The sequence below is a fragment of the Rhinoderma darwinii genome, chromosome 7 (genome assembly GCF_050947455.1).
Source record: "Rhinoderma darwinii isolate aRhiDar2 chromosome 7, aRhiDar2.hap1, whole genome shotgun sequence".
In the NCBI taxonomy this organism is placed as follows: Eukaryota; Metazoa; Chordata; class Amphibia; order Anura; family Rhinodermatidae; genus Rhinoderma; species Rhinoderma darwinii.
In genome coordinates this window covers 1014223-1086311 of record NC_134693.1, presented here as the reverse complement: position 1 = coordinate 1086311, position 72089 = coordinate 1014223, and the positions used below count along the sequence as shown (strand labels likewise).

The window sequence follows — 72089 nt, the reverse complement described above, 5'->3', positions numbered from 1 at the left end:
AACAAATTTTATAGTACATAGATGTTATCACCAGATTAGTATTTATTTTAACAATTGACAAGGGTTGGGGGTCCCCAGCAAGTGCCAGTAAACATGAACGAAAAGATTTTTAATACGATGAACTCCATTACTGAGGTGCGGCAGGCGCAGCCGGAGCCAGTACAGCGCGTTTGTCATGAACTGACGGCAGTGTCACAATTCCAAGCAGCCGCCCAGACAAGTAACTTACCAGAGGAAGAAGACAGCTGAGCGGAGGGTTTGTGGCAGTCATAATAACACTCCACTAATCCGCCTACGTGGGATTTCACCCCAGGCTCACAGCATGAGGTGTTGTGTACACCCCGGTGACGTAAACTAAAAGAGACGGGGTCTGAAAGATGAGAAGGACCAAACCAAGTCCTGATGACATCAGCAAAGTTCAAAGTAAGGACCAAAGACCTGAGTGAATCCATCAGCAGCATCCAAGCGTTTTAATCAGAAGACAGGAGAAGAAGAGGACGATGATGTACAGGACTTGTCAATACACTGGTGGGACCCCATACCCTAACCGGACATTGGTGATGGCATCATATTAGTTGTGGCCATATTGAGATATTGCTTGAGTTTCATAATCATAATATATAATTTCTGTAATTTAATATGAGAAAAAGGGGGGTTTGTGAAGGATGATTTATTTGCTTATATTCTCTGTATGAAATTACATTGTGAATTATCAAGCAGGAGGCCGAATTACTAAGATATGTATTATGTGAAAGTGATGATAATGTTTAAATGATTTAGTTTCGTGCAGCAGCGTCTTGTCTGGAGTTCCCATCTTGTCTGGAGTTCCCATCTTGTCTGGAGTTCCCATCTTGTCTGGAGTTCCCATCTTGTCTGGAGTTCCCATCTTGGTTTTATTGTAGTGAATAGGAAAGTCATTGTTCCTTTAATACAAGTAATGTTGATTTCGTATGTTTTATCTTTAACCTTGGTTCCCATGCGAAGTTGGACAGGGAGGGAGATGGGAGGGTGGCAAGTATGCGTGAAGGAAAGTCTCTCCCCCATCTCCACGAGAACATTGTGTCCAAAAGAGATAAGACACCTGCAAAACCTGATGTGTGAAGAATTATAATGATGTATCTGGGATGTATTTTATTGTATGCTTTTTACTGAATAACAAATATTGTTACATTGTCTCTGATTGGTTAACCTCAAGCCGACACCCCTTCTGAATTTCAGTTTAACAGTGAGTTTGGTAATAAATCCTTCAGAGGAGTATTTTTGAACATTTCAGCAGCGTCTGTGTTTTCTTCTCCTCTCTCGATATATATCGGTGAAATATCCTAATTAGGATACTGACTAATGGAGTCTGGCCTGAGAGTCTGTTGGGACTCGTATAAATTTCAGTCTAATATATTTTGAGCGATGGATTTCCACGACAATACACTGCACAGTACCACTTCTCCTGTCTCTGTGTATATATACTCTGCACAGTACCACTTCTCCTGTCTCTGTATATATATACTCTGCACAGTACCACTTCTCCTGTCTCTGTATATATATACTCTGCACAGTACCACTTCTCCTGTCTCTGTATATATATACTCTGCACAGTACCACTTCTCCTGTCTCTGTGTATATATATATATACACTGCACAGTACCACTTCTCCTATCTCTGTATATATATACACTGCACAGTACCACTTCTCCTGTCTCTGTATATATATATATACACTGCACAGTACCACTTCTCCTGTCTCTGTATATATATACTCTGCACAGTACCACTTCTCCTGTCTCTGTATATATATACTCTGCACAGTACCACTTCTCCTGTCTCTGTATATATATATATATATACTCTGCACAGTACCACTTCTCCTGTCTCTGTATATATATACTCTGCACAGTACCACTTCTCCTGTCTCTGTATATATATACTCTGCACAGTACCACTTCTCCTGTCTCTGTATATATATACTCTGCACAGTACCACTTCTCCTGTCTCTGTATATATATATATACACTGCACAGTACCACTTCTCCTATCTCTGTATATATATACACTGCACAGTACCACTTCTCCTGTCTCTGTATATATATATATACACTGCACAGTACCACTTCTCCTGTCTCTGTATATATATACTCTGCACAGTACCACTTCTCCTGTCTCTGTATATATATACTCTGCACAGTACCACTTCTCCTGTCTCTGTATATATATATATATATACTCTGCACAGTACCACTTCTCCTGTCTCTGTATATATATACTCTGCACAGTACCACTTCTCCTGTCTCTGTATATATATACTCTGCACAGTACCACTTCTCCTGTCTCTGTATATATATACTCTGCACAGTACCACTTCTCCTGTCTCTGTATATATATATATACACTGCACAGTACCACTTCTCCTATCTCTGTATATATATACACTGCACAGTACCACTTCTCCTGTCTCTGTATATATATATATACACTGCACAGTACCACTTCTCCTGTCTCTGTATATATATACTCTGCACAGTACCACTTCTCCTGTCTCTGTATATATATACTCTGCACAGTACCACTTCTCTTGTCTCTGTATATATATACTCTGCACAGTACCACTTCTCCTGTCTCTGTATATATATATATATACTCTGCACAGTACCACTTCTCCTGTCTCTGTATATATATATATATACACTGCACAGTACCACTTTTCCTATCTCTGTATATATATATATATATATATACACTGCACAGTACCACTTCTCATCTTTTTAATAAATGTTAACAAACATACACATGCCATAAATCCGCACATACAATACACGGGTCATAAACCAACACAAAATGAACAAGTTATAAACACATTATCAATCTCGGCCGCCTCCTCTCTGGTCCAGATCACATTCCTACCAGCACTCAGTCTTCTGTAGAATTATAACTCACATCATCCACACATCACTCTCATCATCCACACATCACTCACATCAGTATAAATACAAATACACAAAACTCATAGTCACAACATCAATCCAGACGCCTCAAAAGGAACAAAATCAGTAACAGTCTAAAAAATAAATAAAATTGTTAAACCACAATAAAACCAAAAACTGACCCTAACCGGTCCACGTGCCCATCAAATTATATTAACCAAAGAAAATGAGAAATTCCTACATGAGAAAACACAACATGTGCCTAATTGGCAAATAACCCCCCCTTTTTTTTTTTTTTTTTAATTTTTAATTTTTTTTTACATTTTTACATTTTTTTTTTTTTTTATTTATTTTTTTTTTTTTTCCCCCCACCCTTTTTCTTAACCACAAATCCGCAATATGAATACCAATTAGTAACCAATATATACAATATATACAAAGCAATACTGAACATATATATATATATATAATATATACATTATACCCAATTCAAGACCAATGTCCAGTCCAAAGTCCGTACCTTTAAGCTCCGACCGACACCATCGTCCATCCTTCAATGTCTCTTTGATCTGGCCCGGCTTTTTCTTATTATTTGTACCCCCCCCCTCCCCCCCTTTCCCCCCTCCCCACCTAACACCTAACCCCCTCACATCCATACAAAAATACTACACTCTACAAGATATAGTAAGTAAAGACTCAGCCTGTACAATGGCATACATTACCTGACATAACACATAACACATCCTTAACAAATCCTACCCACAAGGCCCTGGTTCGGTACCTGCAAGCCCTATATCCATCATCAACTATAAAGAAAACAAAAAGCTACAGTGACAGCATTAGCCCCCCACCAGGAATAGAGACGACTAGACTAGGGCACGCTGAAGGAAAAACCCCTCCAAAGCATGGAGGCCCTACTCGTGCCCAGTCTCTCGAACTCCAAAGAACGAACCTTCCCCAGGTCACCGAGAATGTTCCTCACCACCTCTTCCTCCGGGAGGGTTTTTTGTCTGGTTGATACAAAACACCGTGCGTTCCACGTGCCGTACCTGACCGCTAAGCTGACTAAGAATAAAGTGCCCCGATCCCGACCACCCAGGTGTCTGAATGTTCCATAGGCCCATTCCGCATAGGAGAGACCGGTCAGACCAGGCCAACCAATGGAGGCACCCACCCTGCTGTAGACCCCTGTATTGAGGGGACAATGAAGCAGGAAGTGCTCCATGCTTTCCAGCACGCCGCCACACTCCTCCCGGGGACAACCCCTTTCCTCAGGGTTCCTGTGTTTCAAGTTGTCCCTCACATACAGTTTCCCATGGAAGCAACGCCAAGCCAAGTCCCAAAACTTTAAAGGGATCCTACTAGAATTTAAAACCCTCAAACCAACCTCCAGATCCCGACTTGGGCAGTCCCTGAGCGCCAGGGGCTTCTGGAAATGGGTCAACAGAACCCTGTTGTCAAGGAGCCTCCTTGACAGAGTCCTGATCTCCCACATCCCCAGACCCCACCGGCGAATTGTTTTCAGAACCACGGTAGCGTAAGCCGGAAGATGCCCATGCGGCGTGCGAAGGTCCTTCACTTGCCCTCCTGTCTCCCATTCCTGGAAGAAAGGCCGAAACCACCCCCTGCAGGAGACTACCCACGGAGGAGCCCTCTCTTGCCAGAGGTTTGACATGTTGATCTTTACAAAGGTATTAACCAGGAATACCACCGGGTTGACCATACACAACCCCCCTAGTCTCCTCGTACGGTATGTCACCTCCCTCTTGACTAGGTTCAGCTTATTCCCCCATAACATCTGGAAGAACAAGCTGTAGACCCGAGTCCAGAGAGGCTCTGGCAAGATGCAGACACTGCCCAAATAGATTAACAAAGGGAGCAGGTAAGTTTTGATCAAGTTGACCCTTTCTCTGAGGGTCAAAGACCAACCCTTCCACTGGTCGACCTTCTGAGCGGCGATCTTTAGCCTGCTGTCCCAATTTTGTTTGGGGTAATCCCCCTGGCCAAATTCGATGCCGAGAATTTTTACAAACTCCTGAGGCCCTGGAAGAGTGTCCGAGAGATCAAAGGTAGGATCTCCCCCTCCCAGCCAGAGACTCTTACACTTATCCTGGTTGATCATGGACCCGGATGCCTCCGAGTAGCGGTCAACTTCAGACATCACCCACTCTGCCTCCCCTCTCGAGGACACAAAGATGGTGACGTCATCCGCATACGCCACCACTCTCAGAGTGGCTTCCGAGGCTGCCAAGTCCATGCTGACTCCCACCAACGGTCCACGATCTACCCTCCTAAGGAAGGGGTCAATCGCGAACACGTATAAAAGCGGGCTCAGCGGGCAACCCTGGCGAACCCCAGACCCAACCTCAAAAGAGCGGCCAATCCAACCGTTCACAAGCGGAAAACTCTCTGCCCCTGCATACAAGATCTTAAGCCAATCAACAAACCCCCCCGGCAGACCATAACTCAGAAGGACCGACCAGAGATACTCGTGATCAACCCGATCAAACGCTTTTGCCTGATCCAAGGACAGCAAGTACCCCTTCCAACGGCCCGCCCTACTCTGCTCCACTGCCTCTCGGATACCGAGTACAGCGCTAAACGTGCTGCGGCCTGGAACAGAGCAATGCTGAGCCCCCGAAAGGAGCCGGGGTGCAAATTTCACCAGCCGATTAAACAGCACCTTTGCCAGAACCTTTCTGTCCACATTGAGTAGCGCTATGGGACGCCAATTCTCAATGTGCGATGGGTCTTTACCCTTTGACAGGATGATCAGGGCCGACCTCCTCATTGACTTCGGCAAAGTGCCCGAGGAAAGACACTCATTCAACACCTCAGTCAACAGGGGAACTAAAATGTCCTTAAAGGTCTTGTAAAATTCAGACGTTAAGCCATCTGGACCCGGCGACTTCTTGAGGGCAAGCCCTTCAATCGCCAGTCTCACTTCCTCTTCCCTGATCGCCTCTGCCAAGACACCAAGAGAGGGGTCTACTCCTGGTTCGGGGACAGTTTCAGCCAGGAAAGCCGACATCGCATCCCGATCAAGATCCATCTTTCCCAAGAGGTGCGAGTAAAAGGATCTGACGACCTCCAAGATCCCTGATCTGGACCTTTTCAGGGATCCTGTACTGTCCATCAGTCCTGAAACCACTTTACTATTTACTGACATCTTGCAGTTCTTGTAGGGGTCGGGCGAGCGGTACTTCCCAAAATCCCTCTCAAAAACTAAAGATGCGTGTCTATCATACTGGCAACTCTTAAGCAAAGATTTCACTCTGGAGATGTCCTCGCGGTCACCTCCAGTCGAGACAAGATGCTCGAGTTTCCTCCTCAGGCCCTGATACAGGCGGTACCTGTCCAGGCTCCTGAGGCTCGAGAGCTGGCGGAAGAAACTCGCCACCCTTTTTTTGAACATCTCCCACCACTCCGACTTACTGCTACAAAGATCCAGTAATGGTACCTGGCTCTGAAAGAAATCCTCAAAGGACCGTCTTATCTCCGCTTCTTCCAAGAGAGACGAATTGAGCCTCCAAAAGCCTCTTCCCATCCGGGGGGTCTCTGCAACATTCAGAGAAAATAAAATTAAACAGTGGTCGGAGAACTCCACCTCAACGACGGACACTGCCGAAGAGATGGCATCCTCCTTTAAATAAAACCTATCTATTCTAGACCTACAACTACCTCGATAAAAGGTGAATCCCGCGTGGCCTGGGGTGTGCCGGATGTGGACATCCACCAGGCGAGCCTCACTAGCTATCCTATTTAGGGCCACACAGTCATAAGTCAGCCTGTCTCTGGAACCTCCCCTATCTTGGGACCTCGTGGCAGCATTGAAGTCCCCTCCAAAGACCACCTGCCGACTCGTAAAAAGATAGGGCTTGATCCTCATAAAGAGACTTTTCCGGTCCCAGCTGGTTTGGGGACCATAGATGTTAATGAGCCTGAGCTCCTGTCCCTTCATGAGGACATCCAAGATCAGGCACCTCCCCATTTCTAATTCAATAACCCGTCTGCATTCTACCGATGCGGTGAAAAGAACCGCCACCCCGCTACCCGGCTCGGCCGCAAGAGACCAATAAGATGGTCCACGCCTCCACTCCTTTTTCGCTTTATGTATGGCTGCCAAGTCTGTCAGCCTGGTCTCTTGCAAAAATAAAATGTCGGCCTCAATTCGGCCGAGAAAATCAAAGGCCGCAAATCTAGCCTTGTCAGATTTAATGCTGGCGACATTAATAGATGCCAGCGTCAACGGGGTGGGTGCCGCCATCCTGGGTGATTGAATTAGATGACCTTTTTCCCCTTCCCCTTGCCCTTCCCCTGGTTTTTATCACTGTCTGATGAAGAGCCGAGGGCCCTTTTGAGGGATGCTGATGTGTCCATATCCCTCCCTTCCTCCACCTCCTCACCAGCACCACTATCAACCTCACCTCCAGGCTCCGGGACAGCGCTTCTCCCTGAGGGTTCCGCATGCCCTGAGGCAAGAAGCTGGACGCCCCCCACAGACCCCCTCGTCACTTTCCCCACATCCTCACCCCCACCCTCCTCATCTGAAGAGGAGATGTCCCTGAGGGTTTGAAAGCGGTTTGAGAGAACAACAAGAGGTGAGTCGGTTGGGCTTTCCTTAGGCACCTGGACCAGGGGAGGAGAAGATTTCTTATCTCCCTTTTTTTTCTTTTTAGCACCCTGCTTGCGCTTTTCATCTAGCCACCGTCTACTGTCCTCATCCATACTTTCATATAGCGAGGAACATGAAGAAGCGGCTTCCTCCTCCCTCTCCAACCTCCTGACCTCTTCATTCAAGTCCTGTTCCCGCAGGGCCTCAGTAGCAATGACACTCGCCCCCGGAGCAGGGCCAAGGGTTACCCCAGTTGCCTGGGGCTCCCCGAGCTCCCTACTCCTTCGACGGTTCTCCAATCGCCTTAACTTGGAGGGTGACTTGCCTTTCTTCCCTGGCCCCTCAGCCCCTTCACCTCCACCAGTGCCAACCACGGCAGGAGCAACCTCTCGGCTTTCTCCCGCTGGTCCCGCCATGGCGTTGGCAAAGGAACGAGGGCAGCGACTGAATGGGTGACCTAGATCCCCACACAGATGACACCGAATATCCCCACAGGATGCGGCAAGATGACCTATCCCCCCGCACAACGCACACTTCTGCACTCTGCAGTGGGCACTGAAGTGCGTGGGGTCACCACACCTGTGGCAGAGCTTCGGCTGCCCCTGGTAAAAGGCCAGGATTCGGTCCCTTCCTAAAAAGGCTGAGGAAGGGATGTGGGTGACAGTACTTCCTGAACGCTTTAATTTAACCATAAAGGTCCAGGCCCCTGACCAGATGCCAAATTCATCCCTGTTTTTTTTGGGGACCTCCGTTACCTCCCCGTACCTGCTGAGCCAGGTCATAATGTCCATACAAGAAAGACACTCATTGCAAGTTAGGACGGTCACCTTCTTGATTTCGCTCTGACGAGACAACGCTTGTACAGCGAAGTCTCGCCAGCCGGGTTCATTCTTCACCAGCTCATAATTTGACCAAAAGAGCTCCAGGCCCTCCGGCCGAACAAAGCTGATGTCAAATACTGGGGTGCCATAGGGATGTATCAGGGCAAAGATGTCGATCGCCCTGAAATTCATCTTCAAGAGAAGCTCAACTATTTTTGCCCTAGGTGGGCACGTATCATTGCCTCTCCAGCGAAGACGAACAACATTCCTACGAGCCCCCCCAGGCCCGGCTGTCGGAAGGGTCCACACAGTTTCCCCTTCCCTTTCTTCTCGGAAAGCAGTCAGGCCATGCCTGTCTATCCAGAAGGACAGATCAACCGCTCGGCCCTCTACCATTATTGTTCTCTCACCCTTTTTAAGGGCCTCCAGGAGGCGCCGCTGTAAAATACCGTCCCCAGAGCCTGAAGATGAGGAGGAGGCCCCAGCAGTGACACTGGCATAACTGCGAGTAGTCACCCCTGGGGGGGCAGATGGACCGGCCTCACTAGACCTCATACCCCTGGCAGTAACATTCCCACCACTCACCCCGGCCCCAGACACAGGAGAGGGACCATTATCAATATCACTCGTACCTGCACCATTCATACCCTCACCATTATTAACAGCACTTGTACCGGCACCATTCATACCCTCACCCTCTGGACCAGCAGTAAAAAGCGTTTCTGGGCCGGATGTTATCGCCTCGGTGTCATCAGGTTTCCCCTCCACCTCATTGGCGTGACATTTCTTTACTTGAGATAATCCTTCCTTCTTAGAGCCAACAATGCCCAGACTCGTTCTCACCCCTGGCAAAGCTGGCTCCCGGGCTGGGGATTCATGTGACGCAGCCACCATAGGAGTACTAGTGACTGCGCAACCGGACCCAATGACCGCAAGCTTGGGGGGACATTCAACCGTGCCGTCAGTCCCATCAGCCCCTTCATGCTGCCGCCGCTCAGTAGCACCAACGGGTTCCAGGGACACTGGAATATTCGCTACCAGCTCTGGTGTCGAGCCGTCCCCCATTACTGAAGAGGAAACCCGAGCACCAGAACTTTGTTCTGCACCCAATGCTGGGCCACCAATATTATCTGGCGCTATTGACGCCTTAAAAATGCCACCAAAAACGCCACCGCTACTACGACAAGCAGGGACATCAGCCTCCATTATCACGCCATCATTAATCTCCCCGCCTTCCTGCACCGGACCCACTTCAGGGCCCGGGCTAGGCTGGATCACGGGGCTTGTGCAGCCAGCTTGGGTAGCACTGGGTGGGGAACAAACTTAAAACTGACCTGTTCCTCCACGATTTTTCCAGCCTTTCTGGATTTTAGTCGCCGCCGGGCTTTGCGCTTTGCTGCGCGCTTGGCATTAACCTTTTCCTCTGGACCCAAGTCCACGCCAAAAGAAAAATGCTGCAGGCTCACCGGAGACTGGAGGTGCCGTATTTCCGCCATCAGCCTCCCACCTGAATTGCTGCTGCTGATGTCCTGGTCACAGGTGTCCCCCTCACCGGCTGAGCTGGAGTCCGGGGGTAAAGCCACTTGCTCTGCAGGCAGCTCGCTGCATGTACTCCGCTGACCAGACGCACCCGGACACATTTCCTCCTCCTCACCCTCATCATCTGTCTGCTTTCCAGGGTCACAGACACCCTTCATTGCCCGGAACCGATCATCATTGAGGAGTTTCTCCTTGAAAGGTCCACTATTCTCCAAAATAAATCTCAGTTTTTCTTTCAGGGCATCCACCTCAGATTTGAGATCCCTGATAGTCGCCATTACTACCAACCTCTTTGCTCCAGAAGTGACGTGCGACCGAACCCGGGCTGCTTTCAGCTCTTCCTGGAGCTTCCGAATGGCCTTCCCGGCGTCCTCATACCCACGGAGGCACTCCGCAACACGGGAGCTAAAGGTGGTTGTTGACTCCGTGGCACGTAGTTCACCCCAATCTGCCTCCACACCATCATGGGTGCTCTGCTGCACATCTCCAGGAGCGATCCTGCTGGCTGCAACACCAGGAACCTTGCGGCTTTCCTGGCTTTCTGTCCTGGTTTCAGGCGGGGGCAGGATCGGGGCCACATCGCTGTGACCCCGACTAGATCTTCTCACCCCCACAACTTCGGCCAGTTGCTGAACGCTCCCACTACCCGCCCGTCTAGACCGGGTAACAGGAGGCTGAGAAGCACTTGGCTGTGAAGAACTTCCTCTCATCCCAAGCAGCAAACTCTCTCCCTGGAGAGGAAAGAGCCGACACCCGGAAAGAGCTTCCTCCAGCACACAGACAGCACACACCCGCTCCTCCTGTCCTGTATACTGGGTGTAATTCTCAGTATCTGTATTATTCTGTATATATGGACACTGCGCAGTACCACTTCTCCTGTCTCTGTATATATATGTATATATACTCTGCACAGTACCACTTCTCCTGTCTCTGTGTATATATATATACTCTGCACAGTACCACTTCTCCTGTCTCTGTATATATATACTGTGAAGGATGATTTATTTGCTTATATTCTCAGTATGAAATTACATTGTGAATTATCAAGCAGGATGCCGAATTACTAAGATATGTAATATGTGAAAGTGATGATAATGTTTAAATGATTTAGTTTCGTGCAGCAGCAATCTTGTCTGGAGTTCCCATCTTGGTTTTATTGTAGCGAATAGGAAAGTCATTGTTCCTTTAATACAAGTAATGTTGATTTCGTATGTTTTATCTTTGACCTTAGTTCCCATGTGAAGTTGGACAGGGAGGGAGATGGGAGGGTGGCAAGTATGCGTGAAGGAAAGTCTCTCCCCCATCTCCACGAGAACATTGTGTCCAAAAGAGATTAGACACCTGCAAAACCTGATGTGTGAAGAATTATAATGATGTATCTGGGATGTATTTTATTGTATGCTTTTTACTGAATAACAAATATTGTTACATTGTCTCTGATTGGTTTACCTCAAGCCGACACCCCTTCTGAATTTCAGTTTAACAGTTTGAGTCTGATAATAAATCCTTCAAAGGAGCATTTTGAACATATCAGCGTGTCTGTGTGTTTTCTTCTCCTCTCTCGATATATATCGGTGAAATATCCTAATTAGGATATTGACTAATGGGGTCTGGCCTTGAGAGTCTGTTTGGACTCGTATAAATTTCAGTCTAATATATTTTGAGCGATGGATTTCCACGACAGTAATGGTGCCGATAAAACCCAGGAAGATTGCACGTCTGATAAGCTGTCACAGGAGAGGTCTGGCTTTGCATCTGTGAATTACAAAAAACCGCGGTAGGTAAGGAGCTTATTCTTACACCATTCACACATGTATTGCGTAAGCCTTGGAATCCAGCTGTCAGACGTCACTTCTTTTTGGACGAGGCTCCTTAGTCAGTGGGTTGAAAGATGGATCCAAAAAGGTATGTTGAAGCTTTTTGTGTGATGAGGGATTGCAGGTGTGTACGTGATCTTAAACTGTTGACATGAAAGACATGAGAGAATTTGTGCCAGCAATTACATTGTTAACAATTGTGAAAAGTGTTTGGAATGCAGTGACGTAGCGCATGGCAGAGAGAAGTCGTAACTCACATGTGAAGTATTTGAAATGAAAAGATTGTAGTCTGGACTGTGAGGAAAAAACAAAACGTCTGCTTGCTGCTTTATTGTAGCGTCATCTGTTATTCAGTTGTGTAAAATCGTTGAGGATTAATAGTTGATCTGTTACCCGTTTGTCTGGGATTATAGTTGGGAGGTACTGACTGTTTGTAGGTGAGAGGACAGTTGGATAGTTGTGAGATATATCATGTAGTACCACAGGGGCTTCAATGGTTAAGTCCTGATAATGTAGAATCCAGTGCAAGGAGAAGCAATTGTGTCTATATTGAATTTGCACTCAATACCATTACCCAGTGCAACAGGGAAAACTTTGAATACTGTATTAGAAATCATTTATATTTTCCTAACTCATTGCCAGACAGTGATATTGTTTGTTAAGGGTCCATAAACCAGTTGTATGCATTGCCAGACTGGCATAAGGTGAGAATCAGTACAGACTGATTTCTAGCACATGTGATAATCCGGCATATACACTTTGATGTAAAATAACATCCAAGTAATTAAGTCTGTAGTAGTATAACATCAGACCGCTGGATTGAATACCGTTGTAATATAACATCCTGTATTCAATGAATGACCCTGACACTTACCCCAGGTGCCACCTGTGTCATAGTAGTAATTACAGTGAAGGACATTGGTATTGGATCAGACCCAGAGCCCGTAAAGAAATTATCACCAACATACATAACAGCCCCCTAAACTACAACCTACAAAGTGAACGACTGAGCGGGGAGGATAATATATATATGTTACCAAATATAATTTGCTTGTGAAACCATTGCAAAGTGCTAGAGGAAAGAGTTTGGGATATATGCTACATCACAGGCTGTATGAACCGAAAGACACACCCCGGCAGCAAATGTTCTGCATAAGTGAAGTGACCAACTCCTGCTTGAATCAATGGAGGTACATGAATGTCGATTGAGTTGAAGAATTTGCTCTTGTAATTGTTGATTGGCAGCATTTTGTCTGTTCTTGATGTTCAATCCAGTGAGGGATCAGAGGATCCTACTGCTAGAATGTCTGGAGGAACGACTTTTGATATCGTATTGGTAAGACAGTCTAGGAGATAGACTGGTCTGAGATATCTGTCGGCAAACGTGGCGTGGCCTGTTTGCCTGGAGGTGGGGGATTTACCGGAAATCACCCTACTGCTCTCCGACCATGGGGTCAGGAGGAAGTTGGACAAAGATGCTTTGGGGCACTGGTCCCGGCCAACATTAGAATGAGCAAAAGGAGCTGGGGCTTTAATTGTAAAGTATGTGAAGGCAAAATAACACACTGAAAAAAAAATTGTTGAAGAGGCTGGCAGCGGTAAGAAGGATGTTTGCATGTGATAAAGACAATGGTTTGTGGAAAGTTGAGAAAGGGAGTGGAGTGGCCAGGACAAGGCAGAAGTTAAAAGGACAAAGCAGGTGATTACAGGTGGTTACAAGTAAGATGATGTGAGAAAGAACAATTTAAATACAGGTGTAAATTTTCATTGGAAGAGTGAAGAAAACGGAGCAGCCAGGTACATTGCAGTGACTAACGTGGGTCAGAACGGGGGGAGTGTAATGTGAACAGGTGTGATGTGACATCTGTGTGATGTGCGATACATATGTAATGTAATGAGACATCTGTGTGATATGTGATGTGTGCAATGTAACATGTGTGATGTGATGAGACATCTGTGTGATGTGTGCAATGTAACATGTGTGATGTGATGAGACATCTGTGTGATGTGTGTAATGTAACATGTGTGATGTGTGATGTGTGCAATGTAACATGTGTGATGTGATGAGACATCTGTGTGATGTGTGTAATGTAACATGTGTGATGTGATGAGACATCTGTGTGATGTGTGATGTGTGCAATGTAATATGTGTGATGTGATGAGACATCTGTGTGATGTGTGTAATGTAACGTGTGATGTGTGTAATGTAACATGTCTGAAGTTTGAAACTAATGGCCACAATAAAAGCAGAACTATATTGTATGTTTCCTATTTTTAACAGCAGTAATGTCTAAAAATTGTAGTGTTTTGTGTATGGGGTTAAAATCAGTTCCACTTTTTTTTCATTTTTTATGTAATGTGTCTTATCGTCTGTAACTACACCAAGCGAGGAAAATATTACAGCCGGCTGGATCTGTTTGTAAAAAGATAAAAGCTATACTGCAGATTAATGTGATATAATGTGATAAGATTTAATGTTGGAATGTTTTGATGTTGATTCCAATGTATTAAAATACAGATATTGTGAGACACGGGGTCTTGAGAATGTATGTGCCCCCTCTGTTCCCTATTTTTATGTACAGCTTATTGGTTTGCAGTAATTAATATTACCAGATATATTATTTTCTGTGTTATTGAATAACTAATTACATTTGTTTTGTTTTTGTTTTCACACATGAGGCACGTGCTATGGGGCGGCCTAAATGTTATTTTTGAAAATGTGAGATGTTTTACAGGTAAATGGTTGCAAGTCATTTTAAAGATAAAATGTATTTTTGTCAGGAGAAAGTCATCTTTTTTTTTTCCAGGCTGTTGTGTATTACAGGGGGTTAAACTAGTGCCCCCCCCCCCCCCCCCCCGATAGAGTGCCTAATTTTATTATGTTGATATGTAGTTTTGAACTCTGCTACATTACTTTCGCAGAGTCCAGATAGGAGGGAATGGTGAAGGGACTGATCAGGTAGTTTTGTTTTGTGTTTTATTTTGTTTTGAATTAATGAATTTGGTTCTAGGAGATCTACAAAATGTGTATGAGCTTCAAGGAGTAATCCAGATTAAATGTGTATGAGAGTAACCTACATTTTGAGGTTTTTCTGTGTAGATGGTTCCAGATCCTTCCAGAACGGTGAATATGGCACTGGGTAAGCTGTGCTGTAGTCTCCACCCAATATGAGGTATTGTGTAAGAGACCATCCCCCTCCAGCAAATTTACACAGGAGGCGAGGTGACGTCACTCACAGATGAGTCTTTACAGATTTAGATGGGGAGAAGGCAAAACAAAAAAATTGTTTGAATATTGTTTATTTTATGCCAGATTTCAGTAACATATTTTGTTTGTTTTTGTATTAATCAGGTATTTACAGGACCTGGTAGTAGGAACTTTATTGGATCATCGGGTAAGCCAATTGAGAGAGCGAGAGAAGACAGAACTGACAACAAGGGTATATGCAGCCAGGTATCAGTAAATTGGCTTGTCCCTGGATACAATAATGCCACCACTAGGTTTGTAGCAGCTGGCATGATGTGCGCACGGCGTGACATAGGTAAAACAACAAAGGTACCTGTGAAAAGTGCAGCCCGGCCAGATTACCCGTCCCAGCGACTGCAGAATATACAACTACCCGAGGTAGAAGTGTAGTACAATGTGCTCGTGTGTGTAGACCTGTTCTCAGGGGGGCTTGAAGCCCGGCCTGTATTTTCCCCACTGCAGACGTTGTGTGTAAGTGACAGGGGAACAATGTTATCCCAAGTATTGACCTGATGTTTGTACAATAAGATATCAGCAGTTCTCCAGATGTTATCCCAAAGTTAGTTTGTTTAATAATTGTATTTAAGAAGTGTTGTGGGAATATTAAATACTGAAGTTAAGTTTCATGTAAAGTTCTGGATCAGCCTCAGCATTGGACTATTGGAGGTGTCAGATAAAAGGTACAGAAGTGGAATATTCCCATTTGAAAACATTTTTAGTTATTTGTTTTTTGTCGTTGTTATTGTGAAAGGAAAATTCTGTGCAGTGTTTGTGTGTGTGTGTATATATATATATATATAAAGAAGAAAAATGAGTTTGCATATATAATTTCTAGTTATTGCTCAATGTGAACGTTTGATGTAAAGATGTTATTTGTTAATGTTTTTCTTCAAATTAATTATTTGATTAAGATCAATTAATGTTTATACAATGAAAAAGCTTGTTCTCCACAGGAAGACTCCAACTGGGAACGGAAGGCGTGAGAACCAGATTCTAACAGAATGTGGACGGATAAGGGAAGGTGAACCGGTAACACCCAAGGCACTCTTGATGGCACTTGCATTGATGGTGTATGACCTCACATATGCCCCAAGGCTGCAAGGATCGATTTGGTAAGATCTAAATGGTATGTCCCAGGATTTACAGCTGTTGCTGCTAAATTCTGTTAGAGCTGTTTGATTTGCCTACAGAACAGTCCTGGCAGACCGGTGCCAACCTTATCATACCCGCCTCCCACGAAGAGAACAGACCATGAGAGGCCTTCCCATGCAATACAAATTAGGGTAAGAAAAATTGGTTTGCGACATTTGTCAGATAAACATGTGGAATCTGTGTATATTTTGGAGATGTTCCAGACAATCAGCTTAGATCAAGGTACAAATCCTGCTGGAAAGCGTGACACCAAGTGCAAATGAAATGTACCCAATAATTACACATCTTCTAGGTGCCATATCCATTGGAACAGAGAAGTTTTTCTTATATAAAAGGTGTTTGTTTGATTTAGTTTAAGGGCCTGAGATTGTTATTGTAACAAATTTTATAGTACATAGATGTTATCACCAGATTAGTATTTATTTTAACAATTGACAAGGGTTGGGGGTCCCCAGCAAGTGCCAGTAAACATGAACGAAAAGATTTTTAATACGATGAACTCCATTACTGAGGTGCGGCAGGCGCAGCCGGAGCCAGTACAGCGCGTTTGTCATGAACTGACGGCAGTGTCACAATTCCAAGCAGCCGCCCAGACAAGTAACTTACCAGAGGAAGAAGACAGCTGAGCGGAGGGTTTGTGGCAGTCATAATAACACTCCACTAATCCGCCTACGTGGGATTTCACCCCAGGCTCACAGCATGAGGTGTTGTGTACACCCCGGTGACGTAAACTAAAAGAGACGGGGTCTGAAAGATGAGAAGGACCAAACCAAGTCCTGATGACATCAGCAAAGTTCAAAGTAAGGACCAAAGACCTGAGTGAATCCATCAGCAGCATCCAAGCGTTTTAATCAGAAGACAGGAGAAGAAGAGGACGATGATGTACAGGACTTGTCAATACACTGGTGGGACCCCATACCCTAACCGGACATTGGTGATGGCATCATATTAGTTGTGGCCATATTGAGATATTGCTTGAGTTTCATAATCATAATATATAATTTCTGTAATTTAATATGAGAAAAAGGGGGGTTTGTGAAGGATGATTTATTTGCTTATATTCTCTGTATGAAATTACATTGTGAATTATCAAGCAGGAGGCCGAATTACTAAGATATGTATTATGTGAAAGTGATGATAATGTTTAAATGATTTAGTTTCGTGCAGCAGCGTCTTGTCTGGAGTTCCCATCTTGTCTGGAGTTCCCATCTTGTCTGGAGTTCCCATCTTGTCTGGAGTTCCCATCTTGTCTGGAGTTCCCATCTTGGTTTTATTGTAGTGAATAGGAAAGTCATTGTTCCTTTAATACAAGTAATGTTGATTTCGTATGTTTTATCTTTAACCTTGGTTCCCATGCGAAGTTGGACAGGGAGGGAGATGGGAGGGTGGCAAGTATGCGTGAAGGAAAGTCTCTCCCCCATCTCCACGAGAACATTGTGTCCAAAAGAGATAAGACACCTGCAAAACCTGATGTGTGAAGAATTATAATGATGTATCTGGGATGTATTTTATTGTATGCTTTTTACTGAATAACAAATATTGTTACATTGTCTCTGATTGGTTAACCTCAAGCCGACACCCCTTCTGAATTTCAGTTTAACAGTGAGTTTGGTAATAAATCCTTCAGAGGAGTATTTTTGAACATTTCAGCAGCGTCTGTGTTTTCTTCTCCTCTCTCGATATATATCGGTGAAATATCCTAATTAGGATACTGACTAATGGAGTCTGGCCTGAGAGTCTGTTGGGACTCGTATAAATTTCAGTCTAATATATTTTGAGCGATGGATTTCCACGACAATACACTGCACAGTACCACTTCTCCTGTCTCTGTGTATATATACTCTGCACAGTACCACTTCTCCTGTCTCTGTATATATATACTCTGCACAGTACCACTTCTCCTGTCTCTGTATATATATACTCTGCACAGTACCACTTCTCCTGTCTCTGTATATATATACTCTGCACAGTACCACTTCTCCTGTCTCTGTATATATATATATACACTGCACAGTACCACTTCTCCTATCTCTGTATATATATACACTGCACAGTACCACTTCTCCTGTCTCTGTATATATATATATACACTGCACAGTACCACTTCTCCTGTCTCTGTATATATATACTCTGCACAGTACCACTTCTCCTGTCTCTGTATATATATATATATACTCTGCACAGTACCACTTCTCCTATCTCTGTATATATATACACTGCACAGTACCACTTCTCCTGTCTCTGTATATATATATATACACTGCACAGTACCACTTCTCCTGTCTCTGTATATATATACTCTGCACAGTACCACTTCTCCTGTCTCTGTATATATATACTCTGCACAGTACCACTTCTCCTGTCTCTGTATATATATATATATACTCTGCACAGTACCACTTCTCCTGTCTCTGTATATATATACTCTGCACAGTACCACTTCTCCTGTCTCTGTATATATATACTCTGCACAGTACCACTTCTCCTGTCTCTGTATATATATACACTGCACAGTACCACTTCTCCTGTCTCTGTATATATATACACTGCACAGTACCACTTCTCCTATCTCTGTATATATATATATATATATACACTGCACAGTACCACTTCTCCTGTCTCTGTATATATATACACTGCACAGTACCACTTCTCCTGTCTCTGTATATATATACTCTGCACAGTACCACTTCTCCTGTCTCTGTATATATATATACTCTGCACAGTACCACTTCTCCTGTCTCTGTATATATATACTCTGCACAGCACCACTTCTCCTGTCTCTGTATATATATATACTCTGCACAGTACCACTTCTCCTGTCTCTGTATATATATACTCTGCACAGCACCACTTCTCCTGTCTCTGTATATATATATACTCTGCACAGTACCACTTCTCCTGTCTCTGTATATATATACTCTGCACAGTACCACTTCTCCTGTCTCTGTATATATATACTCTGCACAGCACCACTTCTCCTGTCTCTGTATATATATATATACTCTGCACAGTACCACTTCTCCTGTCTCTGTATATATATACTCTGCACAGTACCACTTCTCCTGTCTCTGTATATATATATACTCTGCACAGTACCACTTCTCCTGTCTCTGTATATATATACTCTGCACAGCACCACTTCTCCTGTCTCTGTATATATATATACTCTGCACAGTACCACTTCTCCTGTCTCTGTATATATATACTCTGCACAGCACCACTTCTCCTGTCTCTGTATATATATATACTCTGCACAGTACCACTTCTCCTGTCTCTGTATATATATACTCTGCACAGTACCACTTCTCCTGTCTCTGTATATATATACTCTGCACAGCACCACTTCTCCTGTCTCTGTATATATATATACTCTGCACAGTACCACTTCTCCTGTCCCTGTATATATATACTCTGCACAGTACCACTTCTCCTGTCTCTGTATATATATATATACTCTGCACAGTATCACTTCTCCTGTCTCTGTATATATATACTCTGCACAGCACCACTTCTCCTGTCTCTGTATATATATATATACTCTGCACAGTACCACTTCTCCTGTCTCTGTATATATATATACTCTGCACAGTACCACTTCTGTCTCTGTCAGGGTGCGATGAAGATGATTTTGTGATCTTTCCTCTGTGGTGCTGTGTTTTTGGACATGTTGGGGGTTGTAGTATTTTTCTTGGCTTCTCCTCCTGGGATCCCGTCCAGGTTTTGCAGTGTCCCCTCCTGGGCAGTGTGTAATACTCTGCTGCGACATTTGGGTGAGAGCTCTGTGCCCGGGCAGCTGCGTCCACCATGCTTCTGAAGCTCGTCGCTCACCTGGTCCCGGAGCTTCTCATCGATCTGGTCCTTTTGCTTCTGTTCTTGGGAATTGTCGGCTCCTTTCTGGTCGTACGATGGATGAGCGACAAAAGGAGAAAGATGAAGATTGAACGAGCGCAAACGCAGAGAGACGGCGCCCTGGAGCTGATGGAGAAGACCGCGCTGCGCTATAAATCCCAGGTATGAGAGCTGAATACCCTCAACGTGCCTCCCCTGTATATTGCCTACATACACATATACCCTATATACATATTTACTGTGAGTCCCCTATATACACCTTTACTGTGAGTCCCCTATATACACCTTTACTGTGAGTCCCCTATATACACATATACCCTATATGCACCTTTACTGTGAGCCCCCTATATACACATATACACTATATACACCTTTACTGTGAGCCCCTTATATACACATGTACCCTATATACACCTTTACTGTGAGCCCCCTATATACACATGTACCCTATATACACCTTTACTGTGAGCCCCCTATATACACATATACCCTATATACACCTTTACGGTGAGTCCCCTATATACACATATACCCTATATGCACCTTTACTGTGAGCCCCCTATATACACATATACACTATATACACCTTTACTGTGAGCCCCCTATATACACATATACCCTATATACACCTTTACTGGGAGCCCCCTATATACACATATAACCTATATACACCTTTACTGTGAGTCCCCTATATACACACATACCCTATGTACACCTCCCCTGTATGTCCCTTGTATACACATTTATCTTATATACACCTTCCTTTCTATGTCCCCCATATAAACCTCCCTTTGTATGCCCCCTACACACACACACACACACACACAAAATCTATATACACCTACAGTGTATGGCCACTACACATATAACCTATATACACCCCTTGTATGCCTTATATAAATGTGTGTGTATATAAATAAGTATATGGGGTGGTGTATGTATGTGTATATATAGGTGTGTACATGAGTATATGAGGTGCTGTATGTAAGTAGGTTGGTGTGTGTGTATATATTTATATATGTATAAATGTAACCCTATAATAAGTTTAGGGAGAACAGGCGGCAGTACTTTGGTCGGTCATTGGTGAACGGTACTGGCAGAACTACATTTCCCAACTCTCCTTGGGGCAGTAAGTTGGAGCCAATCAACTGCCACTGAGATAAATAACGGACGTTGTAGATGTGTAACATTTTTTTTGGAGAGGAGAGGCGACCAATCACAGCGAGACTGGAAAGATGGACAAGTTTAAGAGCATATCTACCAACCATCCCGAATACGGACGGTGTCCCGCTGTCCCAGGCGGCCGTGGTATGTCTCACTGTCGACTGTATTTGCGTCCTCAGGACATAGCTACAGTTGAACCCAACGCTGAGGCAGGGAACAGTCAGCTCCCCGCTTCAGCATTAGTTGTTTTATTTTTTTAATTCTCAATTTATATAATTACAGAAATAAAAATAACATGATATATTTCTATTACCCTCCCCCGAAGGAGTGGAGGGGCAAAATAACAGAAATACAAAAAACACATTAACTCATTGTGGTCCTGTATTCGTCCTAGTTAGAAGTTATAACCACGGATTACGGCCGGACAAAAAAACACCTGCTGATTTCTCATTTTGTGTTTCCACCCCAATCTAAATATCACGAGATGAAGCAGAACTTTCCAGGTTACATCTCACGGAATATTATTTCACAACCAAAGTCATCGTCAGAATTCTTGCCACGAAGGAGACGTTAGTAGTAAATGTCTTTTTATATTCAGAGGTCCTCAATTCATAAATAGTAGGAGCGGAGGCACCGGATGTCCAGATTGTGGTGACCTTTTAATTTTTCAATCTCTTTGTTCCAATACAATCTTATTTTTGAACATTTCCAAGGCACACTGTATAAATCAACCCCATAATCGAACCTTCGTTTATGTATCATAAGGATAAATGTTAGAGAAAAGTAATCCAATACATTTCTGAAACCGTCACTCCAAGATGCTTAAGAGTGGAGCTGTGCCAGAGTGTCGACATTGGTAGAAGAGAGGAGCTGTGCCGGAGTGCCGATATTGGTAGAAGAGAGGAGCTGTGCCGGAGTGTCGACATTGGTAGAAGAGCGGAGCTGTGCCGCAGTGCCGACATTGGTAGAAGAGAAGAGCTGTGCCGCAGTGCCGACATTGGTAGAAGAGCGGAGCTGTGCCGGAGTGCCGACATTTGTAGAAGTGAGGAGCTGTGCCGACATTTGTAGAAGAGCGGAGCAGTGCCGACATTTGTAGAAGAGCGTAGCAGTGCCGACATTTGTAGAATAGAGGAGCAGCACCGACATTTGTAGAAGAGAGGAGCTGTGCCGACATTGGTAGAAGAGAGGAGCTGTGCCGACATTGGTAGAAGAGAGGAGCTGTGCCGACATTGGTAGAAGAGTTGAGCTGTGCCACAGTGCCAACATTGGTAGAAGAGAGGAGCTGTGCCGCAGTGTCGACATTGGTAGAAGAGCGGAGCTGTGCCGCAGTGTCGACATTGGTAGAAGAGCGGAGCTGTGCCGCAGTGTCGACATTGGTAGAAGAGCGGAGCTGTGCCGCAGTGCCGACATTGGTAGAAGAGAGGAGCTGTGCCGCAGTGCCGACATTGGTAGAAGAGCGGAGCTGTGCCGCAGTGCCGACATTGGTAGAAGAGAGGAGCTGTGCCACAGTGCCGACATTGGTAGAAGAGAGGAGCTGTGCCACAGTGCTGACATTGGTAGAAGAGCGGAGCTGTGCCGCAGTGTCGACATTGGTAGAAGAGCGGAGCTGTGCCGCAGTGTCGACATTGGTAGAAGAGCGAAGCTGTGCCGTAGTGCCGACATTGTTAGAAGAGCGGAGCTGTGCCTCAGTGCCCACATTGGTAGAAGAGCGGAGCTGTGCCGCAGTGTCGACATTGGCAGAAGAGAGGAGCTGTGCCGCAGTGTTTACATTGGTAGAAGAGAGGCGCTGTGCCGACATTGGTAGAAGAGAGGAGCTGTGCCGTAGTGCCAACATTGGTAGAAGAGAGGAGCTGTGCCGACATTGGTAGAAGAGAGGAGCTGTGCCGACATTGGTAGAGGAGAGAAGCTGTGCCGACATTGGTAGAAGAGAGGAGCTGTGCCACAGTGCCAACATTGGTAGAAGAGAGGAGCTGTGCCGCAGTGTCGACATTGGTAGAAGAGCGGAGCTGTGCCGCAGTGTCGACATTGGTAGAAGAGCGGAGCTGTGCCGCAGTGTCGACATTGGTAGAAGAGCGGAGCTGTGCCACAGTGCCGACATTGGTAGAAGAAAGGAGCTGTGCCACAGTGCCGACATTGGTAGAAGAGAGGAGCTGTGCCACAGTGCCGACATTGGTAGAAGAGAGGAGCTGTGCCGCAGTGTCGACATTGGTAGAAGAGCGAAGCTGTGCCGTAGTGCCGACATTGGTAGAAGAGCGGAGCTGTGCCTCAGTGCCCACATTGGTAGAAGAGCGGAGCTGTGCTGCAGTGTCGACATTGGCAGAAGAGAGGAGCTGTGCCACAGTGTTTACATTGGTAGAAGAGAGGCGCTGTGCCGACATTGGTAGAAGAGAGGAGCTGTGCCGTAGTGCCGACATTGGTAGAAGAGAGGAGCTGTGCCGACATTGGTAGAAGAGAGGAGCTGTACCGACATTGGTAGAAGAGAGGAGCTGTGCCGTAGTGCCGACATTGGTAGAAGAGAGGAGCTGTGCCGACATTGGTAGAAGAGAGAAGCTGTGCCGACATTGGTAGAAGAGAGGAGCTGTGCCACAGTGTTGACATTGGTAGAAGAGAGCAGCTGTGCCGCATTGCCAACATTTGTAGAAGAGAGGAGCTGTGCCGCAGTGCTGACATTGGTAGAAGAGAGGAGCAGTGCCGACATTGGTAGAAGAGAAGAGCAGTGCCAACATTGGTAGACGAGAGGAGATGTGCCGCAGTGTCGACATTGGTAGAAAAGAGCAGCTGTGCCGCAGTGTCGACATTGGTAGAAGAGAGGAGCAGTGTCAACATTGGTAGAAGAGAGGAGCTGTGCTGACATTGGTAGAAGAGAGCAGCTGTGCCGCAGTGTCGACATTGGTAGAAAAGAGGAGCAGTGTCAACTTTGGTAGAAGAGAGGAGCTGTGCCGACATTGGTAGTAGAGAGGAGATGTGCCGCAGTCCCAACATTTGTAGAAGTGAGGAGCTGTGCCGACATTGGTAGAAGAGAGGAGCTGTGCCGACATTGGTAGAAGAGAGAAGCTGTGCCGACATTGGTAGAAGAGAGAAGCTGTGCCGACATTGGTAGAAGAGAGAAGCTGTGCCGACATTGGTAGAAGAGATTTCCCTGAAGAATTACGAAATATAACAACTGACGGTGTATGATCTGAGATCCCCCTACTTGTATATTCTACTTTTTTCCAAATCTATACGGTAAAATGTGTTACAAGATTTTAAATAGCAAAAATATTGTGTAATTGAGTGATTATATATCCTCCATCTATCATCCCTCCCAAATACATGTATAAGTCCAGAGCATGAAGAATTCTGATACTTAAATACCCCAGATTTATTCCATCTATGCAATTGAGGGTCAGTGACCATATTATAATCCCCCACCGCCAATATAAGGCAGCATTTTTCTCATAGTAATATTCATATAGCTTCTATAAAGCTTCCGGCTTGTATGGGGGAGGGATGTATATATCACCAGCATTAGTTCAGAGCGGAGGAGCAGAGGGAGCTCCACTACTCATATAAAGACAGTGGCTGGGGATTCTGCTGCTAGAGGGAGTCCCAACACTGCTATCTACATCGGCACTGTGGCACTATCTATGTGGTCAGTGGCACTTAAGATGTGGGCACTGGCACTAGTGGCAGCTAAAGTGGCATTATACTGAATGGGGGAAGCTATAGGGGCATTATAATATATGGGGTAGCAGCTCAAATCCAGAGTAACTGGCATGTGCAGCACTGACAGCAGCAGACGGGCGGGGAGTGATCAATAAGGTGCTGGTTGATGGTCTCCGGTATCTGGTGCCTCGCTGACTGCAGAACATCCCACATTTGCTGGGGGGTGCATGGGGGATGGTCCATATAGCGAACAAGACGATCGAGGTCCCACAGATGCTGAATTGGGTTCAGGTCTGGAGAATTAGGGGCCGGGGAAGTACTTGGAGGTCTTGGTCGTGCTCTTCCAGCCGGTGCCGGACATTTCTAGCCGTGTGATGTGTCGCATTGTCTTGCTGGAAGATTCCATCTGCCCCAGGGAAGACAATCAGCATGTAGGGGGGACGTGATCTGCAGCGATGGATTCATACCCAGATCGCCTCAGAGCCACATGGATAAGTGGCCCAGAGAACGCCATGAAAACATCCCCCAACCATAACGCTGCCGCCACCGGCTCGTGTTCTTCCAGCAATGGCTGCCGGGCATTTGTTCTCTAATGTTTCTCGCTTGACGCAGCAATGTCCATCCGTTCCATGAAGCAGAAAATGTGACTCATCGGAGAAGACAACCCATTACCAATCATCTATTGGAGAAGACGACCCTTTACCAATCATCCATCGGAGAAGACGACCCTTTACCAATCATCCATCGGAGAAGACGACCCTCTGCCAATCATCCATCGGAGAAGACGACCCTCTGCCAGTCATCCATCGGAGAAGACGACCCTCTGCCAATCATCCATTGGAGAAAACTATCCTTTACCAATCATCCATCGGAGAAGACGACCCTCTGCCAATCATCCATCGGAGAAGACGACTCTCTGCCAATCATCCATCGGAGAAGACGATCCTTTACCAATCATGCATCGGAGAAGACGACCCTTTACCAATTATCCATCGGAGAAGACAACCCTTTACCAATCATCGGGGGTCCAGTTCTGATACTGCCGTGTAAATTGAAGCCCTCTTCTCCGCTGCAGCTTTGTTACATAGGAGCAGTGACATCTGTCGGCTTCGGAGCCCCATACGCAGTAGGGTCGCCTTTGTATTAGACACACGTCTGGTCGCCCCCTGGTTGATTTTCACAGTGAGATTCTCCACTGTAGGTCTGTTCAGCCCTCGCGCACCTTCGTAGCCGACGTTCACCTCTCACATCAATGGCGCATGGTGCTCCACAGTTTCCACATCGGTTATTCCCAATGGCGCCATTTGTCCACTCACTATTCACTGTCACCACAGCAGCACGCGAACAGTTCACAAACAGCGCTGTGTGAGAAATACAGACACCCTGGCACAAAAGCCAATAATTATCCCTTATAGCAAGTCCGATAAATCGCCCGTTACCCACGAAAACGAGTGATATGTGATCAGAAAGCCGACCGCACCCCTTATATACCCACCAAGCCCCCGACACATCACTCCTGGGCTACGCACTGCCGACGTGGAAAGTAGGAGGTGCAAATAATAATGGGACTCCACTGTGTATATAGGTGTGTATATGAGCCCATGGGGTGGTGTGTAAATAGAGGTGGTGTATGTATAGGAGTATATAGAGGTGATGTGTAAATAGGGGTGATTTATGTACCCATGGAATGTTCCACTATAGCCTCCGACTCACTGGTCACTTGTCTACTACCAGGACTGTGTCCCTCTAATGTTATCTCTGTGACGCCACATTGGGCCATCACATATGGGGTCTCTGTAATGTTTATATCCTTCCTTTAGAAGACTTCAAGGTCAATAAATGTCAGAGTACTGAGCCCCCTGATGCCATTAACATACAGGAGACAAGAGGGTGACAAAGAGTGGGTGGGGGACTGGATGTCACTTATTACATGGGATGACGGGTCATGTGACTTGGTAATGTCCGACATTATTACTTCTGATTGTGAGGAACACAGCGACATTCCCAGATTCATCCACTAAAGGAAAATGGCGCAAGTGTGAGGTTAAAAATGTGCTCCATATTTATGGGTACTGTACCCCCCCCCCGCTCCCTCACCCGTGGGCAGTGAAGGCGTCGGAGACTTCTTGTGATCACTTGCAGGGTCTTGGCCACTATTGATGGGTTTTGAGCTGGGACCTCATTGACTTCTCTCATTATGTCGATTTCCCAGCAGCTGAAGGGTTAAGGCCTTTCTTGGCTCTTGGTGCGTCCTGTTCGGGGCTTCTATTTTTAACAGGCTCTGATCCGGTTTCTGGGATTAGTCGAGGACACTGATAGAATTACTTGTCCTCTCAGCTGTCGCGCTGTGAGCAGAGTTGGCAGGGGGTGAACGTTTCTATCCATGTAGACGACGCCAGATCCACATTATCCATCTTTCCCTAATTCCTGTCGTTCCGTGGCGATGCGCCTGCTGGTCAGTGGCGTCACCGTGTGGATCTGAAGAGGCAGACGCCACATGAGACTGAAGCTCCGTCAGATCAGAACTTACTCCGTTTCGTTGTCATGTTCTGGTCTTTGCTGGAATTTGCCCTCAACCATTTGTTTCTCTCCACATTTTGCTGTTTTGTGGCTTCGACCGTTATATTAAGATGTTACGACCGACTCCGCAGCCGCATGAAGATCGAGCGGGCGCAGAAGCTGAGGGATCAGGCCCTTCATCACATGGAAAAACGGATCACAGACTTCAAGAAGCAGGTAAGCAGAGGAGCCGCCTACGTGGCACTGTCCACCTCCTCACCCATCGTGTAGATTGTCAGCTCTGAGGTCCAGGCTGCGTTTTCTGTGTCATTATGTGGCAGCTGCTCTCCAGGGCAGATTGAATGATTTTGGAGTTTTGGTCAGTAGATGCTTCCGTGCAGCAATGTAATTTCTGCTGTGATGTCACCAAAATGGCGTCTGAGACACTTTATCCTGAGGCTGGACGCCATGTCTTATATTCATCGCGAGTTTACTTGGTTGATGTGTTTATTGGGAAGTCACAATATGTTAAACCCTGACGTGCACTGAGCCACATCCCTTTACTAGAAGAGCAAAACTGTTGGAGATTTTGGTATTGGTGGGGGTGGGGTGGACGCTCGTCCTTGCTCCGTGCAGCCGTCACTTCTTTTGTCTGATTGGCTGGAAACACCTCAGATGGTTCCTGAGAAGTACAGAAGTGATGGATGTCGCCACCATCCACGACAATGAGTCCTTATCAAGCGCAGACATACCATAGAGGCAGGCCAGGCAGCTGATGTAAGGCCCTCGGAGAGAGGGGGCCAAGTCCTTGTGGGTTCCATCTCCTTTGCTGTTGAATGGCAGGAACCAGTGCAGGACTCCCCTCTCCAGAGGAACTGCATTATTAGCAAGAAAGGGGGGAATTGCTTTATGGAAAGGGGTGAAAGTAGAAACATCAGACCCCACGTTACCGGACGCCAAAACCAATCACCATAATTTGGGCCCTTTGTGACCTTTGCTATGGAGCCCTGTTTTCTTTGTATTCCACTGGTCCTCATCATTGATCAATGCTTCATTAGAAGGTCGGTTCTAGCCCTCGATGCCTCTGTCTGTGGACTGATAAGCACTGAACATGACCAGTGTTTAAAGAGGTCCTCAAAATAAATACTATAGAGAAAAGCCACCATGTCCGGCATCCTAACCTCATGACTGATTGGGCAGAACCAGGTTGTCTGCTACTTGTGCCGGGCCACGTGCATGATCCCCCCGGATATATGACTCATTCTCCAGCCCCGGTGAGGGGACATTCTGAAGATCTAGAGCCATGGGCCAGTGCTAGACCTCAGTGGACATTAGGAGATGAAACAGGTTGGAGATCCAGGCTGTAGGAGGATGTTTTGGCAGATTGGACAGGTGGTTAGTGGAGTTGTCCATGATGACATCTTTCTAGTGATAGGAAAATCCTTAGTTTTTAGGATGGGGCAAGGGTCATAGCACGGGCTCTCAGGGTGGTCTCCTCACAAGGTGGCATGTGGCAATGAAGCTTACCTGACTCCAGGCTCAGCACCCAGTGTTGGCCAATAAGAATAGTGCCCCCTAACACAAGAGAAGAACAGGACAAGCTCTCTTGGTGCCCCCTCCCCACACCCTCAGTCCCTGAACTTCAGCAGGATTGCGGTCAGATGGACAATCACTCATCTAATTGACGCAACCAATCCTTGTGTAACGGTCGCGGTCGAAGACCCCTTTCATCCTGCCGACGTCTTCCTCCCCGAGGATGCCAGCACATGCGGCCATCCTGTCCTACAGTGACCACTAGGGTGCGCGCATGAGCTCATTCCCGGTCTTAAAGGGTCAGCGTACACACATGTTAAAGGGAATGTGACGCTAGAAATTTTTTTATTTTTTGTGTAGGTGATTAAACATTGTTCTACTTTTTTTTATTTTTTTCACGAGTCAGGAAATATTATAAATTAGATTCTAATTTATAATATTTCCCATTGCTGGTCACTAGATGGAGCAATTCCCAAAATTGCAGCATTGCATGTGGTAAAGCAACCACATTGCTTTATGCTGCAAAATTTGGGAAAACTCACTCGCTCTAGTGAGCTCTCAGAATCCCCCCTCCTTTATCCTGGCTAGTGCCGGGAGAAACGAGGGGTTTGAACGGTCTAACCTCCTACACTGTGTGTCGTCATTTTTTGAGCTAACACACAGTGTAGAAGGTTTACATACACTAGTAATCACACAGTAAAACACGAACATACATAGAAATCACTTACCTGCTCCAGCCGCCGCCGCTCCCTCCGGTCCGTCCGCTCCGTCTGCTGCCGCCGCTCCAAGTGCACAAGTCCGGAAGCCGCGACCGGAAGTAGTAATCTTACTGTCCGGCCGCGACTTCCGGTCTACAGGAAAATGGCGCCGGACAGCGCACAGTTCAACTTGGACTGTGTGGGAGCGGCACATGCGCCGTTCCCACACAGACGGCGTACAGCATAGTGGATGGAACGGGCCCCGTTCGCATTCACTATGGGACTGTAGCTGCCGTATTCCATGTCTGTATGTGTCGTTAATCGACACATACGGAAATGGAAAAAACAAATGGCAGCCCCCATAGGGAAGAAAAAGTGTAAAAATAAAAAAAAGTAAAACACAAACACACAAATAAATATAAAAGTTTTTAATAAAACCCTAACATAAAACTGATGTAAAAAAAAATCTTTTCGTGACACTGTTCTTTAAGAATTGACTAATTACTCCCAGATCACCCTGGACTATAAGAAGGGCCCTGCCCCTTCACTCCTTGCCTGAGCGTTGTTAGTAATTCCCATGTTCGTATTTGAAAATGGTCCCGGCTGGGTTCACACACCGTTTTTTGCAGGAGGAAAATCTGCCTCAAAATTCCATTTGGAATTTTGAGGCAGATTTTGCTCTGCCTGCACACTGATTTTCGCGGTGTTTATCGCCCGCGGCCATTGAGCGCCGTGGGCAAAAAACTCCACAGAATACGCTTTCTCTGCCTCCCATTGATGTCAATGGGTGGTCAGAGGCGTAAAAGCTTGAAGGTAGGGCATGTCGCTTCTTTTTCCTGTGAGATGGTTTTTCCGCTCTCGGGAAAAAAACGCCTCCGCCTCCCATTGAAATAAATGGGAGGCATTTTCGACCATTTTTTGGCGCGTTTTGCGGCGTGGTTTCCGCGTCAAAAAACTCGTCAAAATACTCTGTGTGAACTCCCCCTTAGTGTTAGGCAGGGTTCACACGACCTATTTCAGGCGTAAACGAGGCGTATTATGCCTCGTTTTACGTCTGAAAATAGGGCTACAATACGTCGGCAAACATCTGCCTATTCATTTGAATGGGTTTGCTGACGTACTGTGCAGATGACCTGTCATTTACGCGTCGTCGTTTGACAGCTGTCAAACGACGACGCGTAAAAATACAGCCTCGTCAAAGAAGTGCAGGACACTTATATACATTATATGCAGGACACTTATATACATTATATGCGGGACACTTATATACATTATATGCAGGACACTTATATACATTATATGCGGGACACTTATATACATTATATGCGGGACACTTATATACATTATATGCAGGACACTTATATACATTATATGCAGGACACTTATATACATTATATGCGGGACACTTATATACATTATATGCAGGACACTTATATACATTATATGCAGGACACTTATATACGTTATATGCGGGACACTTATATACATTATATGCGGGACACTTATATACATTATATGCGGGACACTTATATACATTACATGCGGGACACTTATATACATTATATGCGGGACACTTATATACATTATATGCGGGACACTTATATACATTATATGCGGGACACTTATATACATTATATGCGGGACACTTATATACATTATATGCGGGACACTTATATACATTATATGCGGGATACTTATATACATTATATGCGGGACACTTATATACATTATATGCGGGACACTTATATACATTATATGCGGGACACTTATATACATTATATGCGGGACACTTATATACATTACATGCAGGACACTTATATACATTATATACTGGACACTTGTATACATTATATGCGGGACACTTATATACATTATATGCAGGACACTTATATACATTATATGCGGGACACTTATATACATTATATGCAGGACACATATACATTATATGCGGGACACTTATATACATTATATGCGGGACACTTATATACATTATATGCAGGACACTTATATACATTATATGCAGGACACTTATATACATTATATGCGGGACACTTATATACATTATATGCAGGACACTTATATACATTATATGCAGGACACTTATATACGTTATATGCGGGACACTTATATACATTATATGCGGGACACTTATATACATTATATGCGGGACACTTATATACATTATATGCGGGACACTTATATACATTATATGCGGGACACTTATATACATTATATGCAGGACACTTCTATACATTACATGCGGGACACTTATATACATTATATGCGGGACACTTATATACATTATATGCGGGACACTTATATACACTATATGCGGGACACTTATATACATTATATGCGGGACACTTATATACATTATATGCGGGACACTTATATACATTATATGCGGGACACTTATATACATTATATGCGGGACACTTATATACATTACATGCGGGACACTTATATACATTATATGCGGGACACTTATATACATTATATGCGGGACACTTATATACATTATATGCGGGACACTTATATACATTACATGCAGGACACTTATATACATTATATACTGGACACTTGTATACATTATATGCGGGACACTTATATACATTATATGCAGGACATATATACATTATATGCGGGACACTTCTATACATTATATGCAGGACACTTATATACATTATATGCGGGACACTTATATACGTTATATGCGGGACACTTATATACATTATATGCGGGACACTTATATACATTATATGCGGGACACTTATATACATTATATGCGGGACACTTATATACATTACATGCGGGACACTTATATACATTATATGCGGGACACTTATATACATTATATGCGGGACACTTATATACATTATATGCAGGACACTTATATACATTACATGCAGGACACTTATATACATTATATACTGGACACTTGTATACATTATATGCGGGACACTTATATACATTATATGCAGGACACATATACATTATATGCGGGACACTTATATACATTATATGCGGGACACTTATATACATTATATGCGGGACAGTTCTTTGCAACGTAATTTGAGCCGTTCTTCATTGAACTCAATGAAGAGCAGCTCAAGATATACGAGCGTCACAGACGCCTCGTATATTACGAGGAGGAGCATTTACGGCTGAAACGACGCAGCTGTTTTCTTCTGAAAACAGGCTGTCATTTCAGCCGTAAAAGCCAGCTAGCGTGTGAACATACCCTTACCCTGTTTCCAGTGGTCCCATGTCCTGCTACCTGTATCCTGTATCCCGTGCTGTGTTATTGTTCCTGAGCCTGTTAGTGATTGGAGTCGTGTCCTACTGCACCTGCTGTCATCCGCCACGTCTGGCACAATCTGCTGCACCTGCTCTCATCCGCCACGTCTGCCACAATCTGCTGCACCTGCTGTCATCCGCCACGTCTGGCACAATCTGCTGCACCTGCTCTCATCCGCCATGTCTGCCACAATCTGCTGCACCTGCTGTCATCCGCCACATCTGGCACAATCTGCTGCACCTGCTGTCATCTGCCACGTCTGGCGTAACCTGCTGCACCTGCTCTCATCCGCCACGTCTGGCACAATCTGCTGCACCTGCTGTCATCCGCCACGTCTGGCACAATCTGCTGCACCTGCTCTCATCCGCCACGTCTGGCACAATCTGCTGCACCTGCTGTCATCCGCCACGTCTGGCACAATCTGCTGCACCTGCTGTCATCCGCCACGTCTGGCACAATCTGCTGCACCTGCTGTCATCCGCCACGTCTGGCACAATCTGCTGCACCTGCTGTCATCCGCCACGTCTGGCGTAACCTGCTGCACCTGCTCTCATCCGCCACGTCTGGCACAATCTGCTGCACCTGCTGTCATCCGCCACGTCTGGCACAATCTGCTGCACCTGCTCTCATCCGCCACGTCTGGCACAATCTGCTGCACCTGCTCTCATCCGCCACGTCTGGCACAATCTGCTGCACCTGCTCTCATCCGCCACGTCTGGCACAATCTGCTGCACCTGCTCTCATCCGCCACGTCTGGCAGAATCTGCTGCACATGCTGTCATCCGCCACGTCTGGCACAATCTGTTGCACCTGCTGTCATCCGCCACGTCTGCCACAATCTGCTGCACCTGCTGTCATCCGCCACGTCTGGCACAATCTGCTGCACCTGCTGTCATCCGCCACGTCTGGCACAATCTGCTGCACCTGCTCTCATCCGCCACGTCTGCCACAATCTGCTGCACCCGCTGTCATCCGCCACGTCTGGCACAATCTGCTGCACCTGCTCTCATCCGCCATGTCTGGCACAATCTGCTGCACCCGCTGTCATCCGCCACGTCTGGCACAATCTACTGCACCTGCTGTCATCCGCAACATCTGCCACAATCTGCTGCACCCGCTGTCATCCGCCACGTCTGGCACAATCTGCTGCACCTGCTGTCATCCGCCACGTCTGGCACAATCTGCTGCACCTGCTCTCATCCGCCACGTCTGGCACAATCTGCTGCACCTGCTGTCATCCGCCACGTCTGGCACAATCTGCTGCACCTGCTCTCATCCGCCACGTCTGGCACAATCTGCTGGACCTGCTCTCATCCGCCACGTCTGGCACAATCTGCTGCACCTGCTCTCATCCGCCACGTCTAGCACAATCTGCTGCACCTGCTGTCATCCGCCACGTCTGGCACAATCTGCTGCACCTGCTGTCACCTGCCACGTCTGGCGTAACCTGCTGCACCTGCTGTCATCCGCCACGTCTGGCACAATCTGCTGCACCTGCTGTCACCTGCCACGTCTGGCGTAACCTGCTGCACCCACCTCCATCCGTGCTAAATCCTCGGCCACTGTCTGGACTATTCCGGTACCCTGTGCTGGACTTTGTATTGATCGGGTGCTCTGTTGCTTGGCCGGCTGCCTCCCGGCTATGGCGGTGCGGCCTAGTGGCTCCACATACCCACAGACCGTGACACCTGGCCAGAGCTCTTTCTAGTCTGTACTCTCCAGGCCATTCCATCCCCACCACACATGCTCATGGTCCACTGGCCACCCCACCCTGCCGCCTCCACCCTTCACCTCATGTGTATGATTTTACATTACGCCTGATGCTCTCTTCTATAGGGAAGCTCTTATTGGTTGCAGCCTTCTCCTGTCACGCAGTCTATTCCGATGTCACTGTTCTACACTAAACGTTTATCGCACGCGGCAGCGTCATCAGGAGCCACACACCGCGTCCGATTGTACAAAAAATGGAATAGCAGAGCATATTGTTATTCAATCCATAAATTGTGCCCATCCCCCTCAACGGTGCCTACTCCACCCATCGTCCTATATAATAGTTGCATCCAGGGGTGACATACGACTGGACCTCTACATAATGGGGTCTCCCCGCCACTGTGACTTATAATGCCGTGGGCAGGAAAGAGGAAATAGAATGGATGTTAGAAAGGAAACCTGAGGTGGAAACCCCAATACCGACCGATCCCTGTATGGCTGCATCTGTGGCTATGTGGCTCCATCACAAGGCAGCTCATGGATCTAGTTGAGGGGGACCGGGGCTCAGATGACTGCAGTTCATGGATCTAGTTGAGGGGGACCGGGGCTCAGGTAACTGGAGTTCATGGATCTAGTTGAGGGGGACCGGGGCTCAGGTGACTGCAGTTCATGGATCTAGTTGAGGGGGACCGGGGCTCAGGTAACTGGAGTTCATGGATCTAGTTGAGGGGGTCCGGGGCTCAGGTCACTGCAGGGTTGTCTCTTGTTTGGTTGAAGGTTCGTGGACAGTAAATGAGGGTCCTCATTGTTAGAGTTTTGGGCCGGGTTTAATGCTTCCTAGGAGAGTGCTGGCTGCGGCTCAGGTGGTATGAGAGTAGTTTCATGGTTAGGAGGCAATGTTACTAGGGGTGGAAGAGCCGGCTGACCAGTGAGTTGTGTGTTTCACATTCATAAATTACATACACCTACAACTTTTTTGACCTCCCTAGAAAAGCTCCTGCTGAATGCCGCTGATCTCCAGAGCTCGCCATTGTGTCTGATACTGTAGCATATTAGAACATGTTCCATATTATTGCTTTATTCCATGGCTGCCGTCCCGACGTGAGTCATCTGATTAATGAATAATGGACATTACACAACAGCTGCACATACTCAGGTCCACCAGCCGCTCCGTGCTCTCATAGAGTCCAACATTCCCGAATTTACAGAGACCGTCCCAGCAAATTACTGTCCGGGACTTGTCCCACATAGTTGCCAACGTTTGAAACAGGGACACTTGGGGTGTGTCATCTTTGTTGGGTGTGCCTTATGGGGGCGTGGTTTATCCGCTGGGTGTGGCTAATGGGCATGTCTTTCCAGAATTTCTGCATACAAAAAAAAAATGTCTGCACTTGTTGGCTGGCGACTACTATGGTGACCGGTATCTCTCTGGTTATCCGGTTATTTACAGGCAGGTGATGTCTCACTTTATCACTAGGGCTAGGCGATATGTGCTGAGCATGACTGGTAGTGTAAAAACCAGCGTAAACAGTGCCCCTTGTACATAGTACCCCACACTGCACCTAGTAGATGATGCCACACACACGGCTCCCTGTAGATGCCACACACACGGCTCCCTGTAGATGATGCCACACACACGGCTCCCTGTAGATCAGGGGTCTCAAGCACGTGGCCCGCGGGCCGCATGCGGCCCCTGGGGCTGTCATCTGCGGCCCGCGGGACACAGAGCCGCTAGTATCAGCTCTGCTCCGAGACTCTGGAATTCCCTGACATCGCTGTCCACATATGAACAGTGATGTCTGGGGCTTCCCCAGAGCGGAGTCCCGGGCAGAGCACTAGTCCCGGGCAGAGCACTAGTCCCGGGCAGAGCACTAGTCCCGGGCAGAGCGCTAGTATAGGCTCTGCTCCGGGACTCTGTAGAATACCCTGACATCACTGTCCATACATCGACAATGATGTCAGGGGCTTCCTCAGAGCATGAGTCCCAGTGATGACAGGACCACAGCTGGAGTCCCAGGAAGAGCCTACTAGCACTCTGCCCGGGACTCCAGCTCTGGGGTTGCCCCTTACATCTCTGTCCATATATGGACAGTGATGTCAGGAGCAGAGCTGGAATCCCAGGCAGGGTGCCAGAAGTGGCTCTGCTCCAGGACTTCAGCTCTGGGCAAGCCCCTGACATCACTGTGGCAGCATCTGCGGAGGGCACTGTGGCATTATCTACAGAGGGCACTGTGGCATTATCTAGGGGTGTGTTGCATTATCTACAGAAGGCACTGTGGCAGCATCTACAGAGGACACTGTGGCAGCATCTACAGAGGACACTGTGGCAGCATCTACAGAGGACTCTGTGGCAGCATCTACAGAGGACTCTGCGGCAGCATCCACAGAGGGCACTGCGGCAGCATCCACAGAGGGCACTGCGGCAGCATCCACAGTGGACTCTGCGGCAGCATCTACAGAGGGCTCTGCAGCAGCATCTACAGAGGGCACTGCGGCAGCATCTACAGAGGGCACTGCGGCAGCATCTATAGAGGGCACTGTGGAACTACTGTATCTATAAAGGGACTGCCCAATCTTGACATGTGTGTCTGCCAAACGCTGACAACTGAGCTTCCGGTCTGCATTTAGCGACACTTAAACTGGAAAACTGGATTGTTGAAATAAGCACGTGGAAAAATATCTCAAATATTAAGCCTAGCGCTATTATTATAGTAGTTCAAATAAGTAATTTATTAACAATAATTTTGTATTGTATCAAATTTGAAAGTAATGCGGCCGTCGACTTCACATTTTTTCTATATGCGGCCCACTTACCCGGCCGAGTTTGAGACCCCTGCTGTAGATGATGCCACACAGCCCCCCTGTAGATAGCGCCACACACAGCCCCCCTGTAGATAGTGCCACACACAGCCCCCCTGTAGATGGCGCCACACACAGCCCCCCCTGTAGATAGCGCCACACACAGCCCCCTGTAGATAGTGCCACGCACAGCCCCCCTGTAGATAGTGCCACACACAGCCCCCGTGTAGATAGCGCCACACACAGCCCTCCTGTAGATAACTCCACAAACAGCTCCCCTGTATATAGTGCCACACACAGCCCCCCTGTAGATAGTGCCACACACAGCCCCCCTGTAGATAGCTCCACACACAGCCCCCCTGTAGATAGCTACACACACAGTCCCCCTGTAGATAACTCCACACACAGCCCCCCTGTAGATAGCTCCACACACAGCCGCCCTGTAGATAGCTCCACACAGCCGCCCCTGTAGATAGGGGTTGTGGGCTCCCTCTATAAGCGGAATCCCTGGCAAGGCGTTGGCAATGCTCTGGTCAGGGATTCTACTGCAAAAGGTGCCCCTGACATCAGTGCCCCTATATGGACAGCATATAACGCTCTGGCTGAAGATTCCATTCCTAGGGGGTGTCCCAATGGCGTTATCTACAGGAGGGGTGTGTCTGTTCTATCGACTAGGGTGATGTGTGTGGTAATATATACTGGGAGCAGTGTGTGGTAATATATACAGGGAGCAGTGTGTGTGGTAATATATACAGGGGGCAGTGTGTGTGGTAATATATACAGGGAGCAGTGTGTGTGGTAATATATACAGGGAGCAGCGTGTGTGGTAATATATACAGGGGGCAGCGTGTGTGGTAATATATACAGGGAGCAGCGTGTGTGGTAATATGTACAGGGAGCAGCGTGTGTAGGAATAAATATATACAGGGGGCAGTGTGTGTGGTAATATATACAGGGAGCAGGGTGTGTGGTAATATATACAGGGGGCAGCGTGTGTGGTAATATATACAGGGGGCAGTGTGTGTGGTAATATATACAGGGGGCAGTGTGTGTGGTAATATATACAGGGAGCAGTGTGTGGTGTAATATATACAGGGAGCAGTGTGTGTGGTAATATATACAGGGAGCAGCGTGTGTGGTGATATATACAGGGAGCAGTGTGTGTGGTAATATATACAGGGGGCAGCGTGTGTGGTAATATATACAGGGAGCAGCGTGTGTGGTAATATATACAGGGAGCAGTGTGTGGTAATATATACAGGGGGCAGTGTGTGTGGTAATATATACAGGGAGCAGTGTGTGTGGTAATATATACAGGGAGCAGTGTGCGTGGTAATATATGCAGGGGGCAGTGTGTGTGGTAATATCTACAGGGAGCAGTGTGTGGTAATATATACAGGTAGCAGTGTGTGGTAATATATACAGGGAGCAGTGTGTGTGGTAATATATACAGGGGGCAGTGTGTGTGGTAATACCTACAGGGGGCAGTGTGTGTGGTAATATATACAGGGAGCAGTGTGTGTGGTAATATATACAGGGAGCAGTGTGTGTGGTAATATATACAGGGAGCAGTGTGTGTGGTAATATATACAGGGAGCAGCGTGTGTGGTAATATATACAGGGAGCAGTGTGTGTGGTAATATATACAGGGGGCAGTGTGTGTGGTAATACCTACAGGGGGCAGTGTGTGTGGTAATATATACAGGGAGCAGTGTGTGTGGTAATATATACAGGGGACAGTGTGTTTTGTGTATCCGGCTGTATGGACTAGGTTGAGTACTGTATGGGGAGGGTTCAGTACTGTATAGACTAGGTTGTGTACTGTATGGGGAGGGTCGAGTACTGTCTGGACTAGGTTGAGTACTGTATGGGGAGGGTTGAGTACTGTATGGACTAGTTTGAGTACTGTATAGATAGGTTGGAGTACTATATGGACTAGGTTGAATACTGTATGAGGAGGGTTGAGTACAGTATGGACTACCTTGAGTATTGTATGGACTAAGTTGAGTACTGTATGAGGAGGGTTGAGTAGTGTATGGACTAGGTTGAGTACTGTATGGATAGGTTTGAGTACTGTATGGGGAGGGTTGAGTACTACATGGACTTGGTTGAATACTGTATGGGGAGGGTTGAGTACTGGATAGACTAGCTGATTACTGCATGGGGAGGGTTCAGTAGTGTATGGACTAGGTTGAGTACTTTATTGGGAGGATTGAGTACTGTATGGGCTAGATTGAGTACTGTATGGACTAGGTTGAGTATTATATAGGGAGGGTTGAGTACTGTATATACTACGTTGAGTACTGTATGAACTAGGTTCAGAACTGTATGGGAAGAGTTGAATACTGTATGGGAAGGGTTCAGTAGTGTATGGACTAGGTTGAGTACTGTATGGGGAGGGTGGAGTACTGTATGGACTAGGTTGAGTACTGTATGGACTAGGTTGAGTACTGTATAGAGAGGGTTCAGCAGTGTAGGGACTAGGTTGAGTACTGTATGGGAAGGGTTGAGTACTGTATGGACTAGGTTGAGTACTGTGTAGGGAAGGTTGAGTACTGTATGCACTAGGTTGAGTACTGTATGGACTAGGTTGAGTACTGTATGGGTAGGGTTGAGTACTGTATGGACTAGGTTAAATACTGTATAGGGAGGGTTGAGTATTGTATGGATTAGGTTGAGTACTGTATTCGGAGAGTTCAGTAGTGTATGGATTAGGTTGAGTACTATATGGGGAGGGTTCAGTAGTGTATGGACTAGGTTGAGTATTGTATGGGAAGGGTTGAGTACTGTATGGACTAGGTTGAGTACTGTATGGACTAGGTTGAGTACTGTATGGAGAGGGTTAAGTACTGTATGGACTAGGTTGAGTACTGTATTGTGAGGGTTGAGTAATGTATAGGGAGGGTTGAGTACTGTATGGACTAAGTTGAGTACTGTATGGACTAGGTTGAGTACTGTATGGGGAGGGTTGAGTACTGTATGGGGAGGGTTGAGTACTTTATCAACTAGCTGTGTACTGTATCGGAAGGGTTCAGTAGTGTATGGACTAGATTGAGTACTGTATGGGGAGGTTTGAGTACTGTATGGACTACGTTGAGTACTGTATGGACTCTGTTGAGTACTATATGGAGTAGGTTAAGTACTGTATGGGAAGGGTTGAGTACTGTACGGACTAGGTTGAGTACTGTAAGGGGAGGGTTTAGTACTGTATGGACTAGGTTGAGTACTGTATGGACTAGGTAGAGTTCTGTATGGGGAGGGTTGAGTACTGTATAGGGATGGTTGAGTACTGTATATGGAGGGTAGAGTACTCTATGGGGAGGGCTGAGTACTGTATGGAGAGTGTTGAGTACTGCATGGGGAGGGTTGAGTACTGTATGGACTAGGTTAAGTACTGTATGGGGAGGGTTCAGTAGTGTATGGATTAGGTTGAGTACTATATGGGGAGGGTTCAGTAGTGTATGGACTAGGTTGTGTATTGTATGTGAAGGGTTGAGTACTGTATGGACTAGGTTGAGTACTGTATGGACTAGGTTGAGTAATGTATAGGGAGGGTTGAGTACTTTATGGACTTGCTGTGTACTGTATGGGAAGGGTTCAGTAGTGTATGAACTAGGTTGAGTACTGTATGGACTAGGTTGAGTACTGTATAGGGAGTGTTGAGTACTATATGGGGACGGTTGAGTACTGGATGGACTAGAAGATTACTGTATAGGGAGGGTTCAGTAGTGTATGGACTAGGTAGAGTAATGTATTGGGAGGGTTGAGTACTATATCGAGTAGGTTGAGTACTGTATGGACTAGGTTGAATACTGTATAGGGCGGTTTGAGTACTGTATGTACTACGTTGAGTACTGTATGGACTAGGTTCAGAACTGTATGGGGAGGGTTGAGTACTGTATGGACTAGGTTGAATACTGGTATGGGGTGGTTTCGGTAGTGTATGGAATAGGTTGAGTACTGTATGGGGAGGTATGAGTACTGTATGGACTAGGTTGAGTAATGTATGGACTAGGTTGAGTACTGTATAGACTAGGTTGAGTACAGTATGGGAAGGTTTGAGTACTGTATGGACTAGGTTGAGTACTGTACGGACTAGGTTAAGTACTGTATGGGGAGGGTTGAGTACTGTATGGGGTGGGTTGAGTACTGTTTGGACTAGGTTCCGTAGTGTATAGGGAGGGTTAAGTACTGTATGGGGAGGGTTTAGTACTGTATGGACTAGGTTGAGTACTGTATGGGGAGGGTTGAGTAATGTATAGGGAAGGTTGAGTACTTTATGGACTAGCTGTGTACTGTATGGGAAGGGTTCAGTAGTGTATGAACTAGGTTGAGTACTGAATGGGAAGGGTTGAGTACTGTATGGACTAGGTTGAGTACTGTATGGGGAGGGTTGAGTACTGTATGGACTAGGTTAAATACTTTATAGGGAGGGTTGAGTATTGTATGGATTAGGTTGAGCACTGTATAGGAAAGGTTGAGTACTGTATGGACTAGGTTGAGTACTGTATGGACTAGGTTGAGTACTGTATGGGGAGGGTTGAGTACTGTATGGACTAGGTTGAGTACTGTATAGGAAAGGTTGAGTACTGTATGGACTAGGTTGAGTACTGTATGGACTAGGTTGAGTACTGTATGGGGAGGGTTGAGTACTGTATGGACTAGGTTAAATACTGTATAGGGAGGGTTGAGTACTGTATGGACTAGGTAGAGTTCTGTATGGGGAGGGTTGAGTACTGTATAGGGATGGTTGAGTACTGTATATGGAGGGTAGAGTACTCTATGGGGAGGGCTGAGTACTGTATGGAGAGTGTTGAGTACTGCATGGGGAGGGTTGAGTACTGTATGGACTAGGTTAAGTACTGTATGGGGAGGGTTCAGTATTGTATGGACTAGGTTAAGTACTGTATGGACTAGGTTGAGTACTGTATGGAGAGGGTTAAGTACTGTATGGACTAGGTTGAGTACTGTATGGGGAGGGTTGAGTACTGTATGGACTAGGTTGAGTACTGTATGGACTAGGTTGAGTACTGTATGGGGAGGGTTGAGTACTGTATGGGGATGGTTGAGTACTTTATCAACTAGCTGTGTACTGTATCGGAAGGGTTCAGTAGTGTATGGACTAGATTGAGTACTGTATGGGGAGGGTTGACTACTGTATGGGGAGGGTTGAGAACTTTATGGACTAGCTGTGTACTGTATCGGAAGGGTTCAGTAGTGTATGGACTAGGTTGAGTACTGTATGGGGAGGGTTGAGTACTATATGGGGAGGGTTGAGTACTGTATGGACTAGGTAGAGTACTGTATAGGGAGGCTTGTGTACTATATTGGGAGGGTTGAGTACTGTATGGACTAGGTTGTGTACTGTATGGGAAGGGTTGAGTACTGTATGGACTAGGTTGAGTACTGTATGGACTAGGTTGAGTACTGTATGGAGAGGGTTAAGTACTGTATGGACTAGGTTGAGTACTGTATGGGGAGGGTTGAGTACTGTATGGACTAGGTTGAGTACTGTATGGACTAGGTTGAGTACTGTATGGGGAGGGTTGAGTACTGTATGGGGATGGTTGAGTACTTTATCAACTAGCTGTGTACTGTATCGGAAGGGTTCAGTAGTGTATGGACTAGATTGAGTACTGTATGGGGAGGTTTGAGTACTGTATGGACTACGTTGAGTACTGTATGGACTCTGTTGAGTACTATATGGACTAGGTTGAGTACTGTATGGGAAGGTTTGAGTACTGTACGGACTAGGTTTAGTACTGTATGGGGAGGGTTGAGTACTGTATGGGGTGGGTTGATTAATGTTTGGACTAAGTTGAGTACTGTATAGGAAGGGTTAAGTACTGTATGGGGAGGGTTTAGTACTGTATGGACTAGGTTGAGTACTGTATGGGGAGGGTTGAGTACTGTATGGACTAGGTTGAATACTGGTATGGGGAGGTTTCGGTAGTGTATGGAATAGGTTGAGTACTGTATGGGGAGGTTTGAGTACTGTATGGACTAGGTTGAGTACTGTATGGACTTGGTTGAGTACTGTATAGACTAGGTTGAGTACAGTTTGGGAAGGTTTGAGTACTGTATGGACTAGGTTGAGTACTGTATGGACTAGGTTGGGTACTGTATGGGAAGGGTTGAGTACTGTACGGACTAGGTTGAGTACTGTATGGGGAGGGTTGAGTACTGTATGGGGTGGGTTGAGTCCTTTTTGGACTAGGTTCAGTAGTGTATAGGGAGGGTTAAGTACTGTATGGGGAGGGTTTAGTACTGTATGGACTAGGTTGAGTACTGTATGGACTAGGTTGAGTACTGTATAGAGAGGGTTCAGTAGTGTAGGGACTAGGTTGAGTACTGTATGGGAAGGGTTGAGTACTGTATGGACTAGGTTGAGTACTGTATAGGAAAGGTTGAGTACTGTATGGACTAGGTTGAGTACTGTATGGACTAGGTTGAGTACTGTATGGGGAGGGTTGAGTACTGTTTGGACTAGGTTAAATACTGTATAAGGAGGGTTGAGTATTGTATGGATTAGGTTGAGTTCTGTATTCGGAGGGTTCAGTAGTGTATGGATTAGGTTGAGTACTATATGGGAAGGGTTCAGTAGTGTATGGACTAGGTTGTGTACTTTATGGGAAGGGTTGAGTACTGTATGGACTAGGTTGAGTACTGTATGGGCTAAGTTGAGTACTGTATGGAGAGGGTTGAGTACTGTATGGACTAGGTTGATTACTGTATGGGGAGGGTTGAGAACTTTATGGACTAGCTGTGTACTGTATCGGAAGGGTTCAGTAGTGTATGGACTAGGTTAAGTACTGTATGGGGAGGGTTGAGTACTATATGGGGAGGGTTGAGTACTGTATGGACTAGGTTGAGTACTGTATAGGGAGGGTTGAGTACTATATTTGGAGGGTTGAGTACTGGATGGACTAGCTGATTACTGTATAGGGAGGGTTCAGTAGTGTAAGGACTAGGTTGAGTACTGTATTTGGAGGGTTGAGTACTATATCAACTAGGTTGAGTACTGTATGGACTAGGTTGAGTACTGTATAGGCCGGTTTGAGTACTGTATGTACTTCGTTAAGTACTGTATGGACTAGGTTGAATACTGGTATGGGGAGGGTTCGGTAGTGTATGGACTAGGTTGAGTACTGTACGGGGAGGTTTGAGTACTGTATGGACTAGGTTGAGTACTGTATGGGAAGGGTTGAATACTGTATGGACTAGGTTGAGTACTGTATGGGGAGGGTTGAGTACTGTATAGGGAGGGTTAAATACTGTATGGGGAGGGTTTAGTACTGTATGGACTAGGTTGGGTACTGTATGGACTAGGTAGAGTTCTGTATGGGGAGGGTTGAGTATAGGGAGGGTTCAGTAGTGTATGGACTAGGTAGAGTACTGTATTGGGAGGGTTGAGTACTATATCGACTAGGTTGAGTACTGTATGGACTAGGTTGAGTACTGTATAGGGCGGTTTGAGTACTGTATGTACTACGTTGAGTATTGTATGGACTAGGTTCAGAACTGTATGGGGAGGGTTGAGTACTGCATGGACTAGGTTGAATACTGGTATGGGGAGCTTTCGGTAGTGTATGGACTAGGTTGAGTACTGTATAGGGAGGTTTGAGTACTGTATGGACTAGGTTGAGTACCGTATGGACTAGGTTGATTACTGTATGGGAAGGGTTGAGTACTGTACGGACTAGGTTGAGTACTGTATGGGGAGGGTTGAGTACTGTATGGGGTGGGTTGAGTACTGTTTGGACTAGGTTCAGTAGTGTATAGGGAGGGTTAAGTACTGTATGGGGAGGGTTTAGTACTGTATGGACTAGGTTGAGTACTGTATGGACTAGGTAGAGTACTGTATGGGGAGGGTTGAGTACTGTATGGACTAGGTTGAGCACTGTATAGGGAGGGTTGAGTACTGTATATGGAGAGTTGAGTACTGTATGGGGAGGGTTGAGTACTGTATGGAGAGGGTTTAGTACTGTATGAGGAGGGTTGAGTACTGTATGGACTAGGTTGAGTAATGTATGGGGAGGGTTGAGTACTGTATGGACTAGGTTGAGTACTGTATGGGGAGGGTTGAGTACTGTATAGGGAGGGTAGAGTACTGTATGGACTAGGTTGGGTACTGTATGGACTAGGTTGAGTACTGTATAGGGAGGGTTGAGTACTGTATATGGACTAGGTTGTGTACTGTATGGACTAGGTTGAGTACTGTATAGGGAGGGTTGAGTACTGTATAGGGAGGGTTGAGTACTTTATCGACTACTACTGTATGGACTAGGTTGGGTAATACATGGGGAAAGACCGAAAACAATTTGTGTCTTGCTCCATCGTATGCTGTATGATGGAGCTACCCTATAATTCCACCACATATCTATATCCATCTATGATGTAGCTGTTCGAAGGCACCATATGGCGGCACAGAGTGCAGCAATGCGACTTCCATATAGACTCGCCAAAGTCCAGACTCCAGAGCAGCCGCCATGAAGTGCTTTCCTGAGGGGTGGGAATAGTTTTTCAGTTATTTGTTTTCATCTTCTGTGGATTAAAATCAAATTCCTCCCACTTTACTGCAGGTTGTGTATTCAATAGGCCGGGTCCTGTCTGGCGGTCACTCAGTGTCTTTGCAGACCCCAGTTCCACTATTCCAGTGCTCTCAGCTGAATCCCATCAATAATCCCCCATCTCCGGACCCCCATATTTATGTTCTAGTTGTGGAGGGAGGGTCTCCTGTGATGTATCTTCTTCATCTTGGACTGCTTGTATTATTGCAGCATGGGGACGTTGACTCCGGCCGGATCCTTTCCCTCCCTCTGGTGGAGCTGGTGGAGCAGTTGAAGAAAGGATCGCTGAGCCCCGAGACTGTGCTCCATGTGTATATGGAAAAGGTGAGGACGATGCGTGGCCGCCCCCCATTCTCAGTGAAAGGTCTCGTCTTCTATAGATAAAGCTTCATCATTGTCTAGTGGGAAGTTTTTCCTTTTTTCTGATAGATTTTGCACACTGTTACATTGTAACACACCCTCAGCTGTGTGAGAAGGAAACAAGACTGATTTTCAGCTGGACAACAACTTTAAAGTGAATCTCCACCTTTTATTATCAGATTGTTTTAGGTTTTCTGCTTCAGGCTGGGTTCACACGACCTATTTTCAGGCGTAAACGAGGCGTATTATGCCTCGATTTATGCCTGAAAATACGGCTCCAATACGTCGGCAAACATCTGCCCATTCATTTGAATGGGTTTGCCGACGTACTGTGCCGACGACCTGTCATTTACGCGTCGTCGTTTGACAGCTGTCAAAAGACGACACGTAAAATTACAGCCTCGTCAAAAGAAGTGCAGGACACTTATATACATTATGTGCAGGACACTTCTTGGGACGTTTTTGGAGCCGTTTTCTCATAGACTCTATTGAAAACAGCTCCAAACGGCGTGAAAACGGCGCGAAAAATGCAGCGAAAAACGTGAGTTGCTCAAAAAACTTCTGAAAATCAGGTGCTGTTTTCCCTTGAAAACAGCTCCGTATTTTCAGACGTTTTTGGCTCAGTGTGTGAACATACCCTCAGAATCCAAATGCCTGCAGAGACCTATCTAGGCCTTGTTCACACTGCGTTTTACGTGCCAAGTATGAGTTAAGAAAGGTCTGTCAAAAGATTTGCATTGACGTCAATGGGTCATGTCAATTCTTTCCCCGATTTACACGTCAGGTATTCCATTAAATTCAATAGGAAGCAAAGACACAAAAAAGAAAGTGTACAAAAAAAAACCCCATCAAAATACATGTAATAATTAAAAAATGTGGTTTTGACTCATATTATGCGTCTTTTTTATTTTTAACTTCTAAATTACGCAATTTGAACATAGCCTTGCATGATAACATTCTGCTGCCTGCTATCACCACTAGGGGGAGCTCACTACATACAGATATATACAGCTCCCATAGAGTTACATGATAACATTCTGCTGCCTGCAGCCACCACTAGAGGGAGCTCACTACATACAGACATATACAGCTCACATAGAGTTACATGATAACATTCTGCTGCCTGCCATCACCACTAGAGGGAGCTCACTATATACAGATATATACATCTCCCATAGAGTTACATGATAACATTTTGCTGCCTGCAGTCACCACTATGGGGAGCTAACTACATACAGATATATAAAGCTCCTATAGAGTTACACGTTAACATTCTACAGCCTGCAGTCACCACTAGGGAGAGCTCACTACATACAGATATATACAGCTCCCATAGAGTTACATGATACTATTTGCCTGCCTGCATACACCACTAGGGGGAGCTCATTACATACAGATATATACAGCTCCCATAGAGTTACATGATAACATTCTGCTGCCTGCATACACCACTAGTGGGAGCTCACTACATACAGATATATACAGCTCCCATAGAGTTACATGATAACATTCTGCTGCCCAATAGGGGGAGCTCACTACATACAGATATATACAGCTCCCATAGAGTTACATGATAACATTCTGCTGTCTGCAGTCAACACTGAAGGGAGCTCACTAAATACAGATATATACAGCTCCCATAGAGTTACATGATAACATTCTGCTGCCTGCATACACCACTAGTGGGAGCTCACTACATACAGATATATACAGCCCCCATAGAGTTACATGATAACATTCTGCTGCCTGCCATCACCACTAGAGGGAGCTCACTACATACAGACATATACATCTCCCGTAGAGTTACATGATAACATTCTACTGCCTGCATACACCACTAGTGGGAGCTCATTACATACAGATATATACAGCTCCCAGAGAGTTACATGATAACTTTCTGCTGCCTGCAGCCACCACTGGGGGAGCTCTTTACATACAGATATATACAGCTCCCATAGAGTTACATGATAACATTTTGCTGCCTGCAGTCACCACTATGGAGCGCTCACTACATACAGATATATAAAGCTCCTATAGAGTTACATGATGATATTCTGCTGCCTGCAGTCACCACTAGGGAGAGCTCACTACATACAGATCTATACAGCTCCCATAGAGTTACATGATACTATTTGCCTGCCTGCATACACCACTAGGGAGAGCTCATTACATACAGATACATACAGCTCCCATAGAGTTACATGATAACATTCTGCTGTCTGCAGTCACCACTTGGGGAGCTCACTACATACAGATATATACAGCACCCTTAGAGTTACATGATAACATTCTGCTGCCCAATAGGACGAGATCACTACATACAGATATATACAGCTCCCATAGAGTTACATGATAACATTCTGCTGTCTGCAGTCAACACTGAAGGGAGCTCACTAAATACAGATATATACAGCTCCCATAGAGTTACATGATAATATTCTGGTGCCTGCAGTCACCACTAGAGGGTTCTCACTACATACAGATATATACAGCTCCCATAGAGTTACACGATAACGTTCTGTTGTCTGCAGTCACTAGGGGGAGCTCACTTTATATAGATATATACAGCTCCCATAGAGTTACATGATAACATTCTGCTACCTACAGTCACCACTAGGGGGAGCTCACTACATACAGATATATACAGCTCCCATACTGTTACATGATGATATTCTGCTGCCTGCAGTCACCACTAGGAGGAGCTCACTACATACAGATATATACAGCTCCCATAGAGTTGCATGATAACATTCTACAGCCTGCAGTCACCACTAGGGAGAGCTCACAATATACAGATATATACAGCACCCATAAAGTTACATGATAACTTTCTGCTACCTGCAGCCACCACTAGGGGAGCTGTCTACATACAGATATATACAGCTCCCATAGAGTTACATGATAACATTCTGAAGCCTGCAGTCACCACTATGGGGAGCTAACTACATACAGATATATAAAGCTCCTATAGAGGTACATGATGATATTCTGCCGCCTGCAGTCACCACTAGGGGGAGCTCACTACATACAGATATATACAGCTCCCATAGAGTTGCATGACAACATTCTACAGCCTGCAGTCACCACTAGGGAGAGCTCACAATATACAGATTTATACAGCACCCATAAAGTTACAAGATAACTTTCTGCTGCCTGCAGCCACCACTAGGGGAGCTGTCTACATACAGATATATAGAGCTCCCATAGAGTTACATGATAACATTCTGAAGCCTGCAGTCACCACTATAGGGAGCTAACTACATACAGATATATAAAGCTCCTATAGAGTTACATGATGATATTCTGCTGCCTGCAGTCACCACTAGGAGGCGCTCACTACATACAGATATATACAGCTCCCATAGAGTTACATGATAACATTCTACAGCCTGCAGTCACCACTAGGGAGAGCTCACAAAATACAGATATATACAGCTCCCATAGAGTTACATGATAACTTTCCGCGGCCTGCAGCCACCACTAGGGGAGCTTACTACATACAGATATATACAGCTCCCATAGAGTTGCATGATAACATTCTACTGCCTGCAGCCACCAGTAGGGAGAGCTCACAAAATACAGATATATACATCACCCATAAAGTTATATGATAACATTCTGCTGCCTGCAGCCACCACTAGGGGAACTCACTACATACATATATATATACAGCTCCCATAGAGTTACATGATAACATTCTGCTGCCTGCCGTCACCACTAGGGGAAGCTCATTACATACAGATATATACAACTCCCAAAGAGTAACATGATAACTTTCTGCTGCCTGCCATCACCAGTAGAGGGAGCTCACTACATACAGATATATACAGCTCCCATAGAGTTACATGATAACTTTCTGCTGCCTGCAGCCACCACTAGGCAGAGCTTATTGCAGACTGTACTCTATTTTGGTTTACTATTTGTCTATGCATGCAATAAGCTCCTGAGCTCCCCTAGTGGAGGTTAAAGGCAGCAGATGTATATAGAGTAGATAAAAGGAAAGCACAAAAGGCAGTGATGGAGAATCTCGTAGGCAGTCCGTATCCATGTGTAGATAGGGAGAAGATCACACCGGCTGTCAATATCAGAATTTAGGGAGGAGAGGGAATCACACTGGCTGACAGTATAAGGGTATGTTCACACAGAGTGTTTTCAGCCATTTTTGGGCCGTAAACATCCCGGAAAACGGGTGAAAAATCGGAAGCAGAACGCCTCCAAACATCTGCCCATTGATTTCAATGGGAAAACGGTGTTCTGTTCCGACTTGCCGATTTTTACGCGGCCGTTTTTCAAAACGGCTGTGTAAAGAAACGGCCGCGAAAAAGAAGTGTATGTAACTTCTTGAGCCATTTTTGGAGCCATTTTTTTATTGACTCTAAAGAAAAACAGCTCCAAAAACGGTCGTTAAAAACGCCACGAAATACACAATTTTTATTTAAAAAACTTCTGAAAATCAGGACTTGTTTACCCTTGAACCAGCTGCGTATTTTCAGACGTTTCTGAGTTTGTGTGCGCACATACCCTAAGAGTGTAGAGAAGGAGCGGGAATCACACAAGCTGTCAGTGTAGCGAGAAAGCAGTACAGGGATGAATCTGTGCTGATCCATGAGAGCTAGTGAAGGCAGCAGCATCCTGAATATACTGACCTTACATCCAGCATGCATTATTGGGAGGACACAGCCACAGGATAAAAGTCTGAAACTAGGTGCAGGTTGCAAACGGCATATTCGGGGGTCTGGAAAAGAATAGAAAAGATTGTAGCCTAAAGTTCAATGCAATGCCTTTTCATTTCAGGTAACCGCTAACATATATACAAACATTTTTTTCTATACGAAGTGTCCATGACCTTTCCTGACTCCTCCTGACTCCTTCTTTATCTCATTAAGGCTTTAGAGGTGACAAAGGAAGTGAACTGCTTGATCGACTTTGTGGCTGAGTGTGAGGCGCAGGTGCAGGAGGTGAAGAAGCAGCAGGAGAAAGGTCTTCTCTATGGGGTGCCCATCTCCCTGAAGGAAAATGCTGGATATAAGGTTCATACTCCACTCTACATTACATATACTGGCCATTCCAGCACCCCCTCCCCCATCCTCTGGGGCTCCGAGACACATTACACAGAAAAACGGTACTGATACATACAGACCTGCGCCGTCTATGGGGTCATAGTAGATTCCACCAGACAGAAGGTTTACTTAGACCCCACAATAATCTTACAGTGAGGTCCGGAATTATTTGGGCAGTGACACGATCTTCATGGTTCGGGTTTTGCTGCCTCCACGTTGAATTGACATGAAACATCTGAGATACAATTGAAGTTTAGACTTTCAGGTTTAATTCTTGGGGTTGGACAAAAATCTCCTGTGAAACGTTTAGGAATTGCCGCCATTTTTCTACACCGCCGCCTCAATCCAGGGGCTCAAAAGTAATTGGAGAAATGAACATTCCCAGAAATAAAATGTTTTTTTAATACTTTGTGTAGAATCCTGTGCAGCAATGACGGCCGGAAGTCTGGACCCCTGGACATCACCACACGCTGGTTTCCTCCTTTGCTCGGCCGTTACTGCAGCGTCTTCACTTGTCGCTTGTTTGGGGGTCTTTCTGCCTTACGTTTTGTCTTCAGCGGGTGAAATGCTGGATCAGCGTGAAATGCTGGATCGGGGGGAAATGCTGTATCGGGGGGTGTAATGCTGGATCGGGGTGAGATCTGGTGACTCGGCCATTGCAGAAAATGCCACTTCTTTCCTTATAAACTCCTGGGCGGCTTTCGCAGGATGTTCTGGGTCATTGTCATCTGTCCTGTGAAGCGACGTCCAATCACCTGCTGCGTGTGGTGGAATCTGAGCAGAAAGTAATTCCCTGAACACTTCAGAATTCATCCGACTGCTTCTCTTTCCAGTCACATCATCAATAAACACTAGTGATCCTGTGCCAGGCAGCCATGCTTGCCCATGCCATCACACTGCCCCCACCGTGCCATCACCCCGCCCCGACCATGCCATCACACCAACCCCACCATGCCATCACACTGCCCCCACCACGCCATCATACCGCCCCCTCCACGCCATCACACCGCCCCCTCCACGCCATCACACCACCCTCACCACGCCATCACACTGCCCCCACCATGCCATCACACTGCCTCCACCATGTCATCACACCGCCCCACCATGCCATCACACTGCCTCCACCATGCCATCACACTGCCTCCACCATGTCATCACACCACACCACCATGTCATCACACTGCCCCCACCATGCCATCACACTGCCTCCACCATGTCATCACACTGCCTCCACCATGCCATCACACTGCCTCCACCATGCCATCACACTGCCCCCACCATGTCATCACACTGCCCCCACCATGCCAACACACTGCCTCCACCATGCCATCACACTGCCTCTACCATGCCATCACACTGCCTCTACCATGCCATCACACTGCCTCCACCATGCCATCACACTGCCTCTACCATGCCATCACACTGCCTCTACCATGCCATCACACTGCTTCCACCATGCCATCACACTGCCTCCACCATGCCATCACCCTGCCCCCACCGTGCCATTACACTGCTCCCACCATGTGTTACAGAGGATGTGGTGGCTTCGGGTCATGAACCGTTCCCAGCTTTCTCCGTACTTTCTTCTCCCATCATTCTGGTCCAGGTTGATCTTAGTTTCGCTTCTTTACATGTTGTTTGGTAAAGTCTAATTTGGTCTTTCTATTTTTGCGGCTGATTATTGGTTGGCACCTTGTGGTGAACCCTCTGTATTTGCTCTCATGTAGTCTTCTCTTTATGGGAGACTTAGATACTGATCCTCCTACTTCCAGGAGAGTCTTCACTTGGGTAGATGTTGTGATGGGTTTTTCTTCACCATGGACAGGATCCTGCGATCATCCACCACTGCTGTCTTCCGTGGACGTCCAGGCCTTTTGGAGTTCACGTGATCACCAGTGCCCTCTTATTGTTACCAGAATGTACCAGACTGTTGATTTGGCCGCTCCTGACATTTGTGTTTCTCTCTGATGGATTTTCTGCCTAACGATGGTCGGTGTCACTTGCATTGAGAGCTCTTCTGACCTCATGTTGTGGGTTAACAGCAACAGCTTCCAAATGCAAATGTTGCACCTGGAATCAACTCCAGACCTTTTACTGCTTAACAGATGATGGATTAACAAGGGAATAGCCCATTAAATAGCTTGCGAGATAATTGTCCAATCACCTTTGGTCTCTTGAAAAAGAGGCAGCTCCATATTAAAGAGCTGTAAGTCCTAAACCCCTTCCTCAAATTAGGATGTGAATACCCTCAAATTAAAGCTGGGAGTCTGCACTTCATTATATAACTGGATATTCAATATGTTTTGGTAAAAAGCTAAAATGCTAAAACTTGTGTCACTGTCCAAATAATTCCGGACCTATCTGTATATCCAGGGATAGGGGGCGCTAAGGAGTAAAATAAAGAGCAATACAGCAAATGTTTCAGACATCGGGTTTATTTATCAATGTATTTACGTAATTTCTTGTTGTGAAACGCAACTTTTTAAATGTTGCATTGGATGTGGCACTAAACTTATGGATTTGTGCGAGTTTTCGACTCCGTTGTCAATTTTGAAAATAGACGAGTAAAGTTTCTGTTGTCACCCAAGTGAAGTCGTTTATTGAGTGGAGTGAGGAGAAATGGCGCAAATCTAATTCTGCTCATAGAAGGTGTAGAAAGATCTTTTTCCAGTGAGTACAAAATGCGCCAATTAGAGGTGTGTGCCCTTAAAATAAATTTGGCGTATATCTCGCCAACACCGTTCTGACCTGTGTAATATACGCCATTATGAATAGATGTCAGCCATGACTCCAGCCTAGCAGCAGCCATACACGTCACTATGATAAAACTTATGTCATACATTGTCATAGTCCCGGTGCCCGCTTAGTCGGGCAGATTCATTAATACTTAGATCAGGCAGCGTCCAGTTGGTCCCAGTGGCGGTTGCCGCATCTTTCTAGACATTTTTCCTTCTTCCACCTATTAATCGGCTGCGTTTACACCAGTTTTTTTGTGCCCAAATTCTGGTGCATTTTTGGTGCACTGTCATATTTTTTGCCTTCCATTTTCTGCTGAGGGACCCGGAGAGGTAAGGGGAGTATGTATTTAATTTTCAGTCTTAGATTTCTGCTCCGCGGAGTGAGATGTGACAGATTATGAAGACGAGCACGCCTCTTATTAAATCTGTCCCATCTTCTCACTGGCCATGCACCATCTGTTTCCTTCCCCAATTGGACAAAAAATAAAAATAAATACATTCTCCCCTCACCTCTCCGGGTCCCTCAGCATGCCGCAGCTCATACAAGGTCCTGATGCTGGGCAGCGTCGGGCTGTGTCACATACGTCGTCTTCATACTGCCCGGTGTCAGGACCTTGTCTAAGTCGCGGCATGCTGAGGGGGCCCAGACGGGAGGGCTGAAGGGAGTATGTATTTATCTTTTAAACTATCAGATGGGGAGGGGGTAGTCCGTAAATTGCGACTTTTGTTCCCTTTTGTGACATTTCTACATCAGAAAACTGGCGTACAAAGGTTGATAAATGTAATTCAGTTTCCAGTCAGTGAGTACAGGGTCCAGTCAGTGACTACAGGGTCCAGTCAGTGACTACAGGGTCCAGTCGGTGCCTACAGGGTCCAGTCAGTGACTACAGAGTCCAGTCGGTGACTACAGGGTCCAGTCGGTGACTACAGGGTCCAGTCGGTGACTACAGGGTCCAGTCGGTGCCTACAGGGTCCAGTCGGTGACTACAGGGTCCAGTCGGTGCCTACAGGGTCCAGTCGGTGACTACAGGGTCCAGTCGGTGACTACAGGGTCCAGTCGGTGCCTACAGGGTCCAGTCGGTGCCTACAGGGTCCAGTCGGTGTCTACAGGGTCCAGTCGGTGCCATCCCTTAGATCCATAATGCATACTACATAGCCTGGAGTGCCATGCTCTGCCCAGACAGTGCCTATATAGTTTTCCGTCTGGTTTCTCGGAGATTCTCCTCCTGGTGCCCTCACGTTACAGACCAGAAGGCATCATATTGATGAAGTTTCGGCGCCCGGTAATCACATATTGTAGAATAATGGATGATTCCTGGATCAGAACACGATTGTGACCGTTGTTCTCCCAGCCTAGAGGTTAACATTATCGCCAAATAATAGAACTAGTGGGATCTTCGGGACATTATTGCAGCAGGTTTGGAGTCCTGACGTTGCTCCTTCTTGGTAGGATGGAGGAGAGGACTGCTGGTCACGTCCTCAGGTCTGGGTGTGTCCTCCTGGATTTGTGACACTTGTGGGTCCTTTATCCTATGTGTGATCTACTCCCCTATAAATAGGATTTTGTCTTGGCACAGGGGCACAACTCGCACTGCGGTCTCGTCCACTTTCTAGGGGTGGAAGAAGCGGAGGACAGCGTTCTTGTCCAGGTGCTGAAGAAGCAGGGTGCTATCCCCTTCGTGAGGACCAACATCCCACAATCCACGATTAAGTAAGAGCATGAAGTCTGTTCTGCAGCCTCACTCCTGACCCTCCAGATATCGCAGGGTAACTGTGTACAATACTGTACCTCACCCTGTGCTGCTGATCCTGAGATACATCATGTGGTATACTCCACTCACCGCCAGAGCTGCAGACACAATGCTGCTGTTACATCATGTCGAATACTCCTTTCACCGACAGAGCAGCAGACACAATTCTGTTGTTATATCATATCTTATACTCCACTCACCGCCAGTGCTGCAGTCATAATTCTGCTGGTTTCCTGTTAGCTCTCAGGTTTCAGAATATTGGCTTTGATAAACCTACAGTTTGATGCTCGGGATGAGCATGGTAATCACTGTCTGTCTCCTTTTACAGCTTTGACTGCAGTAATTCCATTTTCGGACAGACCCTGAACCCCCACAATCATAAGAAGACCTGCGGAGGCTCCAGCGGCGGGGAAGGGGCTCTGATCGCAGGGGGTGGAGCGATCCTTGGTGTGGGCACTGATGTCCTGGGAAGTATCCGGATGCCATCCAGTTTCTGTGGGATCTGCGGACTGAAGCCATCTGGGTACAGAATGAGGTAAGTAGTGGAGATGACTAGGAAGTAGTAACTGAGGAATGATATAACCGCCTACCCCCAACCCATAGCGATTCCTCTACATGTTGTGTGAAAGAAGACGCAGCAGTAGCTCCATCATCACTTATGTCACTATACTTCTACTTCTTCTTCCTCCTCTTCTTATTCTTCCTCTTCTTCTCCCTCGTCCACTTCTTCTTCCCCTTCTTCTTCTTCCTTATTCTTCCTCCTCTTCTTTCTCTACTAGTGGTTCCTCTACATGTTGTGTGAAAGAAGAGGCAGCAGTAGCAGCTCCATTATCACTTACGTCACTATACTTCTACTTCCTCCTCTTCTTCCCCTTCTTCTTCCTCCTCCTCCTCTTCTTGTTCTTCTTCCTCCTTCTTCCTCATCCTTCCTTCTCTTCCTCTTCTTCCCCTCTTCTTCCTCCTCTTCTTCTTTCTACTCCTCCTCTTCTTCCTCCTCTTCTTCATCTTTTTCTTCTTCCCCTTCTTCTTCTTCCTCCTCTTCTTCCTCCTCCTGCTCCTTCTTCTTCCTCCTCTTCTTCCTTTTTCTTCCTCCTCTTCTTTTTCCTCCTTCCTCTTCTTCCTCCTCCACTTCTTCCTCCTTCTCTTCCTCCTCTTCTTCTTACTCCTTCTTCCTCTTGTTCCACTTCCTCCTTCTTCCCCTCTTCCTCATTCTTCCTCTTCTTCTTCTTCTTTCTCTTCTTCCTTCTCCTCTTCTTCTCTTTTCTCTTCTTCCTTCTCCTCCTCTTCTTCCTTTTTCTTCTTCCTCCTCTTCCTTCCACAAACAGAAGGATGGCACTCCTCTAAGGTAATATCGTCAGTAATACATAAAAGAAACCAAGGCCAGGCTTGTGGTAATACAGCTCATCTGATTTGGTTGTGCTTAAAGGTGTTTTCCCATAATCCATATTTATTACCTGTCCATAGGACAGGTGATAAATATCTGATCGGTCACTGATCACGGGAATGGGCTTACCTTGCCATTCCTTGGAGCTCCATAGGAATGGACTCGTAGTACGCTGTTAAATATCAGGCTCGCCAATATATTTCCGCAATCCTTCATTTGTGATAAGAAATGTGCGAGAGGAAAAATATGCAGAATCTTCAATAAAAGCAAAAGTCTTTAATGCACACAAAAAATAGAAGACGCAGCAAATTGACAAAAAATGGTTAAGACAGTGGATTCCAGAAAAGCATGCTCTTCATGGGCGAGGGTCCGAGGTGTTGTAGAGTCATCATGAGAGAGAGGGACCATCTGTTAGCACCCCCCAATGTTTTGTCCCCCCACAATAGATTTTTGTGCTGCTTATATATTACAAAGGTCCTTAGACATACATTGGATCCCAATTTTAACTTCCAATGTACTAATATGGTAAGAAGAACATGAGAAGATATCTCGGTCTTACACCACGTAATCCTGTATTACCATATACACTACCGCCCGGACCTGAGGCATCAATGTCCTTCTCACATAGTATTAGCATTGTCAGGAATAAATGAAGATACAAGGTTGTCCTCGTACATGGCCGATCCATCATTTTACATACGTGTGCTCGGCCACCGCTCTATTCATTTCTATGGGGCTGCTGAAGATAGAAGTGTTAAAGAGTCTCTGTCACCACATTATAAGTGCCCCCCTATCTCTTACATAATGTGATCGGCGCTGTAATGTAGAGAACAGTGGTCCTAGCAATAAAGAGGCTGTCACCAGATTATAAGTGCCCTGTCTCCTACATAATGTGATCGGCGCTGTAATGTAGAGAACAGTGGTCCTAGTAATAAAGAGGCTGTCACCAGATTATAAGTGGCCTATCTCCTACATAATGTGATCAGTGCTGTAATGTAGATAACAGTGGTCCTAGTAATAAAGAGGCTGTCACCAGATTATAAGTGCCCTGTCTCCTACATAATGTGATCGGCGCTGTAATGTAGAGAACAGTGGTCCTAGTAATAAAGAGGCTGTCACCACATTATAAGTGTCCTTCCTCCTACATAATGTGATCAGTGCTGTAATGTAGAGAACAGTGGTCCTAGTAATAAAGAGGCTCTGTCACCACATTATAAGTGGCCTATATTGTACATGATGTGATCGGCGCTGTAATGTAGATAACAGTGGTCCTAGTAATAAAGAGGCTGTCACCAGATTATAAGTGCCCTGTCTCCTACATAATGTGATCGGCGCTGTAATGTAGAGAACAGTGGTCCTAGTAATAAAGAGGCTGTCACCACATTATAAGTGTCCTTCCTCCTACATAATGTGATCAGTGCTGTAATGTAGAGAACAGTGGTCCTAGTAATAAAGAGGCTCTGTCACCACATTATAAGTGGCCTATATTGTACATGATGTGATCGGCGCTGTAATGTAGATAACAGTGGTCCTAGTAATAAAGAGGCTCTGTCACCAGATTATAAGTGCCCTGTCTCCTACATAATGTGATCGGTGCTGTAATTGGAGTCATAGTAAAACATATAGTAAAACACGCCCAGTTGTCCATTGAGAAACTCATAAGCATAAAGCTAAAATAGGTCATAACTCTGTCAAAAATGATAATTTTTCTAAATAAAAAACACTTATCTACCTTACAGCGCCGATCACATCATGCACAAGATAGGCCACTTATAATCTGGTGACAGCCTCTTTATTACTAGGACCACTGTTATCTACATTACAGCGCAGGTCACATCATGTACAATATAGGCCACTTATAATGTGGTGACAGCCTCTTCAAGTCTGACTCAAGGAAGATTTTTTTGGCTGCTGTTTTAGGAAACGGACCATGTACAGATGTAGCCGTCTTTATCTTGACGTAACACATTAAATACATAGTGGCTAGATCCCTTATCTTGACTTTTCAATGGCTTTTGTGGTGTATATCACATTGCAGAAAGTTATCAGAGTCAAGATAAAGATGGCGACATCCGTATATTCACCACGCTGTCAATGTGGAGATAAAAGAAAATCACTTCACATCCTGAAGTCTAAGCTGCCGTAGAATAAACATTACATTTCACTCGAAAGGCTGAATCATCCTCAATTATTTATTGGCTAGACAAAAAACCACAAATAAAAGAGCGAAGTAACGTGATTCAACCTCGGACAGAGGTCTTCACCAGGCATCCCGTATTTCTGCTTCTTTGTCGTCTCCTCCTTCTACATCTTCCCCATTGTCCTCTCCTACTTTTTCTTCATCTCACCATCTTAACCCCTTATTTTCCTTCCTGTTTCTATAATTATTACGTCTTATTCCTTTTTTCGGCTTCTTTCTCCTTCTCTTTCTTTTTCCTTCTCCTTTTTTTCTTCTTTTTCCTTCTCCTTTTTTTCTTCTTTCTCCTTTTTTCTACTTCGCCTTCTCCTTTCTCCTTAGCCTCCTTCTTTTTCTTTCTCCTTTTTCTTCCTCCTTCTTCCTATTCTTTCTCCTTCTTTCTCTTTCTTTTTCTTCTCTTTTCTTCTCCTTTTTTCTTCTTTCTCCTTTTTCTTTTCTTCTCTGTCCTTCTTCTTTCTACTTCATCTTCTCCTTTCCCCTTAGCCTCCTTTTTCTTCTTTCTCCGTTTTCTTCTTCTTTCTCCTTCCTCCTTCTTCTTCCTCTTCTTTCTTCTTCCTCCTTCTTCCACTTCTTTCGTCTTCTTCCTCCTTCTTCCTCTACTTTCTTCTTCCTCCTCCTTCTTTTTTCTTCTTCTTTCTTCGTCTCCTTATTTTTCTTTCTTCTTCGCCTTCTTTCTCCTTCACCTCCTTATTTTCTTCTTTCTCCTTCGCCTCCTTTTTCTTCTTCTTTCTACTTCTCCTTCTTCCTCTTCTTTCTTCTTCTTCCTCTTCTTTCTTCTTCTTCCTCCTTCTTCGTCTTCTTTCTTCTTCCTCCTTCTTCTTCCTATTCTTTCTTCTTCTTCCTCCTTCTTCCTATTCTTTCTTCTTCTTCGTCCTCCTTCTTCCTCTTCTTTCTTCTTCTTCCTCTTCTTTCTTCTTCCTCCTTCTTCTTCCTATTCTTTCTTCTTCTTCCTCCTTCTTCCTATTCTTTCTTCTTCTTCGTCCTCCTTCTTCCTCTTCTTTCTTCTTCTTCCGCTTCTTCTTCCTTCTTCCTCTTTCTCCGTCTCCTTATTATTTTTCTTTCTTCTTCGCCTCCTTTTTCTTCTATCTGCTTCTTCTGATCTGACCTTCTTCTCTTTGTATTCTAGTGATCTTGGAGTCCTCTCTCCTGTCAGTGGGATGAAGTCAGGTTTGTAATTTTGCCGATGTCTCCCAGTGTCTTTCCCTGTATATTACATATGTATAATCTGTAGAATGACGGGTGTGTTGGGTGATTCAGCCACTTATCCATACGTCCCCCTGTAACACATCATATTATTTATCCGTTTCATCATGTGACCGCTATTCCCAGTATTTCCAATGTGACTGTGGTTTTGTGCTTTCAGCGGTGTCTATGCCGGGTCCGATGGCACGAGACGTGGACAGCTTGGCCTTGTTTATGAAAGCCATTCTGTGTGATGACCTGTTCAAGCTCGACCCCACTGTACCGCCTGTCCCATTCAATGATGAGGTACCAGGCTCCGCATACCTTCTCGGCTATGCTTCAGCAAGGGAGTATGTACTACTAGTCACGTGTGTGTGTGTGTGTGTGTGTGTGTGTGTGTGTGTGTGTGTGTGTGTGTGTGTGTGTGTGTGTGTGGATATATATATATATCCACACACACTATGTCCTGTTATTCCCAACTACCACTGGGGGCGCTGCTCAGTCACATGATTAACAGTCACTATGGGCGTCTCCTACTGAGCTCTGCTATACCGGGTGTACTGCCCTTCCTGTACGTCTCTCTGTAATATTTGCTGTTGTCGGCTCCTGACTTTGTCCTGTTGTCACAGATTTATAACAGCAGAAGGCGTCTGACCATTGGCTTCTATGACACAGATGGATATTTCCTCCCACACCCAAGCATGAGACGAGCCGTGCAGGAGACCAAGACCTTGCTGGAGGAAGCAGGACACAAGGTGCTGCTGATATCTATGGTGGTGACTGTGATGTGGGGACAAAATCCTAGATCAGGCAAATTCTTCTACAAGACCCTTCTCTGGAGGACATTACAATGACTGTCATATCGTCATCATCCTCATCAATGTTATCTCTGGATTTTAGGGTCACAATGTAAATCAGATTTGCTGTTGGTAGATATATAGGGGGAGGGGATCCTAGTGTCGCACTGTCCAGCGCCCCATAGACTTAAGAATGGTGTTGGATCAGGTGGAAGGTTTGGTGCCGCCTGCTGATCTGCAGCCTTAATGGTGAAGTCCATGGTCTGCGGGGGGTCGTAGTCAGGTCAGGGATCTGGTCACTTCTGCGGTGTCCGCTCTACATTCACCCTCTGTGGCTTCTCGTGAGATATCTCCAGAGTTTCTGGCATGTTGTTGGCCAACGTTCTAGCATCTAACAGCGCCGCACTTTATTTTTGGCGCTGAAACGTCTTCCTTTATCTCCAATTTTCACTTAATGGGTCATATTTGCTGTGGAATGCGGCAAAAAAAAAAGGATTAACGTGCGTTAAACTAACGATGACCCCTAAAATTATGAGCGGGTGGGGGAGGGGGCGCAGTCTTGTTCTAGGGCTGATCAAAAAAAAAAGTCTCAATACCAATAACTCACAATAATTGTGCCACATTGACTATAAACCAGCAGCATGTCGTGGGGTACAATAATGGTGGACATGGACGAGAGCCGTGAGAGGAAAACTCTACTCCACCTGCTCAGATGAGCTGCGGGTCCTATGCCGTGTGCAACGTTGTGATGGATTTCACCAAACGCCATAAACTCCTCTGTAAAGTGTCACCATACCGCCCAACATTCAAGTATCACAAAGAGGGGCAACCGGCATCGTTTTTCACTAAGACACGCCGCTAAACCTGGGCGATCCCTCTCCATATACACCCTGTTCAGCCCACACAGTATAATGCCCCCATAGAACCCACCACACAGTATAATGCCCCCCACACAGTATAATGCCCCCACACAGTATAATGCCCCCATAGAACCCCCCACACAGTATAATGCCCCCATAGAACCCCCCACACAGTATAATGCCCCCACACAGTATAATGCCCCCATAGAACCCACCACACAGTATAATGCCCCCCACACAGTATAATGCCCCCACACAGTATAATGCCCCCATAGAACCCCCCACACAGTATAATGCCCCCATAGAACCCCCCACACAGTATAATGCCCCCACACAGTATAATGCCCCCATAGAACCCCCCACACAGTATAATGCCCCCCACACAGTATAAAGCCCACACACAGTATAATGCCCCCATAGAACCCCCACACAGAATAATGCCCCCACACAGTATAATGCCCCCACACAGTATAATGCCCCCACACAGTATAATGCCCCCATAGAACCCCCCACAAAGTATAATGCCCCCCACACAGTATAATGCCCCCATAAAACCCCCCACACAGTATAATGCCCCCCACAGTATAATGCCCCCATAGAACCCCCTACACAGTATAATGTCCCCACACAGTATAATGCCCCCATAGAACCCTCCACAAAGTATAATGCCCCCCACACAGTATAATGCCCCCATAGAACCCCCCACACAGTATAATGCCCCCCACACAGTATAATACCCCCATAGAACCCCCTACACAGTATAATGCCCCCCACACAGTATAATGCCCACACACAGTATAATGCCCCCATAGAACCCACCACACAGTATAATGCCCCCTTAGAACCCCCTACACAGTATAATGCCCCCCACACAGTATAATGCCCACACACAGTATAATGCCCCCATAGAACCCACCACACAGTATAATGCCCCCATAGAACCCCCCACACATTATAATGCCCCCCACACAGTATAATGCCCCCACACAGTAGCAATGCCCCCATAGAACCCTCCACACAGTATAATGTCCCTATTGAACCCCCCACAGTGTATAATGCCCCGCACACAGTATAATGCCCCCCACACAGTATAATGCCCCCTTAGAACCCCGCACAGAGTATAATGCCCCCCACACAGTATAATGCCCCCCACACAGTATAATGCCCCCTTAGAACCCCCCACAGAGTATAATGCCCCCCACACAGTATAATGCCCCCCACACAGTATAATGCCCCCCACACAGTATAATGCCCCCATTGCTGCGTCCACACAGTATAATGTCCCCATAGCTGCCTCCACACAGTATAATGTCCCCATAGCTGCCCCCACACAGTATAATGTCCCATAGCTGCCTCCACACAGTATAATGCCCCCATAGCTGCCTCCACACAGTATAATGTCCCCATAGCTGCCCCCACACAGTATAATGTCCCCATAGCTGCCTCCTCACAGTATAATGCCCCCATAGCTGCCTCCACACAGTATAATGCAACATAGCTGCCCCCACACAGTATAATGCAACATAGCTGCCCCCACGCAGTATAATGTCCCCATAGCTGCCCCCACACAGTATAATGTCCCCATAGCTGCCTCCACACAGTATAATGTCCCCATAGCTGCCTCCACACAGTATAATGCTCCCATAGCTGCCTCCACACAGTATAATGTCCCCATAGCTGCCTCCACACAGTATAATGTCCCCATAGCTGCCCCCACACAGTATAATGTCCCCATAGCTGCCTCCACACAGTATAATGCCCCATAGCTGCCCACACAGTATAATGTCCCCATAGCTGCCTCCACACAGTATAATGCCCCATAGCTGCCTCTACACAGTATAATGTCCCCATAGCTGCCCCCACACAGTATAATACCCCATAGCTGACTCCACACAGTATAATGCCCCCATAACTGCCTCCACACAGTATAATGCCCCCATAGCTGCCTCCACACAGTATAATGTCCCAAAGCTGCCTCCACACAGTATAATGCCCCCATAACTGCCTCCACACAGTATAATGCCCCCATAGCTGCCTCCACACAGTATAATGCCCCATAGCTGCCCCCACGCAGTATAATGTCCCCATAGCTGCCTCCACACAGTATAATGCCCCGATAGCTGCCCCCACACAGTATAATGTCCCCATAGCTGCCTCCCACAGTATAATGTCCCCATAGCTGCCTCCACACAGTATAATGCTCCCATAGCTGCCTCCACACAGTATAATGTCCCCATAGCTGCCCCCACACAGTATAATGCCCCCATAGCTGCCCCCACACAGTATAATGCCCCCATAGCTGCCTCCACACAGTATAATGTCCCCATAGCTGCCCCCACACAGTATAATGTCCTCATAGCTGCCTCCACACAGTATAATGTCCCCATAGTGCCCCCCACACAGTATAATGCCCCCATAGCTGCCTCCACACAGTATAATGCCCCCATAGAACCCCCACACAGTATAATGCCCCGACACAGTATAATGCCCCCATAGAACCCCCCACACAGTATAATGCCCCCACACAGTATAATGCCCCCATAGAACCGCCCACACAGTATAATGCCCCCCACACAGTATAATGCCCCCACACAGTATAATGCCCCCACACAGTATAATGCCCCCATAGAACCCCCCACACAGAATAATGCCCACACACAGTATAATGCCCCCACACAGTATAATGCCCCCACACAGTATAATGCCCCCATAGAACCCCCCACAAAGTATAATGCCCCCCACACAGTATAATGCCCCCATAGAACCCCCCACACAGTATAATGCCCCCCACACAGTATAATGCCCCCATAGAACCCCCTACACAGTATAATGCCCCCCACACAGTATAATGCCCACACACAGTATAATGCCCCCATAGAACCCACCACACAGTATAATGCCCCCATAGAACCCCCTACACAGTATAATGCCCCCCACACAGTATAATGCCCACACACAGTATAATGCCCCCATAGAACCCACCACACAGTATAATGCCCCCATAGAACCCACCACACAGTATAATGCCCCCATAGAACCCCCCACACAGTATAATTCCCCCCACACAGTATAATGCCCCCACACAGTATAATGCCCCCATAGAACCCTCCACACAGTATAATGTCCCTATTGAACCCCCCACAGTGTATAATGCCCCGCACACAGTATAATGCCCCCTTAGAACCCCCACAGAGTATAATGCCCCCCACACAGTATAATTGCCCCACACAGTATAATGCCCCCCACACAGTATACTGCCCCCTTAGAACCCCCCAGAGTATAATGCCCCCCAGAGTATAATGCCCCCCACACAGTATAATGCCCCCACACAGTATAATGCCCCCATAAAACCCCCTACACAGTATAATGCCCCCACACAGTATAATGCCCCCATAAAACCCCTACAGAGTATAATGCCCCCCACACAGTATAATGCCTCCATAGAACCCCCCACACAGTATAATGCCCCCACACAGTATAATGCCCCCATAAAACCCCCTACAGAGTATAATGCCTCCATAGAACCCTCCACACAGTATAATGCCCCCATTGCTGCCTCCACACAGTATAATGCCCCATAGCTGCCCCCATAGCTGTCCCCATAACTGCCTCCACACAGTATAATGCCCCCCATAGCTGCTCCCACACAGTATAATGCCCCATAGCTGCCTCCCCACAGTATAATGTCCCATAGCTACCTCCACAGTATAATGCCCCCATAGCTGCCTCCACACAGTATAATGCCCCCATAGAACCCCCACACAGTATAATGCCCCGACACAGTATAATGCCTCCACACAGTATAATGTCCCCATAGCTGCCTCCACACAGTATAATGCCCCCATAGCTGCCTCCACACAGTATAGCTGCCTCCACACAGTATAATGTCCCCATAGCTGCCTCCACACAGTATAATGCCCCCATAGCTGCCTCCACACAGTATAATGTCCCCATAGCTGCCCCCACACAGTGTAATACCCCATAGCTGCCTCCACACAGTATAATGCCCCCATAACTGCCTCCACACAGTATAATGTCCCATAGCTGCCTCCACACAGTATAATGCCCCCATAACTGCCTCCACACAGTATAATGCCCCCATAGCTGCCTCCACACAGTATAATGCCCCATAGCTGCCTCCACACAGTATAATGTCCCCATAGCTGCCTCCACACAGTATAATGCTCCCATAGATGCCTCCACACAGTATAATGCCCCCATAGCTGCCCCCACACAGTATAATGTCTCCATAGCTGCCTCCACACAGTATAATGTCCCCATAGCTGCCTCCCCACAGTATAATGTCCCCATAGCTGCCCCCACACAGTATAATGTCCCCATAGCTGCTCCCACACAGTATAATGTCCCCATAACTGCCTCCCCACAGTATAATGTCTGATAGCTGCCTCCACACAGTATAATGTCCCCATAGCTGCCTCCACACAGTATAATGTCCCCATAGCTGCCTCCACACAGTATAATGTCCCCATAGCTGCCTCCACACAGTATAATGCCCCCATAGCTGCCTCCACACAGTATAATGTCCCCATAGCTGCACCCACACAGTATAATGTCCCCATAGCTGCCCCCACACAGTATAATGCCCCCATAACTGCCTCCACACAGTATAATGCCCCCCATAGCTGCTCCCACACAGTATAATGCCCCATAGCTGCCTCCCCACAGTATAATGTCCCATAGCTACCTCCACACAGTATAATGCCCCCATAACTGCCTCCACACAGTATAATGCCCCCATAGCTGCCTCCACACAGTATAATGTCCCCATAGCTGCCCCCACACAGTATAATACCCCATAGCTGCCTCCACACAGTATAATGCCCCCATAACTGCCTCCACACAGTATAATGCCCCCATAGCTGCCTCCACACAGTATAATGTCCCATAGCTGCCTCCACACAGTATAATGCCCCCATAACTGCCTCCACACAGTATAATGCCCCCATAGCTGCCTCCACACAGTATAATGCCCCATAGCTGCCTCCACACAGTATAATGTCCCCATAGCTGCCTCCACACAGTATAATGCTTCCATAGCTGCCTCCACACAGTATAATGCCCCCATAGCTGCCCCCACAGTATAATGTCTCCATAGCTGCCTCCACACAGTATAATGTCCCCATAGCTGCCTCCCCACAGTATAATGTCCCCATAGCTGCCCCCACACAGTATAATGTCCCCATAGCTGCTCCCACACAGTATAATGTCCCCATAACTGCCTCCCCACAGTATAACGTCCCATAGCTGCCTCCACACAGTATAATGCCCCCATAGCTGCCCACACACAGTATAATGTCCCCATAGCTGCCCCCACACAGTATAATGCCCCATAGCTGCCTCCACACAGTATAATGCAACATAGCTGCCCCCACGCAGTATAATGTCCCCATAGCTGCCTCCACACAGTATAATGTCCCCATAGCTGCCTCCACACAGTATAATGTCCCCATAGCTGCCCCCACACATTATAATGTCCCCATAGCTGCCTCCACACAGTATAATGCCCCATAGCTGCCCCCACACAGTATAATGTCCCCATAGCTGCCCCCACACAGTATAATGTCCCTATAGCTGCCTCCACACAGTATAATGTCCCCATAGCTGCCTCCACACAGTATAATGTCCCATAGCTGCCTCCACACAGTATAATGCCCCCATAACTGCCTCCACACAGTATAATGCCCCCATAGCTGCCTCCACACAGTATAATGCCCCATAGCTGCCCCCACGCAGTATAATGTCCCCATAGCTGCCTCCACGCAGTATAATGCCCCCATAGCTGCCCCCACACAGTATAATGTCCCCATAGCTGCCTCCACACAGTATAATGTCCCCATAGTGCCCCCCACACAGTATAATGCCCCCATAGCTGCCCCCACACAGTATAATGTCCCCATAGCTGCCACCACACAGTATAATGTCCCCATAGCTGCCTCCACACAGTATAATGTCCCCATAGCTGCCTCCACACAGTATAATGTCCCCATAGCTGCCTCCACACAGTATAATGCCCCCATAGCTGCCTCCACACAGTATAATGTCCCGATAGCTGCCTCTCCACTGTATAATGTCCCCATAGCTGCCTCCACACAGTATAATGCCCCCATAGCTGCCTCCACACAGTATAATGTCCCCATAGCTGCCCCCACACAGTATAATGTCCCCATAGCTGCCTCCACACAGTATAATGCCCCCATAGCTGCCCCCACAAAGTATAATGTCCCCATAGCTGCCCCACACAGTATAATGCCCCCATAGCTGCCTCCACACAGTATAATGTCCCCATAGCTGCCTCCACTCAGTATAATGTCCCCATAGCTGCACCCACACAGTATAATGTCCCCCATAGCTGCCCCCACACAGTATAATGTCCCCATAGCTGCCTCCACACAGTATAATGTCCCCATAGCTGCCTCCACGCAGTATAATGCCCCCATAGCTGCCTCCACACAGTATAATGTCCCCATAGCTGCCTCCACACAGTATAATGTCCCCATAGCTGCCTCCACACAGTATAATGCTCCCATAGCTGCCTCCACACAGTATAATGTCCCCATAGCTGCCTCCACACAGTATAATGTCCCCATAGCTGCCCCCACACAGTATAATGTCCCCATAGCTGCCTCCACACAGTATAATGCCCCATAGCTGCCCCCACACAGTATAATGTCCCCATAGCTGCCCCCACACAGTATAATGTCCCCATAGCTGCCTCCACACAGTATAATGTCCCCATAGCTGCCCCCACACAGTATAATGTCCCCATAGCTGCCTCCACACAGTATAATGCCCCATAGCTGCCCCCACACAGTATAATGTCCCCATAGCTGCCCCCACACAGTATAATGTCCCCATAGCTGCCTCCACACAGTATAATGCCCCCATAGCTGCCTCCACACAGTATAATGCCCCCATACCTGCCTCCACACAGTATAATGTCCCCATAGCTGCCCCACACAGTATAATACCCCATAGCTGCCCCCACACAGTATAATGCCCACATAACTGCCTCCATACAGTATAATGCCCCCATAGCTGCCTCCACACAGTATAATGCCCCATAGCTGCCCCACGCAGTATAATGTCCCCATAGCTGCCTCCACACAGTATAATGCCCCCATAGCTGCCCCCACACAGTATAATGTCCCCATAGCTGTCTCCACACAGTATAATGTCCCCATAGCTGCCCCCACACAGTATAATGCCCCCATAGCTGCCCCCACACAGTATAATGCCCCCATAGCTGCCCCCACACAGTATAATGTCCCCATAGCTGCTCCCACACAGTATAATGTCCCCATAACTGCCTCCCCACAGTATAATGTCCCATAGCTGCCTCCACACAGTATAATGCCCCCATAGCTGCCTACACACAGTATAATGTCCCCATAGCTGCCCCCACACAGTATAATGCCCTATAGCTGCCTCCACACAGTATAATGCAACATAGCTGCCCCCACGCAGTATAATGTCCCCATAGCTGCCTCCACACAGTATAATGTCCCCATAGCTGCCTCCACACAGTATAATGCCCCATAGCTGCCCCCACACAGTATAATGTCCCCATAGCTGCCCCCACACAGTATAATGTCCCCATAGCTGCCTCCACACAGTATAATGTCCCCATAGCTGCCTCCACACAGTATAATGTCCCATAGCTGCCTCCACACAGTATAATGCCCCCATAACTGCCTCCACACAGTATAATGCCCCCATAGCTGCCTCCACACAGTATAATGCCCCATAGCTGCCCCCACGCAGTATAATGTCCCCATAGCTGCCTCCACGCAGTATAATGCCCCCATAGCTGCCCCCACACAGTATAATGTCCCCATAGCTGCCTCCACACAGTATAATGTCCCCATAGTGCCCCCCACACAGTATAATGCCCCCATAGCTGCCCCCACACAGTATAATGTCCCCATAGCTGCCACCACACAGTATAATGTCCCCATAGCTGCCTCCACACAGTATAATGTCCCCATAGCTGCCTCCACACAGTATAATGTCCCCATAGCTGCCTCCACACAGTATAATGCCCCCATAGCTGCCTCCACACAGTATAATGTCCCCATAGCTGCCTCTCCACTGTATAATGTCCCATAGCTGCCTCCACACAGTATAATGCCCCCATAGCGCCTCCACACAGTATAATGTCCCCATAGCTGCCCCCACACAGTATAATGTCCCCATAGCTGCCTCCACACAGTATAATGCCCCCATAGCTGCACCCACACAGTATAATGTCCCACAGCTGCCTCCACACAGTATAATGTCCCATAGCTGCCTCCACACAGTATAATGCCCCCATAACTGCCTCCACACAGTATAATGCCCCCATAGCTGCCTCCACACAGTATAATTCCCCATAGCTGCCTCCACACAGTATAATTCCCCATAGCTGCCTCCACACAGTATAATGCTCCCATAGCTGCCTCCACACAGTATAATGTCCCCATAGCTGCCTCCACACAGTATAATGTCCCCATAGCTGCCCCCACACAGTATAATGTCCCCATAGCGGCCTCCACACAGTATAATGCCCCATAGCTGCCCCCACACAGTATAATGTCCCCATAACTGCCCCCACACAGTATAATGTCCCCATAGCTGCCTCCACACAGTATAATGCCCCCATAGCTGCCTCCACACAGTATAATGCCCCCATAGCTGCCTCCACACAGTATAATGTCCCCATAGCTGCCCCACACAGTATAATACCCCATAGCTGCCCCCACACAGTATAATGCCCACATAACTGCCTCCATACAGTATAATGCCCCCATAGCTGCCTCCACACAGTATAATGCCCCATAGCTGCCCCACGCAGTATAATGTCCCCATAGCTGCCTCCACACAGTATAATGCCCCCATAGCTGCCCCCACACAGTATAATGTCCCCATAGCTGTCTCCACACAGTATAATGTCCCCATAGCTGCCCCCACACAGTATAATGCCCCCATAGCTGCCCCCACACAGTATAATGCCCCCATAGCTGCCCCCACACAGTATAATGCCCCCATAGCTGCCCCCACACAGTATAATGCCCCCATAGCTGCCCCCACACAGTATAATGCCCCCATAGCTGCCCCCACACAGTATAATGCCCCCATAGCTGCCCCCACACAGTATAATGCCCCCATAGCTGCCTCCACACAGTATAATGTCCCCATAGTGCCCCCCACACAGTATAATGCCCCCATAGCTGCCTTCACACAGTATAATGCCCCCATACAGTATAATGCCCCCACACAGTATAATGCCCCCATAGAACCCCCCACACAGTATAATGCCCCCACACAGTATAATGCCCCCATAGAACCCCCCACACAGTATAATGCCCCCCACACAGTATAATGCCCCCACACAGTATAATGCCCCATAGAACCCCCCACATAGAATAATGCCCCCACACAGTATAATGCCCCCACACAGTATAATGCCCCCATAGAACCCCCCACAAAGTATAATGCCACCCACACAGTATAATGCCCCCATAGAAACCCCCACACAGTATAATGCCCCCATAGAACCCCCTACACAGTATAATGCCCCCCACACAGTATAATGCCCCCACACACTATAATGCCCCCATAGAACCCCCCACAAAGTATAATGCCCCCCACACAGTATAATGCCCCCATAGAACTCCCCACACAGTATAATGCCCCACACACAGTATAATGCCCCCATAGAACCCCCTACACAGTATAATGCCCCCCCACACATTATAATGCTTAACACAGTATAATGCCCCCATAGAACCCACCACACAGTATAATGCCCCCATAGAACCCCCTACACAGTATAATGCCCCCCACACAGTATAATGCCCACACACAGTATAATGCCCCCATAGAACCA

General features: G+C 46.6%; 1 protein-coding gene across 1 annotated transcript; it reads left to right on the top strand.

Annotated features, from left to right (window-relative positions):
• Nucleotides 1-19886: 19886 nt before the first annotated feature.
• On the top strand, nucleotides 19887-61400 carry LOC142656984 (vitamin D3 hydroxylase-associated protein-like). Its single transcript, XM_075832035.1, has 8 exons — nucleotides 19887-20120; nucleotides 46085-46198; nucleotides 51121-51264; nucleotides 55610-55743; nucleotides 56112-56318; nucleotides 60491-60531; nucleotides 60728-60852; nucleotides 61176-61400. The coding sequence occupies exons 1-8, from the start codon at nucleotides 19914-19916 to the stop codon at nucleotides 61398-61400; spliced, it is 1197 nt and encodes a 398-aa protein (XP_075688150.1). The 5' UTR covers nucleotides 19887-19913.
• Nucleotides 61401-72089: the final 10689 nt, after the last annotated feature.

Coding starts and splice junctions, on each gene's coding strand:
- LOC142656984 (XM_075832035.1), top strand. CDS start 19,914: ATGCTTCTGAAGCTCGTCGCTCACCTGGTCCCGGAGCTTCTCATCGAT. Junction 60,532..60,727: donor TGTCAGTGGGATGAAGTCAG/GTTTGTAATTTT, acceptor TTGTGCTTTCAG/CGGTGTCTATGCCGGGTCCG. Junction 60,853..61,175: donor CTGTCCCATTCAATGATGAG/GTACCAGGCTCC, acceptor CTGTTGTCACAG/ATTTATAACAGCAGAAGGCG.